This window comes from Nicotiana attenuata, unplaced genomic scaffold (genome assembly GCF_001879085.1).
Source record: "Nicotiana attenuata strain UT unplaced genomic scaffold, NIATTr2, whole genome shotgun sequence".
Classification (NCBI taxonomy): Eukaryota; Viridiplantae; Streptophyta; class Magnoliopsida; order Solanales; family Solanaceae; genus Nicotiana; species Nicotiana attenuata.
In genome coordinates, this window is record NW_017671445.1 from 170,997 (window position 1) to 243,085 (window position 72,089).

A 72,089-nucleotide genomic window follows, 5' to 3' on the forward strand; every position below is an offset into this window, starting at 1 on the left:
TTTAACCATGAGACTCTTAGGACATTGGGATGCTTAACACATGAGGAATAAACCTAGTATAAATTTATATCTTTTTTTTGTTATGGGTAAATATTATATTATATAAATATTTGCACTAAGCTAGTGCAACAAGCGTAATTACAGGTTGTGCAAATCAGCAATTGCGTTTAAAATATCATCTACATCTGGTACAAGAACCAGTTTGCACCAAAAAGCGATCAACAAAATGTAATTAAGTTTAAGGCACTGTAAAATTCTTCTTTTGCCTTAAAAAATTCTACTATTTCTCTCAAGCCAGACAGACCACCATATAACTTGAGAAACAGTGTTCCAGGTCTTTTGAGCTTTCTTGCATAGACCGTCCCTGGTCCAGCACTTCAACAATTCTGAAATGGAGTTAGGCATGGTCCAAGACATATCAAATATTGAAAAGAACATGTTCCATACATGGAGTGCAGGCAACCCGATTTACATGCATCAAATACATGTTCCCTATGTATTCAAGCAAGTTTTAGCAGGATGACCAATCCACTGAAAGCAGTAAAGGCATGATATAGACAGAGAAGTTTCACGCAAGTAAGTTAGCAATGTTCATAAAGAATGAGGGAACTGACCTGGGAGATTTCAGGATTAATATAGCATTCCAGCATCACAAATATTTAAATCAACTACTCTACATACGACTACCACGCAAGAAACTAAGAAATGGCATCGAACACTACTACTTTACACATAACTAACGCATATGAAGCTAAAAACAGCATCGACAAGAAGCTAACCAATTTGCAAAGCTTCGAATTAATAAGAAAACCATAAATCCAAATACCGATAAACGAACAAAGCTTGGGCAGCAGGAAATAAGACAAACAAACTTCAGAATACTCAGTGATAAAAATTTTGAACGGCAGCAACAAGAAACCAATACTCGAATCTTCACGCTCCGAGATGCAAGAACCTCTAAAGATTCCGAGCAATATACTCGTATCGAGTGAAATAAAAGAAACCAAACTTTGCCGCGGCTTACAGCTAGCAAAGCAATAGCTGAAAAGTAGTGAATATAGTATATCCTAGTAATATTATAACAGCGGCCCAAAAGCCATCCCAATTCGGTAGGGTTATGTATAATAGACCTTTGGGGTCCGGCACATAGCTAGAGCTTAGTGCGGCGGGCTATCCTTTAATTAGCAGAAACCGGAAGCCACAACTTTGGGGAAAATGATCTTTTTAATATTTATAAAATTCGACCACTAATACAATTAGAGCAAGAAATCATGTCAAGAAGGAAAGAAACTTACAAGATTGGGATTCTCTAATCAAAATAAAATTATATCAAATCAAACTTGATAATAGAGAGAGTGGAACCCGCGAGAAATTCAAAATTCTTACTTATTTGGTGACATCTTAAACATAGACTGATTCTTCAAAGAGATTCGTACCCAAATCTTCTCCTAAAATTCGTTCTTTAAAGAAGAAACACTTTCTGATTTTGAGTGATTAGGCAAGAGATTGTGCTATGACACTTAGTAATAAAATGGTAAAATAATTAAGGAAAGAAAATAATTTTAAAAAAAGGAAATAAAGAGACTAATTAAAGTTATAAAATAGAGAAATAAAGGAAAAAGGGAAAAATGGGTATTGTGGCGAGGAAGATAACGAGGAGGAAGATGGGGAATTTAGAGAAAGGATTTTTGTTTGGAAAATACTGTGAAGGGTAAGTGAGTTATTGGGGGTATTGGGCTTAGTTTAGTCTACAAGTAAAACGGGCTAGGAGTAGTAGATGGGTTTAATTAAGGGCGATGTGCACAAATAGCCACTAATAGCACCTGTCTTTATTTTAAAGCCAGTGTTTTAAATGTCTTTAGTCTTTAGCCACTGGTTTAATAAACTTATACCTGACTGGACGAAAATACCCTTCTGCTATAACTTATACCTACGCTTTTATAAACGATCAGCAGTAGCAGCAGCGCTAACTACTTCACTGTGATCGTTGAAATTGCAGAAGATTCTCTTCCGATTTCAAACTATAGAATTCAACCTTCTCTTCCAAAAATCGACATAGATTTACAGTAGGTTATACTTTTATGTGTTTCTATTGATTTTTATTTCGACATAGTTATACTTTTTCCGATTTTTATTGATTTTTATACAGTAAGTAGAAATTTGATTTTTTTTTTGAATTTCTGGATTGATAAGGTTAAGGACATCGCGTCCTGTGATAATTCTATAAAAATTGAGCACATAATATTAAGGACATAGTGTCCTGATTTTGCAAATTGAATTGAAAAAGTTAAGGACACAATGTCCTTAACTTTGTTGCTGCTCTTCTGTATATTAAGGACATACTGTCATAGGTTTGCAAATTATTTTGAAAAAGTTAAGGACACTTGGTCCTGAAGTTTGAGTTTCAAGTTGAAAAGTTCAGGACACTTGATCCTGAACTTTGACTTACATGTTCAATATTTAAGGACACTTGGTCCTTAACTTACAGTTATAAGTTAAAAAGTTAAGGACAGGTAGTCCTTAACTTCAGGTTTCAAGTTCAATAGTTAAGGACACTTCGTCCTGAACTTTGACTTGCATGTTGAATAGACAGAGGTATCTCTCCAGCGTCACGACTATAGCTCTTTCCAGAATATGAACTTCACCTTTATCAAAGACACAATAAGATACTACAATTCACGAATGGCGAGGTCACATACCGCCTCTTCAGCCGAACAGCAGCACAGATCGGTGATAGATCAGCTACATCTTCGAAGGCTTTGCGGAGGTTGGATAGGTTCCACCAAGCTCTCCAGTACTACTTTCAGTGGCGCATCTTCTGAGGATCCCCAAGATTATCTAGATAGCTGTCATGAGGTTCTCAGGAACATGGGGATCGTGGAGACCAATGGGGTCGATTTTGCTACTTTTCGCTTGTCTGGATCCGCCAAGACCTGTTGGAGGGACTATTGATTGGCTATACCAGTTAGGTCATCAGCTTTGACTTGAGAATAGTCCACGCAGCTATTCCTGGAGAAGTTTCTCCCCATCACTCAGAGAGGGGCCTATCTGAGGCAGTTTGAGCGCCTCCAGCAGGGTTCTATGACTATTACTCGGTACGAGATCAGCTTCATCGACTTGGCTCGTCATGCTCTTATCATACTTCCCACTGTGAGAGAGAGTGAGGAGGTTCATTGAGGGACTCGTCCAGCCCGCTCAGTTAGCTAGACGTGGAGGTAGCGGTATTAGAGGTGGAGGTAGAGATGATAGAGGTGGAGGTAGAGGTATTAGAGGTGGAGGTGCATGTACTGTTCTGGTTTGTAGCAGAGAAGCTTCGGTTTATTTTGCATCGTATCTGGTCATGCCTAGTGATGCTTTGAGTTCCCCTGTTGCCTACGAAAAGATCGCTTGAATTTAAGAAAAGGTCGCTTGGATTTATCCAAGGTTTGTTTGTTTAATTTATTCCTTATCCCTAAAATCCTATTTCACTGATGGCCCTCCATAGATTCACCTATATAAGCCGCGGCTAAAGTTGCAAAAATAAGAGCTTGAATACCACTTGTAAATAATCCAAGGAGCATGACAGGTATAGGAACTACTAAAGGTACTACAGAAACAAGAACAACAACTACTAATTCATCAGCTAAGATTGGAAGCGATGACTTAAGCCTCTTTCTTCTTCTTATAGGGCGTTCAAAGAGCGTGACTCTTTAGTTTAATTAAGTTCAAATTAGTTAAATTAAAAGGCCCCATTTGATTCAATTCATGAATTAGCCCACTATGAGTCTACTGCATTTTATTTTAATAATAATTATATATAGTTAGATAATAATAATAATAATAATAATAATAAAGTATATCATTTGTGTCTCTGTTACAACACAGCGAAACTAAATGGTTCGAATCAAAATTGATTTTAGGCTGTACGCCTAATTTTCCTGGGATTATAGTTCAATCGATCAAAGCACCGCCCTGTCAAGGAGGAAGCTGCGGGTTCGAGCCCCGTCAGTCCCGACGGATTCAATAAATATATCAATTCATCTCTCCATTTTCTCGGAGCTGAGGTATATGAAGAATGGCTTTTGGTCCCTTTCGTCCAGTGGTTAGGACATCGTCTTTTCATGTCGAAGACACGGGTTCTATTCCCGTAAGGGTGGGGAGAACGAAGGATTAAGATTGGCATAAGGCCCCTTGTCTAACTCTTTTGCATTCCCTCTACTAAAAACTTCATTCAAAAGGCAGTGATGTGATTCCCAGGTGGGGATCACGAATGAGATATAGCACAAGAACTTGACTTAAGTAATTGAAAGAGTCAGTCTTTATGTGTCTACGCCGGTGGGTGATTCTATTGTGGTGGATCACATCCGTTGTTCATGTATAGTGGTGATTGGAGTTCTTGAGACTCGTGTAGATTTGCTTCTTCTGGACATAGTTGATTTTGATGTCATATTGGGGATGAACTGGTTATCACCTTACCACGCTATCTTGGACTGTCATGCCAAGACTGTGACCTTAGCTTTACCGGGTATGCCTCGTTTAGAGTGGAGAGGGACTCCTGGTCATTCTACCCGTAGTGTTATCTCGTATGTGAAGGCTCGGCGTATGGTCGAGAAGGGGTGTTTGGCCTATTTGGCATATGTTCGTGATTCTAGTGCTGAGGTTCCCTCTATTGATTCTGTGCCCGTTGTTCGTGAGTTTCCTGAGGTTTTCCCTTCAGACCTACCGGGTATGCCACCCGACAGGGATATCGACTTTTGCATTGATTTGGCTCTGGGCACCCAGCCCATTTCTATTCCGCCGTATCGTATGGCCCCGCCTGAGTTGAAAGAGTTGAAGGAACAGTTGCAAGACTTGCTTGAGAAGGGTTTCATTAGACCCAATGTTTCGCCTTGGGGTGCGTCGGTGTTGTTTGTTAAGAAAAAAAAAAGATGGTTCGATGAGAATGTGTATTGATTACCGGCAGTTGAACAAGGTTACAATCAAGAATAAGTATCCATTGCCGAGGATTGATGATTTGTTCGATCAGCTTCAGGGTGCCATGGTATTTTCAAAGATTGACTTGAGATCTGGCTACCATCAGTTGAGGATTAGGTCATCCGATGTCCCTAAGACAGCATTCCGCACTCGGTACGGGCATTATGAGTTCTTGGTTATGTCATTTGGGTTGACCAATGCCCCAGCAACTTTTATGGATTTGATGAACCAAGTGTTCAGGCCTTATCTGGACTCGTTCGTGATAGTCTTCTTTGATGATATTTTAATATATTCCCGCAGCCGGGAGGAGCACGAGCAGCATCTCAGAGTGGTTCTTCAGACCTTGAGGGATAGTCAGTTATATGCTAAGTTCTCGAAGTGTGAGTTCGGGTTGAGTTCAGTTGCATTCGTGGGTCATGTTGTATCAGCAGAGGGTATTCAGGTTGATCCGAAGAAGATCGATGCAGTCAAGAACTGGCCTAGACCAGCATCAGCTACAGAGGTTCGGAGTTTCTTGGGATTGGCAGGCTACTATCGTCGGTTCGTGGAGGGGTTTTCAGCTATCGCAGCCCGATGACCAGGTTGACCCAGAAGGGTGCCCAGTTCAGATGGTCGGACGGGTGTGAGGCAAGCTTTCAGAAGCTCAAGATAGCTCTGACTACGGCACCGGTGTTGGTTTTGCCCACAGGTTCATGGCCTTATACAGTTTATTGTGATGCATCTCGTATTGGGCTTGGTGCGTTGTTGATGCAGGATGGCAAGGTCATTGCATATGCTTTGCGACAGTTGAAGATTCATGAGAAGAAATATCCAGTTCATGATCTGGAGTTGGTAGCCATTGTTCACGCATTGAAGATTTGGAGGCATTATCTGTATGGCGTGGCATGTGAGGTGCTCACAGATCATAAGAGTCTTCAGTATTTCTTCAAGCAAAAGGAGTTGAATTTGAGGCAGAGGAGGTGGTTGGAGTTGTTGAAGGATTATGATATCACTATCTTATATCACCCGGGAAAGGCCAATGTGGTGGCCGATGCTTTGAGTAGAAAATCAGCCAGTATGGGCAGTCTTGCATATATTCCAGTCGGTGAGAGACCGCTTGCTTTGGATGTTCAGGCTTTGGCCAATCGGTTTGTGAGGTTGGATATTTCTGAGCCTAGTCGTGTATTAGCTTGCATGGTCGCCCGTTCTTCTTTATTGGAGCGTATCCGTGATCGGCAGTATGATGATCCCCATTTGTGTGTCCTAAGAGACACGATGCAGCGCGGAGGTACCAAGCAGGTTACCTTACATGATGACGGAGTTTTGAGATTGCAAGGTCGAGTTTGTGTGCCTAATGTTGATGGACTTCGAGAGTTGATTTTAGAGGAGGCCCATAGCTCCCGGTACTCTATTCATCCGGGCGCCGCGAAGATGTATTAGGATTTACGGCAACATTATTGGTGGCGTAGAATGAAGAAGGATATTGTTGCACATGTGGCTCGATGTTTGAATTGTCACCAGGTTAAGTATGAGCATCAGAGGCCTGGTGGATTGTTTCAGAGAATTGAGCTTCCCGAGTGGAAGTGGGAGCAGATCACTATGGATTTCGTTGTTGGACTCCCGCAGACTCGGAGGAAGTTCGACGCAGTTTGGGTCATTATTGATAGGCTGACCAAGTCAGCGCATTTCATTCCTGTGGCAATCTCCTATTCATCCGAGAGGTTAGCTGAGATCTATATCCGGGAGATTGTTCGTCTTCATGGGGTGCCTGTATCTATCATTTCGGACTAACGTACGCAGTTTACCTTGCGTTTCTGGAGAGCAGTTCAGCGAGAGTTGGGCACCCAGGTTGAGTTTAGTACAACATTTCATCCCCAGAAGGACGGGCAGTCCGAGCGGACTATTCAGATTTTGGAGGATATGCTCCGAGCTTGTGTCATTGACTTTGGAGGCTCGTGGGATCAGTTTTTGCCTTTAGCAGAGTTTGTCTACAACAACAGCTACCAGTCGAGTATCCAGATGGCTCCTTCTGAGGCTTTATATAGTAGGCGGTGTCGCTCTCCGGTTGGGTGGTTTGAGCCGGGAGAGGCTCGGTTGTCGGGTATAGATCTGGTTCAGGAGGCCTTGGACAAGGTCAGGATCATTCAGGATAGGCTTCGTACAACTCAGTCCAGGCAGAAGAGTTATGCAGACCGCAAGGTTCGAGATGTGGCTTTTATGGTTGGTGAGCGGGTGTTACTCCGAGTGTCGCCTATGAAGGGCGTGATGAGATTTGGGAGGAAGGGCAAGCTTAGCCCTAGGTTCATTGGTCCATTTGAGATTCTTGATCGAGTGGGAGAGGTGGCTTATAGACTTGCATTGCCGCCGAGCTTATTAGCCGTGCATCCAGTGTTTCATGTGTCCATGCTTCGGAAGTATCACGGCGATCCAACCCACGTGTTAGATTTCAGCACTGTCCAGTTGGACAAGGACTTGTCTTATGAGGAGGAGCCGGTGGCTATTTTAGACCGGCAGGTTCGTCAGTTGAGATCGAAGAGTTTTCCTTCTGTTCGTGTTCAGTGGAGAGGTCAGCCTCCTAAGGCATCGACCTGGGAGTCCGAGTCCGATATGCGGAGCCGTTATCCTCATCTTTTCCCTAACTCAGTTACTTCCTTCTTTTGTCCGTTCGAGGACGAACGATTGTTTTAGAGGTGGAGAATGTGACGATCCAAAGGGTCATCACTTGCTTTTAATTGAATTCGGTGTTCCCGAGTCCTTGAAAACCTCAATTATCATTACCTCAATTTGCGTGCGCAGTTCGGGCGCGTAGCCGGAAAGCTTAAATATGAAATTTTGTGAAAAATGATAAGTTTTGATTATAAAATGAACAAATTTGACTTCGGTCAACATTTTGGGTAAACGGAATCGGACCCGTGATTCGACGGTCCCGGAGGGTCCGTAGGAAAATATGGGACTTAGGCGTATGCCCGGAATTGAATTCCGAGGTCCCAAGCCCGAGAAATGGATTTTTAAAGAAAATTGTTTTCTGAAATTATTTAAGGAAATTTGAAAAGAAATCTTTAGAACATGGTGGTATTGGGCCCGTATTTTGGTTCCGGCGCCCGGTATAGGTCTTATATATGAATTAAGATGTTTCTATGAAATTTGATGAAAAACGGATATCATTTGATGTGATTCGGACTTAAATTGCTAAAGTTGAGGTTTTATGAAGTTTGAGAAAGATCCTTTGATTTTGAGGTTTAATTCGTTGTTATTGAGGTTATTTTGGCGATTTGATCGCACAGATAGGTTCGTATGATGTTGTTGAGTTAGTACCTATGTTTGGTTAGGAGCCCCGAGGGCTCGGGTGTGTTTCGGATGTGTTTCGAGAAGTTTTGAACTTAAGAAAAGTTGCAGAAACAGCTGTCTTCTAGTGTTCAGTAATTTGCACTATGCGATCGCATAATTAGGCTCGCGATCGCATAGAGTAATTTTCAGGGGTCCTGTTTTTGTTATACGCGATCGCATAAGTCCTTCCGCGATCGCGTAGAGTAAATTCGGAAGTTCACAATTCGTTATATGCGATCGCATTCCTTATTCCGCGATCGCGATGCATTAAACCAAATCTGGGAAGCGAATTCCTTTTCTTCTATGTGATCGCAGTGCTTGGTTCGCGATCGCAATGACCACTTCTCCTTACCCTATGCGATCGCATGACCTTCTTCGCGATCGCATAGACCATTTCTGCCCAATTATTTTAAAAGACCCAAAACAGTAGCATTACGGGATTTTCACAAAATTTCACAAACGTCTTCTTCTCCAAAGCTCTTAGGCGATTTTTGAAGCATTCTTTCACCATAATCTCTTGGGTAAGTAATCTTTAACTTGTTTTCATCCATTTTCATCAACATCTATTAGGTTTCTAGGCCTAAAACATGGGACTAAGGGTAAAAAATTAGGGATTTGGGTAGAATTAGGGCTTTTTGATTAATTATGATTTAGACCTCGTTTTGGGGTCAGATTTGAAAACAAATTATATATTCGGGCTCGTGGATGAATAGGTGATTGGATTTTGGTTCGAACCTCGGGTTTTGACCAAGCGGGCCCGGGGTCGAATTTTGGATTTTTGGGAAGAATGATTGGAAAGTTATAATTAACCATTGGAATTAGATTGTTTAGCATTTATTGATGTTATTAAGTTAATCATGTATAGATTCGATTGGGTTGGAGCCGAATTGTCCTTCCCCCCAATTTTTGCCCTCTCACTAGTGGTAAAGGAAAAGCGGTGTTTGAGGCTTGAGTTGGCCGTGGAAGTTCGAGGTAAGTGTTTGGTCTAACCTTAGCTTGAGGGATTAGGAGTCGACTCCTATTTGCTACGTGATTAGTGTTGAGTACGACGTATAGGCATGGTGACGAGTATCTATATGTTGGTGTCAAGCATGACCGTGAGTCTTATAATGTGATTTTCATGATTTCGTTGAATTATCTATGCTTTAGAAGTGATTTCAATTTGTTGTATAAAGTTTGTGGAAAGAATTGTGACCTATGAATATTGAGGAGCATTGGCTCAAGTTGTATAGCGAAATTGTGAAAGTATAAAGTGACAATTGAACTTTGGAAGAATTAGCTCGAGTTGTGAAATGAGTTGTGAAATTATAAGTGATAATTGAACCTCTAGAGCATTGGATCGAGTTATGAAGTGAATTGCGAAGTAAAGTGAGAAAGAGAAGAGATCATTATGTTGTCACCCTTGCCGGGCTATTGTTGAATTATTTGTTATATCCCTTGCCGGGATGTGGATGTTATTGATGTTGTTCCCTTGCCGGGATTTAATTGTTGACCTGTTGCTCCCTTGCCGGGATTCTTATTGCAAACTTCCTTTATTTCCTTGCCCTATTATTTGTGATTGTTGTTTGGGTGAGGAAGAGAGTTAAAGAACGAAGGGTGACGCCGTACATTGTTTGCTTTGTGAGGAAAGAGTGAAAAGCACGAAGGGCGATGCCATGCCGCACGATGTACCATTCCGTGCCTATTATATTGATTTCATAGTGAGGAAAGAGTGTAAAGCACGAAGGGTGATGCTGTGCCGTACGATGTACCATTTCGTGCCTATTGTATTGATTCTTATGGTGAGGACGAGAGTAAAAGCACGAAGGGTGATGCCGTGCATTTGTTAATTTCTGATTCTTTGTTGATATCCGAGTTATGTTGTTTCTTTCATTACTTGTTATATTATTTGATTTTACTTGAGGTTATAGATTCCCTTACCCTATTTGCCTTGTGATTGTTGTTTGGGTGAGGAAGAGCGTAAAGCACGAAGGGTGATGCCGTGTATTATTTTGGTGAGAGTGTTAAAGCACGAAGGGTGATGCCGTGTACTGTTTGGGTGAGAGAGTGTAAAAGCACGAAGAGTGATGCCGTGCATTTGTCTTTGATTTCCTAATTTTTATTGATAACTGTGTTACGGTTCCTCTACATTAAATTTCTGGCTTCCTGTTGATACTTGTTGTACCCCGCAGCATGATTTCCCCTTCCTATTTTCAATTGAACTGTGGTGATCCTCATATTTATTTGTTGCTCTTCTGTCACTATTCGATGTTTCCCCGCAGCATGTTTTTCCCCTCCCATACTTGATTGTATATGACTGTTTCCTTCTGTACTTCTTTTCTGCTGTATATAGTTGAATTGCACAGGTTTATTTGGTAGTCTGGTCCTAGCCTCGTCACTACTTCGCCGAGGTTAGGCTAGACACTTACCAGCACATGGGGTCGGTTGTGCTGATACTACACTCTGCACTCTTTTGTGCAGACCCCAGTGTTGCAGACTTCGGATCGTAGTGGGATTGCTGATTCTTGCTCATCAGGCGACCCAAGGTAGACCTGCAGGCGTCCGCAGGCCCTGGCGTCTCCCTCTATCTCTATTTCCTGTTTCATTTTCCTTTTATTCAGAAATATTGTACTGTTATTTCTTCAAACCCTGTATATAGCAATCTTAGATAGTCTGTGACATTGTGACACCAGATTTTGGGTATTGGAGATTTTAAAAGTTGTAATAGACGTTGGTTTCAGATATTTCATTGTTGTCTTCCGCTAAATCATTTAAAGTTCCGTTGTTTTCATGTTATCGCGTTTATTTGTTAAAAAGAAGTAATTTGGTAATGAAGTAGGTAGTTAAGGTTTGGCTTGCCCAGCTCTCATTAGTAGGCGCCATCACGACTCCCGAGGGAGAGAAATCCGGGTCGTGACATCCGGCCCGGGATGTTATTAATAAATAAAGAGCCAACACAAGATGTAAGTTAAAACAAAGGAAATAACTCAAGAAAGATTACGCGGAGTATTGATATGAGAATGACTAACGAGCAGTTAGTAGTTGATTCAGGAAGAGTCTAGTTATGGCTAGACAAGAGGATAAAGACAAATCAGCAGATCAATGCAAGACAAACACAGGGAACCCCAACATGGGGAATTCATCCTCCCAGTTATGACATTGTAATACTTGAGATATATTCGTATAAGAGTTGGGGAAGTTAAAAAGGTACCGTATGAGTATTACAGAAATAAAAGATAATGCCACTGGGAAGACAATCAAAATATCAGTTCAGAAGCAACCCTACAAGCACAAGGGCATGGAGGTAAGTATCTACGGATAATTAGAGGCAATGAAGAACATCAAAAACTCCATCGGGTATACGATGTAATAAGCTCGTAGCTTTACAAGATTCAGAGGGTCCTCCTTAAGTACTACAATGGAAGACTAGCTGAGGAAATAAGAAAGAAGGCTTCAACCTAAACATAGAAACTCGAAGTAGAAATGGTCATGCAAAAATAGTCTCACTACAAAAATTATACGCACTCCAAAAGAAAGTGGCACCTACCGTGGCCAATGAACGGGGAGAAAAATCGAAGGTAATATTCGAGACCATATGAGCTGCACAAAAAAAATTCCGGCATGCGTGGGAGCTAGGATAAGTTAAGTATGCATGCAATAAGGGGGCAGAAAGACCAGAAAAAGTAACTGCGTACATTTAAAGAAAGCTAAGAAGGAACGAATGGAATTATTCGATCAATGATTCCAAGTTGGTGATGTTATGAACGCACTTAAGAGTTTGGAGTTTTAGACTTGCAGCATAGACAGCCCTAGAAGATTCTAGTATACGTTAAAAGAAAGAATTGAGCCCAGGTCATAGACAAAGGATTGAATTGTTAAAGGATTGTATCATGGATATTCCATAACGCCCATGAAGGGCTAAGGTAATGACTAATACCAGGAGACGCAGATCGGAAGATAGCTTAAGCATACATAAAGGTTGATTAGAAGGAAGAGGAAGAGTTACATCAACTAAGTAAATAAGGAGTCTGAGTATTGGACCCAGAAAATTATAGACATCATGATTGAGAACATTGCAGAATCACTCTTAACATAAGATGTTAAAAAAGAGATAGTACAACAGCCATATTTTATAACGGCCCTACGATAAAGCGAGTTAGAAAAGTACCAGCCTCATAAGAAGTCAGTACAAAGCTCCCACCGGATTGTGTATGCACTAGAGGTGCAAGTATTATAATAGAGCTTCAAGTTGTGGAGGTGAATTATACCTATGTGGAAGGGAGGTTATGAAAGGAATAGAAGAGGTGAGGCGATATTTTAAGGTAAGTAAGGTAAAGGTACGACATACTCAAATGCAGAAGGTTGTAAATAGTCCATACTATTGATAGAACGCTAGAAGTACTGGGATTCAGTATCCAGGAATGTTAGCAGCATCGTTCGTGCCATATTTTCCGGCATATGGTTTCTAGGTATCGAGAGGTCTAGTTAAGAGAGTAAAGAAGAATTAGAGACGATGTCATGTCTCGCTGGATGTTCTAGAATTACATAAGGAAATCTATGGCGCAAGCAAGTTGAAGGAAGGTTGCGAGTAGTATTAATAGATATGTGTAAGTCTCAAGCTAAAATATGATAAAGCGACAGAATTTTAAGAAAATAGGAGTAAGGGTAAGAAAGGACGAGTGAGAAGGTGACGAGAATGGATAAGTCCTCAGGATTAAACCATGAAAATAAGAGGGCTGATGGTTTCTCTATGTTATAGGAAATTCAGTATCGCCTGAATGAACTCAAAGAAATCTAAGACTAATGGCATTTAGGAGAGATGGAATGCTGCCTTGGTACTAGAATAAGGGTGTAATTGTGATAGATGAAGGATGACGTTTGGTCCTTCAATTAAGTAATGATTTCATGAATTGTACAGGATTAAAATACCCACGTAAGACGAATCACATTGGAATGACTATGATATGAAATACGGTTATGGAAGTACAGTATTGCCCAGGTGGATCAGGAAAATCACTTCAAATGTTCCACGATGCAATGTAAGCCTTAGTGGCAATGTATTACGTAAGAAATTTCAAGTTATCAATGAAAGATTGTAAATCAACATTGAGGTGGATCAACAATGGATGGATAAAAGTTATAAAAGTATTCACAAGAGCTATAAGTTATGATAATAATAAGTGCATCAGTCAACATTCGAAGACGAATGTTCCAAATGGGGGAATGATGTTACACCCCATGTTTGCGTGCGTGAAAGTACGACATAAGTAAAGTGATGAAAGTTCGGAAATGAGATATTATATTCTGCATTTTCGCACGTTAAAGCGTCGTCGTACATTAAAGCTTCGTCGTAATATTAATCGACGTAAATTCGGGAATGAGATTTATTTTGGGATTATAAGTATTACACTATTTCAAACAAGTGATGGGTAAATTCGTGAAGGTAAGAGAGGAAGCGAGTCAAAGAAAATGAATTTTCGTCCAAGTTTGGCATGTTGGGATAAATTACGGGTCGAGCGTTAATACTCGGTATTTATGGACTAGTACAATACAAGGTACCACATGGCCATGATAGTAAGGTGTATAAAGTATATTAAAAGTGAGTAGTATTTTAAGTAATTGAAATAATTCTTAATTGTGTGGATAATTGGTTAATTATTGAATTAGTGGGGATTAACAAATTAATTAAACTAATTGGTGGATAATATTAAGGGGACACTATGTTGATGTCTCACTCTGAAATTAGGCATTTGGTTCTTATCCATTCTTACTGCTTACCTAGCTTCCTCTGGTAATTCCCCTAGCTTTCAATTTTGTTACTTAGAAACAAATGTCAGCGTGAATTAACGAATTTTTTTTTGTTTTTCAAATTTTCACCAAAGCCCTAAAACTTAAATAGATGACACCATATGGTAAAAATTAACAAATTAGAAGATCAAACATCTTTTGAAACAGACTAGTCATACCACAATGTGAGATAATTCTTGAGCAGTTAAAACATTGTAACAAAGTTACATCCCATACTGCATTTAAGCTTGGATAATGTAAGTCTTGGTTTGTGCATAGCAGCAGTTTCCTATCAGCAGAAAACAAAGGGGGTAGTGTTTCCTATACTGTCATACCAGATCAATCTGCCCACTCTCCACAAGTGGCTTTATGGACTTGTAAGGCAGAGCATATAAATCATTGGCTTCAATGTTCACTGGTTCTTCCCCACTGTCATCAAAGAAAGACAAGTCAAAGATAGAAGATAATCAGGCAGGATTCCAAACAAAAACTACAATAAAGTAAGGAAATTTGCCTGTCATCAAGCTGAAAAGCTCCTAAAAATCTCTTGCTTCTGCAGATAACATACTGATCCAGCTGTGGCTCAGGAACTACAAGACACAAGCAGAGAAATCGTTACTTCAGTACAAATGTAAATCCTGGAAGTCTTTATATCTGAGATGTCTAAAATGCTAAGATAATAAGCTGATATCATGAGTACAAGAATTTGCACCACGCCTTAAACGAACTCACAATCAGATTGCAGGTTTGGCAATTCGTTAGAGCATTTATATTGCTGCACCGTGTTCATAAACAATTTATATCACTTAGCAATAAACCTTCTACTATATCAAAATGCTCTCTTTATGGCATAACTATTTATCTTCCCAGAAACTCTCTTAGCTCATATAGATTTTCAACACACACGGAGATGTATAAATAAGTAGATAGAAGAGAGTAGAAAATTTTATCTTAATCAATCTGTACGGAGTATGGAAAGCCTACCCATGTCATCTGCCAAACTTAGCGAAGATTGCTTCAAATGGGACTTGAAACCTTGAGGCAACTTTGAGAGAACAGATTGATCTAGATGTTGCTCCATATCGTCAACACACCTATCATCACAGGTAATCAACATCACAAACTTGGTATGCATTGAACACTTAGAATAAGGAATAACAGATCTACCTTTCAGCAAAATTCTGCTCTTGTTTAGATAGACGATTCCTTAAGTCAGTAGTTTTTTGTATGTGAAATGCATAATTTTCAATCTGCAGTCAAATGTTAATTACAAAATGAATGAAGATGGGATAAGCTACATCAACACAATGAGAGACTGTTGCTCGGGCTCTCTGAAAATGTTGCCGGGTACGTGTCGGATCCACCAAAAGCAGTGCATTTTTGGAGGATCTGCCACGGGTGCGGCAACATTTTGGAGAGTTCGCGCAACATAGCTGAGAGATGAGATCCAATCACACGCAAACAGAAAAAAAATTGCTTTAACAACACTTTCAGTAACTTAAAGAACTATTTGAAACTACAAGTGGTTGGTAGACTGAGGTATCTCTCCAGCGTCACGACTATAGCTCTTTCCAGAATATGAACTTCACCTTTATCAAAGACACAATAAGATACGACAATTCACGACTACCTTTTGGAGACGGGTTCTTAAATATGATCTCAATAGAAACAGAGTTCTATCCAAGTCCATCTGGTACAGAGACACAGTGAGTGGATCAACACCATTTTTTGAAAATTCCTCCACTGTTTCTTCCTGAAGAGCAAAGAATAAGAAGCATCAGCAATGCGATATATTATTGTAAACAATGAAGTCACATAAATTAATAATGAGTAACCTAAGACGAGAACCTACAGCAAAAGTAAATTCATAAAAATGAAAAATATACCAGAAGACATAAATGGAACTTTCAGCATTATCAAACGAAACATAGATTTGGACTGTTAGAGGAGTTTTACAATCCACTTCAGTAACTATGACAACTGATTAGTGCACCAATATGAAGATATAGTTTTTTTTTAAGAAATAAAATCTTTACATTAAATGAACTCATAGGGTGAAGTTTTATAGCTGGAAGTACAGATAAGAGCTCCCACCAGATACATTTCTCAATCATAACATCAAGATTACCTAATCAGAGCTACTAAACAATGGTTCCCCAATCATATTAACAATTAAAGCTTCTGCAATGATTTCAACAATGTCCTATTCATGACCTGTCTGACGGCATCTTTCATCCTAACATGTCTTCAGCCAGTGTTGGCTTGAATTCATAACACTCTGCTGAAGTAGATGTTCATGAAGTGTCTCGATGGATTGAAGCCAATCAAAATAAATATGGGTGCCAATTGGATATAGGAAAAAATGTCGTTCGCTCCAGAAAAGGTAATACATCATAACCTAAAAAGTTGAGGTAATGAAAGTAAGAAGTAGATGCCATGAAGAGCAAATTTGACAGCAAACCAGGAATGAGACCATGAGCCATCAAAACAGGTGAGAGAAAATAATGTAAGACATACAGCAAAACAAACACAGGGAAAAAAGAGTTGCAGTGGACATTAAATGCATACACACGACCATTCTACCAACTGTTCCATTAAGTAGCAGCAGTAGCACCTATAGGTTCTTTAAAGGTTCTGTTTATTACCAATTTGTTTTTCTAGTCAACAGTCAAGACTGTACCCTATCAACGATATTGATCATCTTTTAGATTTCATTAGTTCTTTAGCTCTGGCTTAGTCAATTATGTATAGGAGCCAGGAATATTTTTTGTAAGCTCAAATGCCAAATCATGCACTTCTTGCATCTTCTTGATGCCTTCTACAGAAATCACTTACTTTATCAGAAAAAAAATTAATTGAATAATTGTCCACTGAAATTATCTCTATTAGGTAAGTATGTACACCTAAAAGTAAATCTCATCCTTTTGAGAAGACCAAGAAACTTCAGTTGAATCATGCTAGATGTCTGGGGCAAAACAAAAAATTGTGTGTTTCTACAGCTACAGCATAGTCCGTTATAAACACCCATCTGAAATTATGAGACCAGCTAATAATTCCCAACCAGAGCCATATGTCCACCACATAACATCAAACGAAATACAAGTTTAACACAAAATAAGTATTAATACCTCTGTCAGTTTTATGTGGTGCACTTTTTTTATTAGTCCGTCTTATAAAGAATAACACCATTCTATATTTAAAAATAATTTAACTTTAAGCTTCTCATTTAACCCTCAATAAGATGAATTACAACCACAAATGTGTATGGCTTATTTTAGACTACAAGTTTCAAAAGTCTTTAATTCTTAAATTCCGTGTCAAATCCTTACATAAAATGGGATGGAGGGAGTGACATAGAAAGGAATCTATCTAATACTTAGAATATAAGGTGAAAGCTAAAGTTCAAAATTAACCAGTCAAATCTAATCTAAATATGTAAAATGTGCATACCATCAATTGGATCTGTTCTCTAGACCGCTGAACTAAAGCAGCCTCAAATTGAAGAATTTCAGGAGCAGCCTTTTCATTCCGCCATGCCCGTTTCAAGAGCTCTGCATCAGTTGTTGACAGTAAAGATTCATAATCATCATCCACCCCAGCTGAATATCCGGATGCGTCACCTGAATCCATTTTCTCCCTTTCTCACCAAAAATTCAAGCTTTTCTGCAGTAGCACACACCTTGAATTACAATCCTAAAACAATATAAAACAAAATAAATAGAAAGAATAATTGTGCAACCAGTGCTTTTTCACTATATTACACCAGGAATTGACAAAAATGTTGGCCAAAAATATCAAATATAAGATGGCATTTTCACAGTGAAGTGTCAAGCTGAAACAAAGAGGAAAGAATTCATATTAAAGGGGAAAAAGACTGGCAATAGGCAATATCTAAAAGTTCTGAAAGAAATTTTTAAGAAAACACAAAGCTACAGGATTCTAAAAGGAGAAGATACCTATTAGACCCAGGGAAAGAATTCAAAAAAGAAAGCAAGCCCCAAACCACAGATGAAATTGCTCCGGTGGTTTAAGATTTTGAGATTACTTAATGTGCAGCAAGTGAGGGAGGTAACAAGTTCAATTTGGATCGATGGGCTAGGAAGCTAAAAGGAGCTCAAGAAAATGGATAATACGTGATTTGCACGTCATGTTCGCAGTCATCCCTTTTTCTGCCGTGTCTACTAGTAGAGAGTAAATATCAGATTTATCCTCTCCATTTTTTAATTTCCCCGACTTAATTACAAAATTAACATATCCAAGGAACTTATAAAAATAACAGGGAAAACTGGGTAATTCAAAGACAAAGGGGGTGCTAGCTAAACACCCTCTACGTACAGGTTAAATTGAAATAACATCATGTTCGTTACAAGTCGAAATTCTACTTTTCCAAGGGAACTGAGAAAATCCAAAATATAAATATTTTCAACAACATTAGGTGGATTAAAATAACCCCATTTTTGCTACAACGTTCACCACTTAACTTTGGCTTTTCTGAAAATGTGACAAATGCTAGGACAACCAACTTCATTCATAGTCACATTGATTTCGATCACCAAGGTTTTTTTGATATTAACCAGTATTGAAATAGGACTAAAGTTTTTGTTTTTATTTTATTCTAGGAAACGGTGTTTGTAATAGGAAAACTAAAATAAGAAAGCAAAATTGTTGCATTTAAACACCATACCATTTTGGTGCAAATTGAAGAATGAAGAGCCTTTGGTGGCAACACTAACGTCCTATAATCTCTTTACCTTTACTGCTTTTTTTTTATGGCTACGAGGGGCAAATGAAAGTGTGTGCATGTATGTTTGGCCTTAGATGATCAAGTTTTTCTTCTCCAATTTTCTTAACATTGTTGGCCATGTATAGGGATGGCAATGGGGCGTAGTAGGGCTGAACAAGTCTTGACCTGCTAACATTTTGACCCGTCCTATCTTACCCCATTTAACATTTTTCCAGATTTTTGCCCTACCTTGCCCTGCCCCTTTAAGTCATGCGCAGGTGAGTTTGCTTTAATTATCTATGTTCGATTTTATTTTAGGATCATATACAAAACTATGCTAATTCATCATATATCGAAATTAGATACATTTAATTTTTATGGTCACGATAAAAGATTTTTTTTAATTGCTTTCCAAATATGGGATGTATTAAGTTGGATTTGATTTTTATGGACATATATTTTGACTAAAAGTGTCCAATTCCGTTTCTAATCCAATTTCAGAGCTTGCTATAACAATCATCTATATCAAATTATCAATATTACACATAATTTTCTTTAAATTTCTTTTCCTAAAAGTACCAACCGGAGGTTCAATATCCAGTTAGTGGCTGCAACATCACTTTAGACAAAATGGTGTAGTATTCAAATCTCACGAGAAGTGCCTATTTTATCAACAAGGAAAGAAAAGGGAACTAGAAAAAACTGTATTAGCAGCTAAAGGGATAATAAGGAAAGGGGACTCCACGTGCAGCAGATCGAACAAATAGGGCAACTCACCACGAAGTCTCCAATGCAAGTTCCTGAGTAGCTGGATGGGTACTGTCGTGCCCCATTTTCTCGCAAAAGCGAGTTTCGACATGTGACAAATCTTCTAAATAGTTATTAAAAGAGAAAAGTCGTCACCTAATGATTTTAAGATGCGTCAGGGAACCTACTTGCAAATAACTCCGATTTGACTAGTCAATGTCACCAAAGATCGAGTAAGAGTTCAAGTTACCTCAAAGAGAAGGTGGTAGGCACTCTTCGAGGTCCACAAATATGGTTCCCGGCCGAATTTTAAACTATGTGGGAATATTGGGTTACTACTCGAAATTAAACTAGTTTGTTTACTAGGCGGTTAAATATGCAAACAAATAGAGATGAACAAATAATTACTTAAAAGTTAAATGCATAAAGAAAGAACTACTAGCCTAAAGGAACTAATTAATTATTTAAAGGGGGGCCTAAATTTTTAAGCCTAATGGATCAACTCCCGTGCAAAGTCTGCTAAGACTTTTGTAGCCAAAATGCAATGGCTATTCGGGCAATTTGTGTATCATCTCCGCTACACTCATTACTATCTTTAAGTTGTTACCTAAAGCGCACTAATTGATCCTAACACGTGACTTAAGATTGCTACCCGTTCCTTCCTATAGTCCAAGAGGCATTGGACACTATCTAATCGGTGGTACTAGACTTAAAGAAAAGCTCAAGGTTCTAGTCTAATTACTTATTAGCATCACATAAAGGGGAGCACATTGGACTTATACAAGTTGCACACAGGACGAGCAAGGTCTCACATTGGCCTCCAAATATATTAAGTAATTAATAATTACTGGAATAGTAATCTAGGGTCTTAAAAATGAACTAAGTTATTTGATATAATACTCGAGATCTGAAAAAACTGAAGCAAATATAATTGAAAACAAGTATGATAAAAAAAGCGTGTTTAAAAGAGTAAGTATAGCAGAATATTTATAAGGCAATTTTGATTTTTTACTAACCAATGTATCAAAAAATAAAATATTATTCATCAAATTTTTATAAAGCCAAATTGGCAGGTGTATTGGTAAAGAAAATCTTAACTAAAAATATCCAAAATACTTGCGAAACTAACCCCAGATTATCATTTTTTAAACCACAATAAAAGACAATTTTAGATTTTAGATAAAGCCAAGTGAACCTATATGCTTAGAAAAAAAGGAAAGAGTTTTAGAGCTAGAATAAGATACAGAGAGGTGCAGATAATTTCAGAATAGGATCAAGTGCTTACAAAACAATTTAATACTATAATAGACTCAAATGGGACTACAACAATTAGGTACTAACTTTCAGCAAGTCTAGAGTACTTTAGCTTTTTATTAATTTACTAACATGTCAAAAAAATTGTAAGCTTGAGCAGTAAATTATAGAAGACTCGGCCTACTTAAAAAAACGCATATCACTACTCATAAGTAATTAGGATTAGCAAGAAAATATACTTTGATATACTTCTATGCAATAGCTAGCTGTTAGACTGGAATTGACAACTAATCATATAAGTGAAACTTTCAAATAAATACTTAGCACATAATATCACCTTTTCCATTGTGACAAAGTTATTGCATGCTAATACTACAACAGAGTCCAAAATAAAACTAACAGGTCCTTAGACTTCGGCATACTTAACAAGAATCTTTCTCCAGGGGGTTTTCCACTCTTCAAATTTTCAGCTTTGGTCCAAATATTTCAGATCGTGACCCTGCTATTCCTGAACACAGAGAACATACAAACATGCATCTGAATTGATTTTGCTACATTACAATGCTTCAATTGGTTAATCAGACTTATTATTCCCGAAGCACGCTAGTTCTGTGATGCTCAAATTCAGGCTTATGTTATTTAAATACCCCAAGTCACACATCAATCAAATGCAATCCTTATACATTCTTAAGAAATTACTCATCCAGATGTAGATTAAAGGGTTAGGCAAATTTCATTATTAAATCAAATTTCATAATATTTGGAACTTACAGCATGGTCCTCGACACTTTAAACATGAGACTCTTAGGACATTGGGATGCTTAACACATGAGGAATAAACCTAGCATAAATTTATATCTAGACAAACATGGAGTGCAGGCAACCCGATTACAAGCATTAATTCATATCTCATTTTCTAACAGCACCTATGTATTCAAGCAAGTTTTAGCAGGATGACCAATCCACAGAAAGCAGTAAAGGCATGCTTCAAACAGAGAAGTTTCACGCAAGTAAGTTAGCAATGTTCATAAAGAATGAGGGAACTGACCTGGGAGCTTTCAGGATTAATATAGCATTCCAGCAGCATAAATATTTAAATCAACTACTCTATATACGACTACCACGCAAGAAACTAAGAAATGGCATCGAACGCTACTACTTTACACATAACTAAAGCATAGGAAGCTAAAAACAGTATCGACAAGAAACTAACCAATTTGTGAAGCTCCGAATTAATAAGAAAACCAGAAATCCAAATACCGATAAACGAACAGAGCTTGGGCAGCAGTAAATAAGCCAAACAAACTTCAGAATACTCAGTGATAAAAAATTTAACGACAGCAACAAGAAACCAATACTCGAATCTTCACGCTCCAAGATTGCAAGAACCTCTAAAGGTTCCAAGAAATATACTCGTATTGAGTGAATTAAAAGAAACCAAACTTTGCCGCGACTTACAGCTAGCAAAGCAGTAGCTGAAAAGCAGTGAATATAGTATATCCTAGTAATATTATATCAGTGGTGAAGAGCAGTGGTCCAAAAGCCATCCCAATTGCCTTAAGTCTTAAGGGTGGTATAATAGACCATTGTGGTCCGGCCCTTCCCCGGACCCGCGCATAGCAGCAGCTTAGTGCCACGGGCTGCCCTTTAATTAGCATAAATTGGAGGCCACAACTTTGGGGGGAAATGATCTTTTTAATATTTATAAAATTCGACCGCTAATATAATTAGAGCAAGAAATCATGCCAAGAAGGAAAGAAACTTACAAAATTGAGATTCTCTAATCAAAATAAAATTATATCAAATCAAACTTGATAATAGAGAGAGTGGAACCCGCGAGAAATTCGAAATCCTTACCTATTTGGTGACATCTTGAGCATAGACTGATTCTCCAAAGAGATTCGTACCCAAATCTTCAGCTAAAATTCGTTCTTTAAAGGAAGAAATACTTTCTGATTTTGAGTGATTAGGGAAGAGATTGTGCTATGACACTTAGTAATAAAATGGTAAAACAATTAAGGAAAGGATATAAAGAGGCTAATTAAAGTGATAAAATACAGAAATAAAGGAAAAGGAAAAGGAAAAAATGGGTATTATGGCGAGGAAGATGGGGAATTTAGAGAAAGGATTTTTGTTTGGAAAATACTGTGAAGGGTATTGGGCTTAGTGTATTGCCCGTTTGGATTGGTTTATTTTAAGTGCTTTTAAGCCAAAATAACTTTTAACCCATTTTGTAGTGTATGGATAGAGTAAAAAAAGTGTTTTTAAGCACTTATGTTTAAGCTAAAATGACAAAAACAAGTCAAAGGCTAGAATTCCTAACTTATGTCTTAAAAGCTATTTTGGCTTAAAAACCACTTATTTTTAAGCCCATCCAAACGAGCTCTTAGTCTACAAGTAAAACGGGCTAGGAGTAGTAGATGGGTTTGGGTTACTCAAATGTGGAAGCTATGAGCTGCTATTTTAGTCAAGTGACCATAAATAATTTTAAAAAAAAAAACTAACTAATAAGTTATAATTAAAGAAAATATATTAAGTGAGAAATTATAAAAATAAATGTTACTTTACATAAATACTTGGACAGGTTAAAATAAATTGCAATGCCTTATGTTCCCGAAAATTATTAATTTAATGAATAAAATATGTGGCAAGTATTTATAATAAAGGTAAAAATATAAACTTCTAATAGTTGAATTAAGATAAAAATACTATAACTATCATTATGACCTTTTTTTAAAAGAAAAATAGCAGCTCGGTGGGATAAATTTGGGTATAGAAGGACAAAATTGGGTGTCAACACGCACGACTAGTACCCACCTCAAAATCTGCACAAAAATATGCAGAAGTGTAGTATGAGTACAAAATCACGATACTTAATAAGTATCAAGTCTAGCTTCCAAGAAGTAGCGACGCACGATTAACACTATCACTTACCAATAGTACAATAAATAAGTAAACGCATAAATAGAACAAGAGATAAGGCCTGATATAATCAAATTGCTACAAAAGTAAAGGCACAATTAGATCCGAGTAATTAGACATGTGTGAGCGTATAATTTTTGCCCTACATAAAATTGCTCCTAAAAATAACTTTAAATTAGTAATTTATTCATTTAAATTTTTAAAGGATTTTTAGGAATTTTTATTTATTTAATTATTTTTGAATTTTAGCTATACTGTTGCATTATTAATTGCATTTTAGTTACACTTTAAAACACAAAAATCACAAAAATTGTATTAGTCATTCATCTTTGCATTTTAGAATTTATTAATTGCATAATTGATTAGTTAATAGAATTAATTGATAGTTTAATAAATAATTGTTTGATAATTCGGTAAATAGGTTATTTGTGCAAAAAGGAATTTTATTTAAATCAAGCTAAGTGGCAAATTGTAAAAGGTAAAGAAAGAAAGAAAAGGAGTTGTTTCTGTCCAAATCAAATAGGACCAAACATTTTTGTTGGCCCAATATTAAAAGGAATTTTTACATTCCTATGCCATATAGGAAGCTATATTACTCTCAATGTTTAAGGTTTGATATAATTACATTTAGTATACCTAATTACCAATTCTATACCATAAGGTGTTTTAACTATACATTAATTTTACCTTATATCACTCCTAAAGTTATGGTACCGTATATTCCTCCAAATCCCCATCCCCCACGTTTCTCTCTCCCAACCCCACACCCTCACCCACGTATCACCACACACCCAGAAACCAGAAAAACCAGAAAAATAATTGAAACCCTCTGCTAAATCCAGAAAAACAATTGAAACCCTCTACCATTAACGTCCAAAATCAAAGTTTTTTCTTCTACAACCAGTCAAAATTGAAGTCAAATCTTCAAAGTTTCATACACAGCAATAACTTTTGATGGTTATGATTTCGGGTTCCTTCAGTAATATAAGAGGAAAGGAAAAGAGAGCAGCAATTCCACCATTGACAGCCATTAAAAAGCTTTGAAGCTTTGAATTCAACTTTGGGTTTTCAAAAATCATTATTTGTTTGGATTGGGTGTTGTTGTAAATAATTGAGAATATGGTTTGGAGTTTATATCTCAATTTTGAGGGGTTTTGGTGAAGATTAGACTTGGTTTTGGCTGAAAATATATTGAAATTCGAAGAAGAAGAAGAAGAAGAAGACGTATATTGCAGAAATTGTAGAAAATTTGTAGATTGTTGTTTATTTATTTTTGAGCTTTGTGTTTTTGTGTTAAAAGTTTTGATGGGAGCTCGTTATTCCACTTCGTCTGTTTTGGAGCTAACTTGTGCAGAGGAGAAGATGTTTTTTAAGTTATATATATTGCTAAAACTTTAAATTCAAGAAAGTATGGTTGTATTGTATTTAAAGAGGCGTGAATTTGTAGAATATGTTGAATGTGAGGAATGAGTCAAATAAGAATCACAATGGCTTATTTTCTACATTTAATCTACAACAAAACTACATATCATTTGAAAAATTAATATGAAAATACAGAATTTCAATGTTTCTACAAATTATCTACAAAATTTCTTAAGAAGATCTATCCCTTCTATCATATTTTTTTGGATTCCATATTTAGCATAGCAGTTTCGAAAGGAGTAACAAGAGCATATAGGAGAATCACAGAATTGTAGCATAATCGGGATTTTCTACATAATTGCGTTTTTTGCAGAAGATTTGTAGAAGTTTTAGTCGTTTTTGATTTATGAAAACAGAAAACAAAGCATCTACAATCAGAATACAAATAATCTACAATTTATCGATAAAATATCTACAAACTGGGTACATTAAATTTTAATATCCCAATTCTCATTCAATTGTAGCATAATTGGGGTTTTCGATATAATTGCGCTTTTTGCAGAAGATTTGTAGAAGTTTTAGTCGTTTTTTATTTGTGAAAATAGAAAATAAAGCATCTATAATCAGAATACAAATAATCTACAATTTATCTACAAAATATCTACAAACTGGGTACATTGAATTTAATATCCCAATTCCCATTCAATTGTAGCATCATTGAGATTTTTGACATAATTACGTTTTTTCAGAAGATTTGTAGAAGTTTTAGTCATTTTTTTATTTGTGAAAATAGAAAATAAAGCATCTACAATCAGAATACAAATAATCTACAATTTATCTACAAAATATCTACAAACTGGGTACATACTTGGACTCAACATGCTTCCCCTGAAATGTATGTTTCACATTTTTTATACATATTTTTGTCCAAAACAGTACTAAATCATCCACTTAAATATAATTTTTATACAATATTGTTCAACTTTCATACAATAAGTAAATGAATAAAAGAAAAATAAGTAAACAACAGTCTACAATTGTTCTTCAATTTATCTACAATTTTTGTACAATTTCTGCAATATACGTCTTCTTCTTCTTCTTCTTCGAGTTTCAATATGAAATTCAGTCAAAACCAAGTCTAATCTTCACCAAAACCCCTCAAAATTGAGATATAAACTCCAAACCATATTCCCAATTATTTTCAACAACACCCAATCCAAACAAATAATGATTTTTGAAAACCCAAATTTGAATTCAAAGCTTTCAAGCTTTTTAATGGTTGTCAATGGTGGAATTGCTGCTCTCTTTTCCTTTGCTTTGTATTACTGAAATTTGGACATAATTGCGTTTGATGTAGAAGAACTGTAGAAGATTTAGTCGTTTTTGATTTGTGAACTGTAGAAGAATAATCAATTCGTTTTTGAATTGTAGAAGAATAATCAATTCGTTTTTGAATTGTAGAAGAATAATTGCTTTTGATGTAGAGACACTAAATTTGAAACGAAACTGACGAAGAAGATTAATGTGCGCGATTTGCGTTTGGAAGATCTGGAAGAATATTTAATCCCTCAATTTTAGCGCCTAAATAAGGAAGCCTACAACTACAATGATTCCTTATTTAATGCATGGTCTATATTTTGTAGAAATACTATTAGCATGAAGTGTAATATGCAAACTATGAACATATTTGGTAATATAGTTTCCTATATGGTATAGGAACGAAAATTTCCCTATTACAAAAATACCCGCCCAATCCTTTCTTCCAGTTAGCCGGTCCGTCTGCCCCAACCAAGCCCCAAACGGTGTCGCATAACCCCAAAATGATGTAGTCTCTCACCTCCTTATAGCAAAAACGACTAATCATCGCCTTTGATCTCATAATTCATCCCCGAACCCTCAAATGTCTAGCCGCCCCCTTTTCCCCTTTTCTCTCTAACCGGTCGCCACCTCCGCCATCGTGCACCACCGCCGGTGGTGGTTTAAGTCATCCTCAACTTATCTCAAAACTTCCGTCTCTTCATCCTCTACCCAAATATATTGACCATACCTCTCAATTTCTTCGGAAAGCCACGAATCGACCATAGAAAATTAAAAAACCTAGTTTATGTTCCATTTCCCAAATTGCCGTGAACCAGAGTCTCATTTCCCTTGAAAATTACATCAGCTGGTAGGTCTTGTAAAGATCTACTTGTTGATAATTTTAGCTTGATTCCACGATGGCCGGTGCCGGTCAACCCACTATTGCCCGGTGTGATGACCCAATAGGTCATCTAAGGTTTTAACCCTTAATTCTGTATTTTGAAACCTCAAATAGCTCCTTTAGCTTTTCTCTTTTTGCGTGCACAATCCGTGCCTTTTTTCGGAAGGCTTTTTATGTGAAAAAGTGATTAAAATGTGAAATCGTGCTTTAAAACTCACTTTGGTTGACTTCGGTCAAGATTTTAAGTAAACGGACCCGGATCCATATTTTGACGGTCCCGGTGGGTCCATATCGTGATTTGGGACTTCGGCGGATGTTCGAAATCGAATTTGGGAGTCCCTAGCTCGAATTATCGCAATTTATTGAAAACTAGAAGCTTAAAGGTTTAAAGAATTAAAAAGTTTGACTGAAGTTTGACTTTATTGATACGGGGTCCGAATTTTGGTTCCGAAATATGGTATAGGTCCATTACTGTATTTATGACTTGTATGCAAAATTTGGTGCAAAACGGAAGTGATTTGACGTGATTCGAACGTTCAGTTGTTCAAATGAAAGTTCTTAAGTTTTATTGAAAATTTCATTCATTTTGGTGTCTGATTCGTAGTTCTAGGTGTTATTTTGGTATTTTGATAGCGGGAGCGAGTTCGTATAATATTTTTGTGCATGTTTGGTTTGGAGTCCAGAGTGCTCGGGTAAGTTTCGGATAGGCTACGGAAGTTTTGAACTTGGAATTTCTGGTTTTTCTGGCTTCTGCTGTCATCTGATGGTTTCTTCTTCGCGATCGTGAAGCTACCCTCGTGATCGCAAAGAGAACACTGGGTTGGGGAGGGGATTTACCCTACCCGAACGCGGGGAATAGGTCGCGAACGCGAAGGCTTGGGGGGTTTAACCTCCGCGAACGCGACCACCCTCATGCGAACGCGAAGGAGGCCTGACGCTAGTGATTTAAAATATTTCAAAGACGGGGTTTCACCCATTTTTCACAAACTTTCCATTAGAGCTCGGCCTAGAGGCAATTCTGAAGAGACACATCACCAATTCATAGGTTAGTATACTTTAACTCATTTTCTTTCATTTCTAACATCACCCATTAATTTCTAGCCTTAATCTTTGTTCTTCCATGGTAGAAAACTAGGGATTTAGGAAGAATTGGGGGGGGGGGGGTTTTGAAAATTCGGTATTTAGACCCCAATTTGGGATTGAATTTCGAAACTAATTACATAATAGGGCTCGAGGGTGAATGAGTAAATGTTTTTTGGTCCGAATCTCGGGTTTTGACCACGTGGGTCCGGGGTCGGTTTTTTTGATATTTTAGGAAAAGTGTAAAATCCTAACCTTATGCATTGTAATTGATTCCCGTAGCATTATTTGACGATATCGAGTCAATTTTGGTTAGATATGATCGGTTTGGAGGCGGATTCTAGAGGAAAGGCCCCGGTAGAGCTATGAGTTGACTGCGGAGTGAGTTAAGTGTTGGATTTAACCATGATTTTAGGGAATTAGGTACCCTTGAGCTATGTGTTATGTGAAATTCGTGTGTGCGACGTATATGCGAGGTGACGAGTGTATATACGCTGCCAAAATACTTGTTTCCCTATTTTTCCGCGTTTCATTAATTATTTCACTACATGCCTTATCTGTTACATGCTTTAGATACTTTCATGATTTACTGATACTTGCCTTAAATGACTTACTTGTACCCATAGTTGCCATTTATTTGAATTATCATGCTGTTTAGTATTCACGATTATGGGGGAATAAGGGAGAATTGTGTTGTACGGTGGGATTGGGTTGCGCGCCGCAACATGTGAAATAAGGGTGGGTTGATATGGTAGAATAAGGGTGAATTTTGATATTGATTCTGATATTATATGGTGGATCGGGTTGCGCGCCGCAATATACATTTATTTATTATTATTGATATTGTTATGGTGGAATAAGGGAGGATTGTGTTGTACGGTGGGATTAGGTTGTGCGTCGCAACAGTTTATGTGTTTCTATTTCCTTAGTGTGTTGTGTTGGCTTCGGTATTTATATACGTGACTCTAAGGATTGGTATTTCTGGCATTTACTTTTTTTCCTTCAGAGGTTGAGTTACTTTCATAGGTTAACTGCTTTTATTCGTTTCCGTATTTTCTTTCTTGCCATTATTTTATGCTGCATACAGGTTATTGTAAGTGACTACCTTAGCCTCGTCACTACTTCGTCGAGGTTACTCATACTACACTCTGCACTTCTTGTGCAGATTTTGGATTCGGTCCCAGCTGCGGTTCATAGATTGCTCGGGTCGGCTATTGAGTGGAGACTTGAGGTATAGCTGCTCGACGTCTGCAGCCCCTAAAGTCCCCTTCCCCTAAAGTCCCCTTCTTATTTATCTTAGTTGTATACTTTTTCTCAGACAACTTTATTTCTATTCAGACCTTTATTTGAACTATTCTAGTAGCTCGTGCACTTGTGACATCAGATTCGGGGATGTATTTATATATTTCGATTGTTTTGGTTCTTTTGCACTTTATTTTGGTTCCATCTCAGTTATTTTAGTTATTGGAATCATTTGTATTTGATTTATCAGTTATTCGTGACAAGTTGGTATCAGAGCACTAGGTCGCCTAGGTCTTACGAGTTACGAGCAGGCTTAGTAGAGTCTGGAGGATCGGTACAGAGACGTCTGTACTTATCTTCCAGATGCTATGGAGTTTAGGAACAATTTCACTTATATTCTTCTCTGTCGTGCGATTTTATTCCATCACAGATGATTGAACTCTTCTACTCTTGTTCTCTCGCAGATGGCGAGAACACGTACTGCATCTACAGCTGGACAGCAGCCGGAGCCCCCGGTGGCAGCTCCTACTAGGGGCAGAGGTCGAGGTCGAGGTCGCGCCAGGGGCCGAGGCAGAGGTAGAGCTCAGCCTAGAGCTTGAGCAGCACCACCAGTAGTGGAGCCTCAAGTAGATTTCGATGAGGAGGTTCCAGCTTAGAGTGCACCTGTTGGACCAGCTCAGGTCACCGAGGGGTTCATCGCCACTCTAGTGCTTCAGGACGCTCTAGTCCATTTGGTGGGCCTTATGGAGAGTGTGGCCCAGGCCAGTACATTTCTGGTGGCACCAGCCTTCTCTCAGGCTGGGGGAGGAGCACAAACTCCCGCTACTCACACTTGGGAGCAGATGGATCCCCAGTATCAGACTCCAGCAGCCCCTCCAGTTGGGGTAGTTCAGTCGGTTGTTGCGGCATAGGCCGGTGATAGGCCAGCCATGTCTTCTGAGGCTTTATTGAGATTTATTGAGATTGGACATGTTTACCAAGCTCTTTCTAGTTCACTTCAGTGGTGCACCTTCTAAGGACTCACAGGATTATCTTGATTGCTGCCATGATGTGCTGTGGAACATGGGTATAGTTGAGACCAATGGGGTCGATTTTGCTGTGTTTCAGATGACAGGTTCCGCCAAGAGGTGGTGGAGAGATTATATGTTGACTATACTAGCTAGGTCGCCTGCACTTACTTGGGAGCAGTTATCATAGCTATTTCTAGAGAAGTTCCTCCCTGTCACACTGAGAGAGGATTATTGCAGGCAGTTTAAGAGTCTCCGGCAGGGTAGTGTGACTATTACTTAGTACGAGACCCGTTTTGTGGATCTAACTCGCCATGCCCTTATCATGCTTCCTACTGAGAGGGAGAGGGTAAGGAGATTTATTGATGGACTCATTTACACTATCAGGCTACAGATGGACAGGGAGACTCAGGGGTGATATTTCCTTTCAGACGGCTACAAATATTGCTAGGCGGAGCGAGATGGTTCTTGCTCAGGAGAGGGGGCAGGTGTCGGATAAGAGGCCTCATCATTCCGGTGGTTTCAGTGGTGCCTCGTCTAGGGGAAGGGGTGCTTTTGGTAGAGACCATCCTCCCAGGCCATTTCGTTCAGCACTTCAGGCATCTCAAAGTGTTTCAGGGAGTCGTGGTCCTTATGTACCTTATTCTGGGCAGCCAGCCTACAACGCAACATCATTTCCTATCAGTGAGCCTCCGATTCAGAGCTATCACCGTGGTTATCCGGCCTGTTCGAGTCAGCTTCAGTTCCAGCAGCCACAACAGCAGGAGGGGTGTTTTGAGTGCGGTGGTTTTGGGCACATCAGGAGGTCCTGTCCAAGGTTATTGGGCGGCATGCCACAACAGAGTTCTCGTGCCATGGTTCTGGAATCGGTTGCTCCACCGCCCGCTCAGCCAGCCAAGGGCAGGGGTCAGGCAGCAAGATGTGGAGGTCAGACCGTTAGAGGTGGAGGCCAGCCAGTTAGAGGCCGTCCCAGAGATGTAGTTTAGAGTGGTGGGGCCCAACCTCGATGTTATGCTTTTCCAGCTAGGCCTGAGGCCGAGTCGTCTGACGTTGTTATCATATGTATTGTTCACGTTTTCCATATAGATGATTCAATTCTATTTGATTCGGGATCTACTTTTTCCTACGTGTCATCCTATTCTGCTTTATATTTGGTTGTGCCTCGTGATTCTTTAAGTGCTCATGTATATGTGGCCACACCTGTGGGAGATTCTATTATTGTAGATTGTGTCTATCTTTCGTGTGTGGTTACTATTGGGAGTCTTGAGACTAGCGTAGTCCTACTTCTTTATATGGTAGATTTTGATGTCATCTTGGGTATGGATTGATTGTCACCTTATCATGCTATATTGGATTGTCATGCCAAGATGGTCACCTTAGCCATGTTGGGGTTGCCTCGATTAGAGTGGAGGGGGACTCCTGGCCACTCTACCAGCAGAGTTATTTCTTATGTGAAGGCTCGACATATGGTCGAGAAGGGGTGTTTAGCCTATTTAGCATATGCCCGCGATTCTAGTGCGGAGGTTCCTTCCATGGATCCAATACCAATTGTTCGTGAGTTTTCGGAGGTGTTTCCTGCAAACCTGCCGGGGATGCCACCCGACGGGGATATTGATTTCTGTATTAATTTGGCTTCGGGCACACAACCCATTTCTATTCTGCCATACCGTATGGCCCTGCCAGAGTTGAAGGAATTAAAGGAGCAGCTACAAGATTTGCTTGATAAGGGCTTCACTAGACCTAGTGTCTCGCCCTGAGGTGTGCCCGTATTATTCATGAAGAAGAAGGATGGGTCGATGAGGATGCGTATAGACTATCGGCAGTTGAACAAAGTCACTATCAAGAACAAGTATCCATTGTCGAGAATTGATGACTTATTTGATCAGCTTCAGGGTGCCAAAGTGTTTTCGAAGATTGACTTGAGGTCTGGCTACCATCCGTTGACGATTAGGGCATCAGATGTCTCTAAGACAACTTTTCGGACTCGGTATGAGCATTATGAGTTTCTAGTGATGTCATTTGGGTTGACAAGTGCCCCAGCAGCATTTATGGATTTGATGAACCGAGTATTCAATCCCTACTTGGATTCCTTCGTGATTGTATTTATTGATGACATCTTGATCTACTCCTGCACTCGAGGGGAGCATGAGTAGCATCTTTGGATTGTACTTCAGACTCTGAGAGATAGCCAATTATATGCCAAGTTTTCAAAGTGTGAGTTTTGGCTAGACTCGGTCGCCTTTTTGAGGCATGTTGTATCGGCAGAGGGCATAAAGGTGGATCCAAAGAAGATTGAGGCAGTTCAGAACTAGCCTAGACCTACTTCAGCTACAGAGATCCGGAGTTCCCTAGGTTTGGCGGGTTATTACCTGCCGGTTCGTGGAGGGGTGTTCATCTATAGCAACCCCATTGATCAGATTGACCCAGAAAGGTGCCGTGTTCGGATGGTTAGACGAGTGTGAGTTGAGCTTTCAGAAGCTCAAGACTGCTTTGACTATGGCAGCAGTGTTGGTGTTACCCGCCGGTTTAGGATCTTACACGATGTATTGTGATGCATCTCGTATTAGGCTCGGAGCAGTATTGATGCAGGATGGCAGGGTGATCGCATATGCATCGCGGCAGTTGAAGGTTCATGAGAAGAATTACCTTGTTCATGACTTAGAGCTAGCAGCCATTGTTCATGCACTGAAGAGTTCAAGGCACTACCTTTACGGCGTGTCGTGTGAGGTATTCACGGATCATCGGAGCCTACAGTATTTGTTCAAGCAAAAGAATCTCAATTGAGACAGAGGAGGTGGTTGGAGCTGTTGAAGGACTATGATATTACCATTTTGTATCATCCCGGGAAGGCCAATGTGGTGGCCGATGCCTTGAGTAGAAAGGTAGTGAGTATGGGTAGCCTTGCGTACATTCCAGTTGGTGAGAGACCGCTTGCATCAGATGTTCAGGCTTTGGACAATCAGTTCGTGAGGTTAGACGTTTCGGAGCACAGTCGTGTTCTAGCTTGTACAGTCGCTCGATCTTCCTTGTATGAGCACATCCAGGAGCGGCAGTATGATGACCCTCACTTACTTGTCCTTAGGGACACGGTGGTGCCAAGCAGATTACTGTTGGAGATGGTGGGGTTTTGAGGATGCAAGGTCGTATTTGTGTGCCTAACGTGGATGGGCTTCGTGAGTTGATTCTTGAGGAGGCCCATAGTTCCCGGTATTCTATTCATCCGGGTGCTGCCAAGATGTATCAGGACTTGCGGCAGCATTATTGGTGGAGAAGGATGAAGAAGGATATAGTTGCATATGTAGCTCAATGTCTAAATTGTCAGCAAGTTAAGTACGAGCATCAAAGACCTGGTGGTTTGCTTCAGAAGTTAGAGATTCCTGAGTGGAAGTGGGAGCGTATCACTATGGATTTGTTGTTGGACTCCCACGGACTCAGAGGAAGTTCGACCCGGTATGGGTCATTGTGGACAGGCTGACCAAGTCAACACGTTTCATTCCTGTGGCAGTTACCTATTCTTCAGAGCAGTTGGGCTGAGATATATATCCGCGAGATCGTCCGTCTTCACGGTGTCCCCATGTCTATCATTTCTGATCGAGGTACGCAGTTCACCTCGCACTTCTGGAGGGCAGTACAGCGTGAACTGGGCACGTAGGTTGAGTTGAGCACAACATTTTATCCCCAGACGGACGGACAATCCGATCGCACAATTCAGATATTGGAGGACATGCTTCGCAGGTGTGTTATGGATTTCGGGGGTTCTTGGGACCAGTTCTTGCCACTTGCAGAGTTTGCTTACAACAACAGCTACTAGTCGAGGCATTATACGGGAGGCGATGTCGATCGCCAGTTGGATGGTTCGAGCCCAGGGAGGCTCGGTTGTTGGGTACAGATTTGGTACAGGATGCCTTGGACAAGGTCAAGATCATCCATGATTGACTTCGCACAGCTCAGTCTAGGCAGAAGAGTTATGCCGACCGTAGGATTCGTGATGTTGCATTCATGGTTAGAGAGAGAGGATTGCTCCGGGTTTCACCCATGAAGGGTGTGATAAGGTTCAGAAGAAGGGCAAGTTGAGCCCTAGGTATATCAAACCCTTTGAGATTCTTCAGAGAGTGGGTGATGTGGCCTACAAGCTCGCATTGCCACCTAGTTTATCAACAATTCATCTAGTGTTCCATGTGTCCATACTACGGAAGTATCACGGTGATCCGTCTCATGTGTTAGATTTCAGCTCAGTCTAGTTGGACAAGGATTTGACTTATGAGGAGGAGCCGGTGGCTATACTAGCCCGGCAGGTCCGACAGTTGAGGTCAAAGAGTTATCCTTCAATTCAAGGGCAGTCGAGAGGTCAGCCGGTCGAGGCAGCCACTTGAGAGTTCGAGTCGGACATGCGGAGTAGATATCCTCACCTTTTCACCGGTCGAGGACGAACGTTTGTTTTAGAGGTGAGAATGTGATGACCCGTAGGTCATCTAGGGCATTAATCCTTAATTCTGTATTTCGAAACCTCAAATAGCTCCTTTTGTCCTTCCTCGTTTTGCGTGCGCAGTCCGTGCCTTTTTTCAGAAGGCTTTTATGTGAAAAATTGATTAAAATGTGAAATCGTGCTTTAAAACTCACTTTGGTTGACTTCGGTTACCATTTTGAGCAAACGGACCGGGATCCATATTTTGACGGTTCTGGTGGGCCCGTATGGTGATTTGGGACTTGGCGTATGCCCGGAATCGAATTCAGGAGTCACTAGCTCGAATTATCACAATTTATTGAAAACTAGAAGCTTAAAGGTTTAAAGAATTAAAAAGTTTGACCGAAGTTTGACTTTGTTGATACGGGGTCCGGATTTTGGTTCCGGAACATAGTATAGGTCCATTACTATATTTATGACTTGTATGTAAAATTTGGTGCATAACGGAAGTGATTTGACGTGATTCGGACGTCCGATCGTTAAAATGAAAGCTCTTAAGTTTCACTAAAAATTTCATTCATTTTAGTGTCTGATTCGTAGTTCTAGGTATTATTTTTGTATTTTGATCGCGCGAGCGAGTTCGTATAATATTTGTGTGCATATTTGGTTTGGAGTCCCGAGTGCTCAGGTGAGTTTCGGATAGGCTACGAAAGTTTTGAACTTGGAATTTTTGGTTTTCTGGCTTCTGCTGTCATCTGATGGTTTCTTCTTCGCTATCGCGAAGCTACCCCAGTGATCGCGAAGAGCAGACTGGGCTGGGGAGGGGATTTACCCTATGCGAATGTGGAGAATAGGTCGCGAACGCGAAGGCTTGGGGCGGTTTAACCTCCACGAACGCGACCACCCTCACGCGAACGCGAAGGAGGCCTGACGCTAGTGATTTAAAATATTTCAAAGACGGGATTTCACCCATTTTTCACAAACTTTCCAATAGAGCTCAGCCTAGAGGCGATTTTGAAGAGAAAATTCATCACCAATTCATAGGTTAGTATACTTTAACTCATTTTCTTCCATTTCTAACATCACCCATTAATTTCTAGCTGTAATCTTTATTTTCTATGGTATAAAACTAGGGATTTAGGAAGAATTGGGGGGGGGGGGGGGTTTGCGAATTTGGGATTTAGACCTCAATTTGGGGTCGGATTTCGAAACTAGTTACATAATCGAGCTTGCGGGTGAATGGGTAAATGGGTTTTGGTCCGAATCTCAGGTTTTGACCAAGCATGTCCGGGGGCGATTTTTTTGACTTTTTGGGATAAGTATAAAAATCCTAACCTTATGCATATTAATTGATTCCCTTATCATTATTTGACGATATCGAGTCGATTTTGGTTAGATACGATTGGTTTGGAGGCGGATTCTAGAGGATGGCCCCGATAGAGCTCTGAGTTGATTGCGGAGTGAGGTAAGTGTTGGGTTTAACCTTGATTTGAGGGAATTAGGAACCCTTGATCTATGTGTTATGTGAAATTCATGTGCACGGCATATATGCAAGGCGACGAGTGTATGTACGCCGCCAAATACTTATTTCCCTATTCTTTCGCGTTTCATTAGTCATTTCACTGCATGTCTTATATGTTACATGCTTTAAATACTTCCATGATATACTGATGCTTGCCTTAAATGACTTACTTGTACCTATAGTTGTCATTTATTAAATTGACATGCTGTTTAGTATTTATTATTATGGGGAATAAGGAAGAATTGTGTTGTACGGTGGGATCAAGTTGCGCACCGCAACAGGTGAAATAGGGGTGGATTGATATGGTGAAATAAGGGTGAATTTTGATATTGATTCTGATATTCTATGGTGGGATCGGGTTGCGCGCCGCAACATACATTTATTTATCATTGTTGATATTGTTATGGTAGAATAAGGGAGGATTGTGTTGTACAGTGGGATTGGTTTGCGCGTTGCAACAGTCTATGTATTTCTATTTCCTTATCGTGTTGTGTTGGCTTCGATATTTTTATACGAGACTCTAAGGATTAGTATTTCTGGAATTTACTGTTTTTCATTCGGAGGTTGAGTTACTTTCATGTGTTAACTGCTTTTATTCGTTTCCGTATTTTTTTTCTTGCCATTATTTTATGCTGCCTACAGTTTATTGTAAGTGACTGCCTTAGCCTCGTCACTACTTCGTCGAGGTTAGGCTCAGCACTTACAGAGTACATGGGGTCGGTTGTAATCATACTATACTCTGCACTTCTTGTGCAGATTTTGGAGTCGGTCCCAGCAGCGGTTCATAGATTGCTCGGCTTGGTTATTGAGTGGAGACTTGAGGCATAGCTGCTCGGCGTCCACAGCCCCTAAAGTTCCCTTCTTATTTATCTTAGCTGTTTTTTTCCCTCAGACATCTTTATTTCTCTTCAGACCTTTATTTGTATCATTCTAGTAGCTCGTGCACTTGTGACACCAGATTCGGGGATGTATTTATATATTTTCGTTGTTTTGGTTTTCTGCGCTTTATTTCGGTTCCATCTCAGTTATTTTAGTAATTTGCATCATTTAGATTTGATTTGTTTTGAAACGGCTTAAAGTTTATCTAACGTTGGCTTGCTTGGCAAGTGAAATGTTAGGCGCCATCACGGTTCCGAAGGTGGGAATTTCGGATCGTGACAGCTGGTGAGAATCGTTCAAACCCCCTTTTCTTCACCTTCGTCTGACTCCCATGTTTCTTTATTTCAATCAGATCAATCAGGATGTTAAAATCCAAGGTGGATCTTTTGGAGTAAAGTCGGACCCTTCAAATTCCTTCAAAGCTGCCCGAACCTTCCCTCTTCTTCTTGTTTCCGTTTTGCAGTGGCCACTTGCACATCAGCACCTACTAGATTACACAATCCAAATGAGGTGATCCTATGGAAGTGGTTTTTGCTTGCCGAGATTCATCTTTTCCCGTGAGCTGAGACTAGTTGAGGTAATTTCCTCATTTTCTTTGTCTTCGCTGCCTAGTATCATTTCCAATTGACTTCTGTGTCTTTATTTAGTTTAATAATTAGGTTTCTGTGTTATAGCATAATCAATCACTTGCATTTTAATTAGGATTTTGATTCTATAGATGTACTCATAAATCTGTTACCATGCTCAAGTATTATTTATTTCCACATGTTTAGAAGCAATTAGGTTTAATTTAATTTGCTGAGTGATCTTATTTTAGAGTATTGAGCTGGGGAATGTGTTTGGATTTAAATTCTTAGGGCATGTTTTAATCTACAAACAGAGCCAGTGCAAGTCAATAGTGGATTGAGCCTAGGTCTGCTAACCTAAATCAGTATGACCCAAGCCCATCTTTAAAAACAGTAGTGAGGTGGTTATGCTTAAAAGAATAAAGGCATTAAGAAAATTATCAAGAAATTATAAAAGGAAGTTTCTAGAAGGATAAAGTTGAATTGTATAAAGAGATACGACAGAGGGATATTGAGGTTAAAAAAAGAAAATGAATCTTTAATAATTACCTAGAAGCTGCTAGGAAAGAGCTGAAAGCATTCCTATTGGCTGAGCATAGGATCCATTAGCTAGGAGAGACCCTATATAATCCCACCTCTCTCACTTAAAAAAGAGACAAATAAGATCAATTTTTTTAGACTTAGAACATCAAATTGTGAGAAATTTCGACACTATTCTCTTAATTCTTTGGAGAGAAAAGAGAGCTGAAAACAAAAAGAATTTCTAAGTGAATAGAACTCCGATAAAACTTAGAAAATCTGAGAAGATTTAGATGATCCTGTTTGGTTTTAGTCACTGATTTCTATTGAAATTTGAGCTCAAAGTTTTTTGGGTTTTTCTGCTGGTTTTGAGTTGTTCAAGGTTGTTCCTATAATTGATGAGCTCCATCATATTCTTTCATTTGGCTCATCTAGCTGTTTTTAAGCATACTAGGTAAACATTCAAAAATACTATACCTACACTTACTTAAATGATCAAGTCTGCGAGTTTCAAATTGCTTGTCCACTCAATTTCACGATTTAATAAAATAATTTTTCAAGTGTTATGAGTTATGCATGTTTAAGCTTTAAATTAAGCATGTTCTCTATTGATTTTTAGATATAGAGAAATATGTGAATTGCTTTAAAAGTTACAACATACATCCTTAATATTTCTGATTCATGTATTAGTGATTGATTTTAAAAATGGCAGTATGAAATGAAGCGTGGGTGTTAGTGCTGGGATTATGAGACTTGATCAGTGCTGAAGACTTAAAGTCACCATACCATAGTGGCTAATGAACTGGATTGGTAAAAAATAGAACCTGAGGAACCTGAATGTAAAAGTACTGATTTTTATTCTTGCACAAATTTGAGAGTTGATTAATTTATTGATAGCCATGTCTGTAATAACTCTTATATTCATGACCAAGTTTTTAATTAATTTGCGGCAATAAACTGAAAGACTAAGACCTTACGAAGGTCGTTGGGCCGACCTTCGTTGGCATCCAGCTTCATGTAGTTGATCATTCAAGGCCTAACTTTCATGGCCATATAAGCTTATTTGTCAATATTCTACTAGAATGAGCTTCACTTCGAGCCCAAAACTCTTAGATTCTTCAATAATCCAGAAAGTTTTTTCATAAAATCCCTCACTTATATTCCTATTCCTTCGCACTTGTTTAAATGTGTTTTCTTTACAACAAAAACCGTAGTGATCTCTCTCATATTTATTCACTTGAAATTTATAGACTAAAATCAAAGAAGAAAAGATAAAAGATTTAAAACTTTTAAGACTTCAACGATTTTATTAAGGTCTCAAATAATTCCTAATTGATTATTCGCTTTAGTTACTTCATTACTAGTTATTAAAAAAAATTATTAGCTATGCTCAAGTTGTAAATACTTCAAAACTTGGTAACGAGGTTGAATCGAATACCTTTCTTCACAAACAATTCCATATTCTTTGGCCTTTACAAAAAATCTCAAAGTTAGGAAATAACTCACAATATACGCTAGCATGCTTTTAGGTTCGACGATTAAATAAATTAACTATCAAAGTTACTGTGCATTCGCGTGGCATGCCTATGATCCACAAATTAAAATTTAAGTGTGCACTCCCGCGACCTGACCAACTAATTCCAAAAATAATAAATGTTATTAATCGTGGGTATGTACGTGTGGCACGAATTTTTAACACATGAAAGTGCATGTATGCGTGACTTGTTCAAGATAATTTCCATAATTTCTTATATAAGCAATTAAAAGAGGTTAAAGGTAAATATGCATAAAACCCTTTACACAGAGAATATTCGGACATTAATTAAGCCAAGTATGAATTACAAAACGACTGTGCTAGAATCATGAGACTCACGAAGTGCCTAACACCTTCTCCCAGTCAATAGAATTTCTTATCTGGTTTTCTGTATTTGCGGATCATAACTCAGAGTCAAAATTTTCTTTATTAGGAATTTTAAAATTGGTGACTTGGAACACCAAAATCAAATAATTCCAAGTAGAGACTCCTAAAAATAAAAAGAAATAAAAAATTTCAAATAATGTAACAACATGCTTTTCGGACAAAGGAAATACAATTCAATGTCAAATATCTCAATTACTTAAAAAAGAAATCATGATATAAACCAATCAATGTTTATATATGAGAGCTACTATATGAATCTAGGATGCATATGCATGCTCATGATTAAATATCAACACCTCACAATACCAACCCATATGCCCAACACTAGCCAAGTATCCAAACTAAGCACCAAACTGGGTGCCTGCGCTCACAGGGTCCAAAATAATATGGGTAATCACCTGACTTCAGAGGGACAGATCGATATCCAAGCATTGTTGCGACGTGCAACATGATCCACTAATAATACTATAATCCATAATTAATATCTGCTCATAACGTCTTTCGTGCCAAAATTCTCAACTTTCCTCATAAACCAACTCTCAAAACTCATGTATGCATGTGAGATTATGTGATAAAGACACACCAGGACATAGTAATAAAAATGCGGATGAAGATTAATACGAATACGAGATGACTATGACTAATTATGTAATTTTAACTTTCAATAACAGTTCAATAATTCCGATCATGATATCAAACATGAGCAACAAGAGCGAATAGTTATTAAATCATAAGTTAAGTAAGGATAGAATATGAATACCGCCAAATCAACAAGCAAAACCCCTAAGCATGACTTCTAATAATAGATAAGCCTCATCACGTAGTGTAGAATCAATGAAACATAGATAGACAATTAACATAGTTCAAATAAGGCATTATTTAAGTCTTCCTCTGCGTCCATAACCTAGCTACGCATATATGCTCGCCACCTCGCATACACGTGGTACCTAAGTCATGTAGAAAGTAACAAATATATCATTTGTGGGAGACTTCCCTCTTACAAGGATAAAGAAGAGACTTACCTCCACCTAAGAATATCTTTAACCTTCCAAAATAGCTTTTTTCTTCAAATTCACCTCTAAACGACTCGAATCTAGTCATTACTTAATAAAGTCAAATAATACTATAGAAGTCAAATCAAACAATAAATCTCCAATCTTTGATCAAATCTCAAAAAGTCAACAAAAGTCAACTCGGGTCCATATGGTCAAAATCCGAGTCTAGGGGTAGATCCTCACTATCCATAAACCCACAAGTCCAAATATGTAATTAGATTTAAAATCTGGGTCCAAACCAATCCTCAAATCTTTAAAATACACTCTCTTAAGTTCATACCCAAAACTCCACTTTCTATACTTTCAATCCATGGTTTAGGGGTTAAAATCCATGGAAAATCAAAATATATAATCATATCTAGGTAGAAATCGACCCTCAAAATAGTAGTAAAAATCCCTTCCAAAATCACCTCTTCTCGTGCTCCAAAACTCAAAATAATAAAAAAAACAAAAATGTCAAAATATATCAAGCTGCCAGGCCTCTCGCATATGCGCTCCAAAATCGCGCATCTGCGAGCTCGCTTCTATGGCCAAAGCCTCGCATCTTCGAGCTCTGATCCTCATGCTCCTTTCCTCTTCCGCGACCGTCACACACGCATATGTGAAAGCGCAAGTGCGACAAAACTCTGTAGGCGCGACCTCCCCAAGCATGACCAACCTCCGCAGGCACGAAATCCACCTCGTAGGCCCGACCTCGCACCTGCGTACAACTAGCTGCAGGTGCGTCCAAGCTAAAAAAAACTTGGACCTTCGCTGATGCGAACCATACATTGCAGGTGCGACTTCCGCACCTTCCTCCACAAGTGCGAGATGCACCAGCAATTAGAAAAGTTCCAGCAACACTAACATGGTCCGAAATAACCTCGAAACTCACCAAGTCTCCCGGCACCCATCCAATCATACCAACAAGTACAAATACATTATCCAAACTTATCCCAAAGCTCAAAACATCCAAAGTAACATCAAAATCAAGAATCGAAGTTCAAAATCTATCTCTTAATTTCCAAACTTTCCAACTTCGCCAAATTCGTCCGAATCATACTTAAACGTTCCGCAACCAAACTTTGCACCAACAAGTCTCGATACCTTATCCAAACTTATCCCAAAGCTCAAATATCCAAAATAATATCAAAACCAAGAATCGGAGATCAAAATCCATCCCTTAACTTTCAAACTTTTCAACTTTGCCAATCACGTAAGAAGCATATTTAAACATTCCGGATTGCAACCAAACTTAGCATACAATTCATTATCGCCATTGGGACCTATCCAAGGTCTCAAAACCACAATTGGAGTCCGATAATACCAAAGTCAACTATCGGTCATATCTACAAACTCTCCAATTCTTCAAATTGCCAACTTTCGACAAATAGAGTCAAAACCCCTTAGGAACCTCCAAATCCAAATCCGAACATACGCCGAAGTCTAAAATCACCACATCAGCTCACCAATCTGAGGCTGTCTACTCAAAAATCAGTTCCTAGGTCGACTCTTGCAACTTAAACTTCCAAAGATGGAACTAAGTGTTCCAATTCACTCTCAAACCTTCACGAGACCAAACAAACCATTCCCCAAGTCACAAACATTCGGGAAGCAACAAATAGGGGAACGGGACTCTAATACACAAAACGACCGGCCAGGTCGTTTTATTGAACCAATCTCCCACCAGAATTATAATTGGGTGACTTATCCATCGAAACTTAGATAGATGGGAAGAGATCACTTAACTATTTGAGTAATTCTACAAATCTGAATTATCTTGAGATCGAACTCGTCTCCCCCACCCCCCCACCCCCCAAAGCTCATTTTGGTGACAGAGATGAGATCTCATCAAAAGCATCATAGCTTGATTCAATTGGTATTTATTATGAAATAATCATGCAACTTTGATAGCGAAAGTACTCTTAGAACTAATCGAACATATTTCTTGGTACGAGCAAGCGTATATAATGTATCATTTCTCGACTACAGCCTACTAATCCTTCGACATATTGAAGTAAACATTTGATCTGGATACATTACATTCCTCGTACTAGGCATTGTAAGAACTAGAAGCACGTGACTCCTTAGGAAAAAACACATAATCAGCTTAGTCAAGACTCAAGAGAAATAAAATACATCTAAGGATTACAATAGACAGAATCTCTACCTGATGATTGAAAGTGATGACTGAATGAATACAAAGTACTTCCCCTTTATAATTTGCATTGCTCACTCCCAAAAAAAATATTAGTGTGTAACATCAAATGCAGGATACAAAATTTTTGGATTCGTGCAACCTTGAATCCTAATTTCGTTTTTCTAAAGCATACAACACATTTCCAACAGTCTTTATCTCAAAGTCATCAAGCAAAGGTGAAAATATTACCAAACTGGCTTGGCACCTGCTAATAGTGCCCAAGGTAAGCTTAACATCCACCTTTCTAAGACTTCAGAGAACATCTTAGTTATGTGTCCGCTTACATCATCTCTGAAAAAAGATATCCTCCGCATATAACAAACCTCCCATGACACGGCGGAAGTCATACCGAGCTCCCTCTCCTTTTGTTTCAAGCTTTGTCCTTCATTGTTCCTTTTCGCTTTGCTTCCCTAAGAGCTTTCCTCTTCTCTTCCCTGTACAATGTTTTAAGACAAGAATAGGTTATATGATCTGAAATTAAATCTCTGTTCTATTAGCACATCAGGTGTTCTATTAGCACATCAGTATTTACCAACTCGTGATCGTGAAACTAAAAATTGTACCTAGCTTTTGCAATTTCCTCTCTAGGAGGGGGTTTCTTCTTTTCCCTCCTTTTTGTCGCCACCAATTGGTTTTCTGCCTTCCCATTTTTAGTTACACCACTGTTTTGTCCAACACCTTTCTTATCTGAATGCTTTTGGACATCCCTCTTCCTCTTTTTATCACCTGCCACTTCTTCATTATTCCCATTCTCTTTTGCAATTCCCTTCTGCTCCTTATGCTTGTCATCCCCTTCAGCGTTCTGCTGGTCACTGTTCTGAATGGTTTCAGCTTCTTGTGTTTCTTCAGATTGAACCGACGATTTTGCAGCAGACTTTGAATTGCTCATCTTTTTCAACTGAGGAAAAAAACACGAGATATGGGGCAAAATGTTCTAAACTGAAACAGGGCAAATCGTTCTCAACTGAAACAAAATTGCAGCAACTCCAAAGAAGAACTGTTTCTAATCTTTCATTTGTTTTTAACAAATGTGACAATCCCACTTTATTTTTCAATCCCAAAAACAATAATCATTTCTACTTTTTTTAGAAGTAAAGATTCATAATTATTCAATTTCCACAAGCTTAATGAAAAGATGAACTGTCTGTTTGACATGAATGAGGCTTGAGTTCTACGCACAGTATAGCACCCTAAAAACTGAAGAGATACATACAGAACCGAGTGTGTATAGTGTTCAAAGAGATTTATTGCTTACGGGCAAAACTATATAAAACAAGCAGAACAAAAAGGGGGGGAATTATTTAGAAAAAAGAACACTATCAGAGGACAATTGGATGATACGACTAAGGCAGAATAAGTAATGTGGCATGTTTTCTTGTACTTCACTTGGGGCTTTACTGTAATCAATTTTAAGAACAGACATAAATGGACAGTAAAGATAGGACTTTGAATCCTCAATTACAGCTCTCTCAACTTGACAGCACATGATATCAACAAATGATACAGCATACCTTGGCTACAAAGAATCCATCCATGTTGTGAACATGAGGATAGAATCGCCTAGTCTTGTCCAAAGATGTGTGGAAACGGTGCTGCCTAAAGCGAATAAATCTGGGACTCAAAAGCAGCTCTAATTAGTTGTAGAATTAAACAACCTTCTAAGTAAATGCACATAAACACACAAGCTATTATACCCAGGCCTCCCAAAATCAAGTCCACATGGCACAAGTTTAACATCTCTCTTCTTAAGTGCATAGTCTATAACTGCTTCATTCTGCAATAATCAAGTTGACCAAAATAAGTAGAAATTGACATGCATTCTAACACTTAGAAGAAAGGTACCCTTTTTTTTGAAGATTCATTTAGAAATATAAGTTTAGAAAAATACCTCGTCAACCATAATGGAGCAGGTAGAATACACTATGTATCCACCTGATTTTGAGTTGGCATCAACCATGTCAATTGCTGCAAGTATCAGTTCCTGCAGATGAAAATTGACAGATGAAAAAGGTTTCTCAAAAGCAAGTAGGCAAAACAATATGTGAAACGGGGGAATATAGGATAAACAACACATTATGGAGCAAAATTAACAAGATGAACCTTCCAACACCCTCCTGCTTTGGTAGGGTACAGATAATAACACCCAAAAAAAAGGCAAACAAGGCAACTAGAATTGCAATATCTGTCCCCCTATATTGCAACAAATAAGATCAATGAAATCAATTATTAGAAACAAAGAAAAAATGTTCAAGTCTCCTTGCAACTCCAAAACTACAGCTTTTCAGAACCAGTATTTTCTAACAGCCTGAGAAGTCAAATTCTGGCATATACTTAATTTAAATTTTTTTTTATCAAGCTGGCAATATACTTTATTTTTTTATAAGTAATCAAAGATTTTATAAATGCTTGCACTAAGCCAGTGGAACAAAAACATAACTACAAATTGTAAAAATCCCCTATTGTGCAAATACCAAGCAGGAATATACTTTACACGGGTTCTCTTATTAAGCATGACAAGCTCTCATGGAAATTATTATGATATCCTTCTACAGCGCAAAATGATTGAAAGTTTACAAATATGAATAACACAAAATCACCAAAATTACATGTCAAAATCATTTATACCTTCTGCAGCTGTGAGCAATTTTGTATATCAGCGGCATTTTTGGATGTTTTAACAGACTCATCCTTGGAGATTACCTGCAGAACAAATGAAATTCATAAGATTAAATATGATTGCAGACAAGCACTAACATCAAAACATTACCACATACCCCAGTGCCACTGCAGGGAGCATCCAGCAAAATCCTATCAGCAGTATTCTGACCCAAAACTTTAGGCAGCTGAAATGATTCCCAGACAAGGTTTTATATTAGATCACAGGACTTTGTTATCACTATGTAAACCAAGAAACAGATGGACACAAGGACACCAAATCTTTATTAGATCAGTGGATGTTGCTCCATGAAATTAGTGCAGAGCTACTTCAAATGAGTGCTCATAATGGGCAAGGTTGAACAACACTGTCCAATATGAAATATAAAGGCATATAAAAATAGAAGTGCAGTAAGTTCTAAAGGAAAGATTGCAAAATACTCCAATTCTAACCTCTCTTCCATCATAGTTACACACAATGGTGTTTGTTACCCCCATACGATGTAAATTAGCAGTGAGCGATTTAAGTCTTGACTCCTTCATCTCATTTGCATAAATAATACCTAGTTTTCAAGGTGAAATATGTCAGTGTCGTTCAGACCGACTGAAATGGCAAACGCTATTAATCAATAATTAAGAACATAGGGTTATACTTGCAAATAACTCCAAAAGCAGAACCAGGGTGAAGAGAGAACTTAAAAAATAATATATCATGGCAAACATTGTTAAATCACAAAAGCTTATGACAAACACCAGGAAGTATATAATGCACACCAGGAAAAGATATTCATTCAATATAATCTATTTTTGAGAAACCAACAAAAATCTGAAGAAATTCACTAGAGCAAGCAAACAGATTGGCGACTCAGGTTAACATAAACTACTTTGACTATGAATGATGTACATGAGCGCATCATAAAACAGAACAAAAGCATCCAGTAAATTTTGGTTCGCTGCATTATAAATTAGAAGAACAAGAAATTGAAAACAATGAGTTTTTTATTAAGGAAATGGAGAAAATGAATATTGACACATGGGCAGCAAAATGTATTTATAATTCATTCACCCATTGGTATCCATAAACTATTGATGCATTATGGAGAAAATGGACTTCTGCACAAGAATACAACACCACCACCACCACCAACAACAACAACAACACAGTAATATACCACGAGTGGCGTCTGGGGAGGGTAGAATGTACGCACATCTTACCCCTACACCGGAAGGGTAGTAGAATACAACACCATTAACTGCAAATGAATACATACCACTATTTTTCATCAGTGCAGCAACATAAGTTGTTTTGCCTCCAGGAGCAGCACTGCACCATGTAAAAATTGCCCACTTTAGAAGACAAAAGTTAACAAAAGAATACCACTTTCTGCTTACTGAACTAACAAGTAAAAGTTTGCAGAAATTGTTTTACCTGCTCTCTCAAAAGAAAAGATATAAAAATTGCATAACTTGAACCTAAGTGGCTAAGACGGACAAAACGATATCCAAGACAAAGTTGCTGATTTAACAAAGGTTGTAGCTTAGTGGTCAACGAAGTGGGTTGAGAACCATGAGGTCTCTGGTTCAAATCCCAGCGAGGCAAAACATAAGGTGATTTCTTCCCTTCTGTCCAATCCTTAGTGAACATAGTTACCCGGTACCTGTGCTGGAGGGAGGTAGCAGGTACCCGTGGAATTAATAGAGGTGCGCGCAAGCTGGCCCCGACACCACGGTTATCAAACAAAGAGGAAAAGAAGATGCTTTATTTCTTCAATAAGCTTTTTCCTACACTATCCAAATATGCACTGGACAACTCTTTCAGCAATCAAACTTGAAAATTCTTACTGATACACAAAAAAGGATCAAAACAGAATAAATCATAAAAGATCTCAGTTTAAAACTAACTGAATAGTAAAAAGTTCAATGATAGACAATTGAAGCAAACATTTTTTACACAATTATTTACTTACGCCATATCAACAACACGCTCATTCTCCTGAGGGGCAAGGGCCATTACGGGCAGAAAAGAGCTCGCACTTTGGAGCTGTAAGCAAGTTATTTTGTTAAAAATAAGCATGACAGTTGAATACTAAGAGCAAAGCCACAATTTAAAGTGTAATGTCAGGATTGGATACCATGTAATGACCAGCCATATACTCAGGAGTGGCACCAACTGGTACTTGAGAATCGTACACAACTAGTCCAACCTACAAAGTCAAAAATTCATATGCTGAAGTAAGCAAGGATACATATGAAATATGAAAATAAGAAATAACAGATCCAAATTGGCACCGAAATAATGGGTCAACCCAAAGAAAAGACAGAATCACAGTTAATCCTTGTACCTTTGACCATTTGCTTAATGGGTCCAAATTGACACCTCTGTTCAGAAGAACACCAGCTAAATCCCGTCTGCGAGTCTGAAATCCCGTCACAGCAATACACTATGAGTCGGCCATCCGAGCGACAAAAAGTAAGGATAGAAAAGAGGCAGAGAAAGACATGACCTTTAAAGTGTTTGTCCGTAGAGAAATCGGGCGGGGCTTTTCAAATGCTTCAATAAGTTCAATCAGCTCAACAGGGGGAAACATCTGCAGTAAGGTCAATCATCCACATTGAAACAAAATGCAACTTGAAAATGGAAAGAACGAAAGGGTGCAGAATCTAGACTACTTTGGGCTATAAATTACCTCCACTAACACCTCAATCAGAAAATCATTGTATCCATAATATGAACCCAAGTCCCTTTTAAGTTGATCAACATAATCCTTCCGTGTCACACCCTCTTGCCTCAATGTCTTAAAATTTGAAAGCACTCGAACAACTGCATTTATATTTGAATGATAAAGCTACCTCTGAGAAGAAAAAATAATTTGGGAAGGGAAGATGAAGGAGAAGAAACTCACTCTCTTTTATCCTCCTTTGGAGATTGGAGAGATCCGGGGGTCTGTGTGTTTCTTCTTCAAGCTCCTAAATTATACGATGACATATTCAGCATTCACATAGTTTTTTTCCTGCACGAGTGTTTGACAAGCCAAACCTCTAATCAAGAACTTGAACATTAAGCAAACCTCAGTTGTTGGTAGCCTGAACTCATCAGCTTCTTCCTTAATATTGAGCTGCAATTCTGCTTCAGCGTCCTCCTTTACTCTTTCCCTTTCTTCATCAATAGCTTTTGACTTCCTTACAAGATCAGTATCATCTGCATCTGAATCAGAATCTACATCTGAATCTGCTGAACCATCGTCTGCAGCAGAAATGACAAAACAAACAAGAATGGCTAGTGAGTCATAAATCTCGGTAAGATGGCTAAAATTAGAAAACCAGTGCACTAAGTCAGTAGAGTACCAGCATCACCACTTGCTAATATATCAGCAGCAAAGGAATCGTCCAAGTCAGAAGACATGTCAGAATCTGAGTTCATTTCCTGTTGTTCTTCATCACCAAAACCTCCATCATCTTCTTCAAAATCCCCATCGGTTCCTTCACCGTCACTAATAAAAAGATCTTCCTTTTCAAGTGGCTTAGGTGGCAGAGGTTCCTTCTTTTGCTTCTTCTTGGTAGGGGATTTTCCTAATTTAGAACCCGCTTTCTTACGGAGTTTGGGACCAGCCATTTAAGCTAAAAATAACAATACCAACACTTTTAGAAGATGGTATACAAGCTTCCTATTTACATCCAAAAACAAGCATAATTTCACCCATCATTCCTACAAGATACGGTAAAAAGGCAATAGTTCAAGCTTTATGACGTTCTACCAGTAGAAGGATGTAAAAAATTCCAGGTTTTAACAAAAGTACAAACATTTCACAAAAACTTGTACCACAAAGAAAATCAACAAAATCCTATTCTATAATCTACAGTACTTAAATTTTCAATGAAATGCTTAGTACAAATATTTAGCCTACACAAAAATAATTTTCAGCATATGGGTACAAAGTAAAAACAACCTAATACTGCACGAAAAGTAGAGAAACTTACTGAAACAGAAACGACGAAAGTAGAGAAAGGAAGTGAAACAGTCTTAAGGCAGCGAGGAGGACAGCAAAGGGAGAGAGGTTTTAGAGGTTTTAGGTTATTTCAGGTTTCGATTGTATTTATTTACATTTAGTTCAGGTTATTTGTATTTATTTACACTAAAGTCCCTCTTTAACTAGCATATAATTGTTAAGGTCTTGAACTTCTGCAGAAGATTCATTTAGTTCCTATAATCTTATGTTTCTACTTTTTTTTTTTTTTTTTTTTTTTTTTTTTTTTTTTTTTTGGCGTTGTCCTATTGTTATGGGTTTTTTTTTGGCAAACAAGAAAATTTTATTCATTACTAAGTAGCATGGTTACATGGTCTGGTCCTCCCATTGGGAGTAGACGTAGGCATACTAGTAGAAGTAGCATTACAACCAAAAGATGACATTACAGGATTTCCCAGCATAGCCAAATTATTTAACACGACAATATTAGTGGTGGTAGTCCTAGTAACATTAAGTCCTTCTATATCAGCCCGCACAGCATCTCTAAGGTAGTCGGGGACTTCTAAATATATCTAACTATAGTAGACATTGGCTTGCTGGATTCCATGTTGTGCCATATCATGTGCTATCTTGTTGCCTTCCCTGAAATTGTGTAGGATTGGTGGATTTCCCAACATCTTCAGCTAGTACCTGCATTTAGAAATAAGTGCATTATATGGTGGATAATAATTAGATTCATTATGGTATAGAAGCAGAGTCTGTCTCTATTTGAAAATTTGTGAATTGCTAAGCTAGTGCTAGTTGTAAGCCATAGCATAATGCCTCAATTTCGATATAGAGAGGAGATAGGCCAGTAGTTGTTTTAGTAAAGCCTAGAATCCATTTCCCAGTCGAGTCTCTGAACACCCCACCTATCCATCCTTGTTTAAATCTACCCTTAAAAGCTCCATCTATATTTAGCTTCAGTTGGTGGATAGTGGGGGGTTCCCATTTGGTAGCGACTTGTAAAGGTCTGTCTAGTTTGTTGCAGTTGATGTTACTACAATGCAAATATTCCATGGCTCTTGAGATAACATGATTGCTATCTACTGAGTTGCACAGATTATGGACGTTGTTCCTATTTCTATATAGCCAAAGAAGCCAAAGAGTGAAAGAGAAAAGACAATCCCATGTCAAAGAATGGCAGACGATATGAGGTTTTTGCTTGTAAAGGTTGTCCAGCCAGTGGGCACATTGGGTATCAATTGATTGAATGCTCACACCTAGAGCCTCCCATAAGTGTTTTGCTATTGGGCAAAATAGAAAAATATGCTGAGATGTTTCCTCAGTGGTGGGGCAAGCTGGGCAGTACAAGGGAGTAGCAATCCCAATGTGATTCAGGAAGGTTCTTGTAGGTAGTCGATCATGGTAGCATTGCCATATGAAATATTTAAGCTTATTCCAAGTGTTTAGTTTCCAAAGCCAAGCAAAGTTTTTACTTTGGGTGTGAGTTGCATTAGAGGTGATAAGAGGGTTGTGGTGAAGATACCATCACTGGTGAGTGCCCATACCGGAGTATCAGTGTGGTTGTAGATATTTATAGGTTGGAAATATTGGATTTCAGTTAGAATATGGGATGGAAGCTCAAAGGATAGCTGTGATAGGTCTCATGTCCTATTAAAGAAGATATTTGAAATCTTGAGAGTTGAATCTTTGTATGATAGGGGACCTTGGATCATGCTTCGTATGCTTTTTATACATGGCAGCCAGTTTGCATGCCAAAAGTCTACGTGTGAACCATCTCCAATATGCCATGCAATAGCATCTTTACAAATGGTCCATCCTGTGAGGATGTTTTTCCATATGAAGGAGTGAGATGTATCTGAGTATCGACCACCGTATTTGGAATTAAGAACTGTTGCCCAGATAGCAGTGGGATGGATAAAGAAACGCCAAGTGAGGCTTTTAATAGCCACTTTGTTTTTATCCAAGGATTTTCTTATCCCTAGACCCCATCATGCTTGGGCAATGAGACAGTGTCCCATTTTATATAATGAATTTTCCTGGATGTTTGATTGCTACCCCACAGGAAATCTCGTTGAATTTTGTCAATTTGACGGTGTGTTTTTGTGGGCAGCATGGTGTATTGCATAATGTGGTTAGGGAGGGCATTGAGAGTGGTTTGAATAAAAGTAGCTCTCCCTGCTAGTGATAGGAATTGTGTTTTCCAACTAGTTAGTCTTTTATTAAGATTGTCAAGGATGAAATTGTAATCCGTTGGCTTAGGTTTGTTACTCAAAATTGGAAAGCCTAGGTATTTCCCAAAGGTGTCACTAACTTTGATATTAAGGATGGCAGACATAGTATTTTTTTGAGTAGTAGAGCAGTTATTAGAGAAGAGTAATTTAGACTTTGTGTGATTTATTTGTTGCCATGATAGTCTACTAAAGTAGTCAAGACAACACTTGATTGTGTAGGCAAATTTCTCATTAGCTGCTGCCATCAAGGTTAGATCATCCGCAAAGAATAAATGGGAGAGGGATGGCCCGTTTGAGCTAAGTTTAATAGGGTCCCAAAGAGTTAAATCGACTTGGTGATTGATAAGGGTAGACAGAAGTTCAATACATAGGATAAAAATGTATGGTGACATAGGATCACCTTGTCTAATGCCCCTTGATGGCTTGAAAAACTCTATTTGGGATCCGTTAACCAGGACAGCAATACTAGAGGTAGTAATGCAAGACATGATGAGTTTAGTGATTCTGGGTGGAAAGTGAAAATAGTGGAGGGCTCTACGAATAAAAGACCATTCAAGGCGATCAAATGCCTTTTCCAAATCAATTTTAAGGAGCATTTTTCCTTTGTTTCCTTTTATTTTCTTGTAGTGGTTGATAATTTCTTGAATGAGAATGGCATTATCAGCCGGCCGTCTTCCTTTGAGAAAGCTTGATTGAAAAGGGCCTATGAGGGTGTCCAGAAAAGGTTTGAGACGGTTGACAATGATTTTGGTAATGACTTTGTAAGTTGTATTACAAAGCCCAATTGGCCTGAAATTTTTCAGCTCGTTGGCATTAGGGAATTTGGGTATCAGACAAAGGAAGGTAGTATTAAGCTGCTCAGACATGGTGAGGTTTTCAAAGATGGAGTGACAGTAATCAAAAACCGTTTTATGGACAATGTGCCAATATTTCTGATAGAAGAATGGGTGTAGCCCATCCGGTCCCGGAGCTTTGAAAGGCTTAAATGAAAAAATAGCCCTAGTGATCTCATAATTTTGTAGTGGTTTATCCAATGCTAATAAATCAGTAACGGAGGATGAGATTGGGGAAGCTTGAATGCTTATCCAATTTGATGATTCGTGACTTGTTTGGTAGGTGTTGTGGAAATAATCGAAAGTGTGTTGAAGGATTTTATCTGGATCATTAATCCAATTGTTATGATCATCCTTAAAAAAAGGAGATACGATCTTTCCTTCTCCGATTAAATGCTTATATGGAAAAATTTAGTACTTGCATCACCTTCACTAAGCCAATTTATACGTGAACGAAGTTTCCAATAATCCTCTTCTATTTTTAAAAGATTGCTATACTCGTTAGTGAGGGTTTGCTCGAGATTTTTCAAGAAGACACTCGTAGGATAGTTGGTGGATTTTTGGATCCCACTAAGTCTTGCCAGAAGAGTTTTTTTTTTTTTTAATAACATCGCCAAAAGTGTTGGCAGCCCGGTATTTTATTTTATTAGTGAAAAGAGTGGTAGCATTGGATAAATTTTGCCCATTCCAGGTGTCCATAACCATAGAAGTAAATTCCGGGTGATGGCACCAGTAGGTTTCAAGATGAAAGATACGTTTAGTATGAAGCCTAGTGCAATGGGATAGTGAAATGAGGAGGGGTGTGTGATCAAAATATGTCTTAGGAAGATGGGTAACAAACGCATCAGGGTAATATTCAAGCCATTGTTCATTAATAAAACACCTATCAAGTCGTTCTAAAATTAAGTCGGAGCGATTATGTCTATGATTGACCACGTGTATTTTGCCCCCTTAAAACCAAGATCCATAAGTTGACAGTGGTTGATACAAGACTGAAAACGTGAGGCTCTATTACGATTAATAGGTCTACCTCCCCATTTATCTTGTTGACTAGATACTTCATTGAAATCACCACCTAGGAACCACATGCCTTTGTAATTGTTAGCAATATTTTCTAAGTTTAACCAAAGTTGAGACCTAATATTTACTTTAGTGCTAGCATAAACAGTACTGAACAACCAAGGTTGGTGATGGGGAAGTACCTGGATCATCGCATGGATTTCCTGACCATCAAGGCGTATATGACTGAGTTGGACAATGGAGTCATGCCAAAGGATAGCAATTCCCCCAGACTGACCATGAGCAGGGATCTCCACCATGTTAGAAAAGTGGAAATCATCTCCAATGCTTATGTGATTGGTCATTCGAGTTTCCAGAAGGGCAACTAGAGAAGGGTTGTGAGTATTCAGAAGGTCCCTGAAATGGCGCTTGAATTCATCATTGTTTCCACCCTTGATGTTCCAAATGACAAAATTGGGAAGTCTACTCATTGAGGGATCGAGAGAGGGATGTTGTAGGACACTGCCCTTCACTGAGGGGCTTAGTATGACTGCGAAGTTGCCTACTACCTCGTTTAGTGGAGGCCTGATGTCGAGGGAACATTTGTACAGTTCCTGTGGGCACTTGCTAATAGACTTCTTGTCCTCCATTGCCTGAAATAGCATGATCTTGACTGCGTGTAGGTTTGAAATTTCTGTGAACGATGTTATGTTTAGTGGTGGGATGATCTGCTCTTGCCTCACTATTCCTTCCTCTTCTTGTATGGGTGCATTGTGATGGAGATGGGGTTGTGCTTGGTGAATATCCATCGGTGGTGGGAAGTGTTGTGGCATAGGCTGCCATGCATGGATCAAGGGAGGAGTGTTTTGATCCTGTGGAGCAAAGAATGGAAGTTAGTAAAGGAGCTGCATGTTCCGCAGTGGATTGTAGTGGTGTGGAAGGTTCCGATGGGCTTGCATGTTGTGGAGTAGAGCAGGTGCTAATGCTAGAGCTATGGGGTCGAGGACATTCGTCAACCAGAGGTGGTTGATGTAGTTTGACATTGCTAGCCTCATTCCCTCTGAGATTAGTTGTGCTAGGATCTGACGGTTTTGAAGGACAAATAGAACCTCTTGGTTCTGGATGTTCAACGTGAAGAAGGTTGCCTGTCCCTGAAGCCCTTGTTCTAACCATGTCGTTGGTTGATGGTCCTGTGGGAGGGCATTTGTGACATATATCGGAAGATTGGGGTTCGGTATTTGATTGTCCATTCTGGATAGTATGGATGGACGTTGATGAGGGGAAAGTTGGCTTAGTGGTATTCTCCTCCTTGTGAGAGATTGTGGTGGATTCATATTGTGGAGGGGGAGATGTAAAGGTAGTAGGAACTTGGGGTTCGTAAGGCAATGATTGAGTATCTATTATAGGGGATTGGGTTTGCATGCTTTGCTCAGTTACTTCCGATCCTAGATTATCCGTCATTGGGGAATTAGTTTGCATGGCCACGTGGCCAGTGTTGGATGACAAGTCATCAAGGGGTGTATTAGGGGAATTATGAAGAAGAGAGAGCATGCCAAGTAGTTGTTTAGGAGGTGGGGCCGCTGGTTTACCTAGAGTGGTATGGATGCATGCAGCTGTTTTGCCATGTGGACATCCAAGTTGGGGAGTAGGGGAATGGTTTCGTGTGGGTAAAGAATGAGCATTGCCTGTGGATTGGCTATGGATTATTTCATCCAAATCCATTATGGCAGATTCATCAACCCTTGTTAAATCATTATTATCAGCTAGCAGTGATGAAAATTTATTAGAGGTTAGAACAAAAGTGGTAGGATTAGCACTAGGACTGTAATGCTTTTTAGTAGATTGATAGGTAGTTTCGTGCATAGTTGGTTGCTCAGCAGTATTAAAAGATTTAGGCTTAAAATCTAGTTTTTGATTATTTAGAAATTTACCTGATGCCGATTAAATATATTGATACTGATACTTGGTTGTTGTCCTTAATCTTTGACCTGTGAAGGAGCGGCAGTGTATCGCTTGTGCTTGTTTCCTCTGGGAAATGACACTGTTTGCCACAGATCCTCACTTGTTTGTCCCTTACCTGTGGAGTTTGAGGAGATGACCCAGGGTCCTGTTTGTATTTGTTTCACTGTAACTGTTTTAGGATAGATGCATGAAGGTGCTGTGTGACCCAATCGACCACATGCTTTACACAAGAAGTTTTCTCCTTCGTACAGTAATTGTTGTAGATGATAACCAATTTGAACTGCAGTTTGGACCGGCTGGTCTAGTGGGACTTGCACACACAGTCTCACATACCTTCCTCTGATTGTTGAACTTGTACAAGCATCTATACGCAATAGCTTCCCAATTGAGTTTCCAATTCTTGCAAGCACTATCCCATCGTAGAATTCTGTGGGTAATTGAGGAAGACGAACCCAGACAGCTAAGTATACTTCTTTAGCTTTGCTAGCAACAAAATTAGGCTCCCACCTTCTAACAGAGAGGTAGTGGCCATTAATAAACCATGGTGCTTGTTGTAAAGTTTTTGCCATATTTTCTTCCTTGGTAAATTTAACTACGTAAAAGTCTGATCCGATATCAATTAATGGGAACGGTTCGTTTGGTTTCCAAAGGTCTTGGATCTTCCTTTTTAGGTACTGATGGACCACTCTTTTAACTAGGAGTTTGATTATGAGAGAGAATTGCCATGGTGAGTACATTCGTTCTCTGTTCTCGTCTGTTAGGGAGATGTGTTTGAATTGGGAGGACAGAGTTTCGTCGGAGGATTCATCTCTCATTGGCTCAGAATAATCAATCATGTTGATGTTGGAATTAATTAGAGTGTCTGTTATAATTTCCTGGGAGAGTAATTTCTCCTTAAATGAGGCAGTATTTGAAATATTTGGGGTGGAATTAGTAGTTGACGTTGAATGATCAGTAGGTAAATCCGGTGGTTTCGGTGGAATGGATGCATGGGATGTAGTTCCAGTTGTTTCTGGGTTCATTCCTGGGAAATGAATCTAGAGTTTAAGGGCGTGGGTGAGTAGAGAGAAGGCACTGAATTATTTTGATGTTTTAACTCCTATTGTTATGGTTAAAGATCTTTCCTCATCTTTTTCATTTGGTTTGGAGTATGAGGTAGGTCTTTTTTTTCTCAAAATTGCACTCTATAGTTTAACTTAATATCTTTAAAATTAATTTTTCAAAGTTCAGCGCTAGAGTAGATTTTTAATATTTATTAATCACATGAATAATTTCTAATGTTTATAATAAAGTAAAATATGATGCTTGAATCAAATTGTGAATGGCTAATCTAAGTGACGAGAAAAAGAGAAAAATATGTGGTTATACTTAATTTTAAAATGTACTTAAATTTTTTATAGCTATCTATAATACGTAATCTTTTTTTAGATAAACTATAGTTTGGTATTGGTCTTAAAATTTATAAGAAGAATTAATCTAAATAGACGCACGTATATAATCCATATAAAAGATGTGTATAACTCTATAATCTATGTATACTGGCCAGAAAAGGTAAACAGTTAATCACACCGGCTGCTTATGTAAAGATTCCAATTTATAAACCTGTTTGATTTGGATAATTTTGCTTGATTAAACTATTTCTTAAAATTATTTTTTTTTAATTAGATTAGTGCTTGCTATTACATAAAAACATATGCAACTTAGCTAACATTTTTTCTAGTAATATTGATTAATACAAATCAATATGCTTACAAAGTTTTACGTAAATAATCATGTTCGTACATAATCCAAACTAAACAGGACAATTACAGGTGTTTGAAATAGTTTACCAAAATGCATAATCACCACTTATGGAACAACATTCTCTCCTTGAATTTTTGCTTGTTAGTTGAGGACATTTGTTTTGTAATTAGATGTTTATTTATAAAAATTGTATCGATTAAGTAAGTATATCATATATTTGTATAGAGTATACAATTAGATTAAACAAAATTTTACTCTTGAATGAAGAGAGGGGATAGAACTATTCTGTTAGGGGATTTGGAGCACTTCGAGAGTTAACATGATTTTAGGTATTGTAGGCATATTAAGCTCAGGGAGGTTAAGGGAGCTATGCGCAAGATGGGTAGGGGGAAAGCGATCGGGTCATACGAGATTCTGGTGCAATTTTAGAAAAATACGAGCAGAGCAGGTTTGGAATGGATTACTAGGTTATTTAACGTTATATTTAGTACGACAAAAATGCCTAAAGAATGGAGGTGGAGTACAATAATTTTATTGTACAAGAACAAGGGTGATATTCAAAATTATAACAACCATAGGGGCATCAAGTTGCTAAGACGCACTATGAAAGTTTGGGAGAGGGTGGTGGAGATGCGGGTGAGGTGGAACATGTCTATTTTCGAGAATCGGTTCGAATTCATGCCGGGGCGATCAACCACATAAAACATCCATCTTGTGAGGAGATTGGTGGAGCAGTATAGGGAGGGGAAAAAGAATTTTCATATGGTGTTCATTGATCTAGAAGAAAAACATAAGACAAAGTCCCAAGGAAGGTTTTTATGAAAATATTTAGAGGCTAAAGGTGTACCTATAACATACATTAGGGTGATTAACGACATGTATGATGGAACCAAGACCCGAGTTTGGACAGTAGGAAGTGACTCAGAACACTTCCCAGTCGTGATGGGGTTATGATAAGTATGATTTTTAACCACTTATTAGAACCTTCTTACTATAGTTTTTAGCTCGAATTTAATAGTTTTTGTCTCGGAATCTAATGAAAATGGTTGAATTGCAGGTGTGCTGGAGAATGTGAGCTCAATAAAGAAAAATAATTCAAAAATGGAGGATCTAGACAAGTTCAACAAAGAGGAGAAATGCTAAGAAAAGTGTGCTCTGCAGAATTCCATCTGCGACCGCAAAAGCAAGTGTGATCTGCAGAAGATGAAATGGGCCGCAAAAGTAGAATTAGAGCTTCAGGAATTTTTGGCAGAAGTGCGATCCGCAGGCTAAAATGCGTTCGCACTTGGTATGCAAAAATAGGTTCGTACTGACAAATCCTGAAAGATCAGAAAATGTGCAATCGAACAAGTTTGAAGCCTCCTCACATGTGGCCCGCAGCAATTCATGTGCAGCCGCTGAAGTTGAAGTGCGGCTGCAGAAGCTAATGTGCGGTCGCAGAATTCCTCCAACTGAAAGCACCCACAACATTAACCTAGCAAAGTGCAGACCGCAAAAGTTAATGTACGGCCGCAAAACCCTCTGAATAGTATTTTTGTCAGAAATTTGGAGCACTATAAATAGTCGTGTATCACGTTTTTGGGGCATATTTTCATATTGTATTGATAAGTGCGGATTTTAACCAGTTATTAGTACCTTATTCCTTTAGTTTTTAGTCCGAAAGTAATGATTTTTGTCTCCAACTAATGAGAATGGGTGAATTGTATGTATGTTGGAGATATAAGCTCAATGAAGAAATCCAACTCAAAGAGGAAATATTTCAGGTAAGATCAGTCAAAAGGAAAAATACAAGAACAGTGCGGTCCGTAGAATTCCATCTGCGGCCGCAAAAGTAAATGTGGCCCGCAGAAAATGACATGCGGCCGCAGACAAAGATCTAGAGCTTCAAGGATTTTTGGCAGAAGTGCGGTTCGCAAACAAAAAAGTGCGGTCGCACTGACTAGCCTAAAAGATCAGAGAAGATGCAATTGAACAAAGTCCGAAGCCGCCTCAAAGTGCGATCCATAGCAATTTAGTGCAACCGCAGAAGCTAAAGTGCGGTCGCAGAAGCTAATGTGCACCGCAGAACTCCTCCAACTGAAAGCACTCGCAACAGTAACCTACCAAAGTGCGGACTACAGATGATAAAGCACGACCGTAGAACCCTCCGAAGGGTATTTTTTTCAGGAATTTCGAAGCACTAAATAGACATGAAATATTTTTTTAGGGCATCGTTTTGTATTGTACCAGCAGCTTGTAGTTATTCTTCGCCATTTGGGGAAATTTTGAGCTACAATAAGAGATGATCAATCACTTTTCCATTTTAATTTAGTTTTATGTCTTCAATTTCTTCTTCTTTTTATTTTTCTATGTCAATAGCTATGAGTAGCTAGATTTTATCTAGGGTTGTGATCCAACCCTAGTGTATAAAACTTATGGATGTTTAATATTAATGATTGCTATTGATGGGTTAATTTTATTTAGCCTTATTTATGCTTTATAGTTAGAATTAATGGTTGCAAACGTTGATTCATGCCTATTTGGCTTTGTTCATAGTTTCTTACTTGAGAAAGAGGAATTTAGTCTAGGAAAACTTGGCTAACAAGAAATTGAACTAGTTGAAGTATCGATTAGTTTAATTAAAGGATTTGAACTAGAGATAGGGATAATCTAACTTGGACTCGTGTTCAATTGTTTTGATTGCTACCCATTTGGATTTGTGAGAGACAATTTGGGCATAATCACTCTTTAACCAAAAGGTATTGAGTGGGTACTTGTGTACTGAGAGTCATAACAAACCCTGATCTACTAAGCAAGTATAGATTCACTCTACCCATTAGGTTTCACCTAGGTTAAGGTTACAATCCTTGGTCTTTCTCTATTTGATAAAAACTTCAAAAATATTTTAATCGTTACTTGTTCATTAGTTAGTTAAATTTCTTAGTAGTTTAATTTAGAAGAAATACCACCCACTTTTGTTTGGAAGCTAAATCTAGCTATTTCGAGTTTCTTCCTTAAGTGTTTATCTTAACACCCATTTTAAACTCCTTGTAGATTCGACCCTGACTCGCGTTGGGTTTATTATTGTAATGATCGTTTCATATTCCTTAATTGGGTGTGAATTGGACGTGATCAATTTTTGGCCCTTGCCGGGGAGTTTACGGTGGTAGCTATGTACTTGAGTTTGTTTCTTGAAGTATCTTCTTTAGCTTTCGTGATTCTTAGTTGTTGAAGTGATTGTAGGTTTCAAATGGTGAACAACGAACTTGGAAAAATACCATTAGGAGAGGTGGATGGCAAAGAGGAACAACTTGATGAAATACCACAACTTCCACAACAAAACCGCCGAGGCCGGTCGTATTGAGAACATGTTCAAGCAAATGATGGAATAAACCACGGATTCGGATGCCAACTTGCTAATCACACCACATCAATCCGTAATCTTGAAGTTCAAATAGGGAAAATTTCTCAAGCTCTTAATACTCACCCTAATGGTTCATTACCAAGTGACACGATAGTTAACTCGAAGGGTGGTAGCAATATGGGAAATGCTATGACGGTTATCACAAGAAGTAGAAGAGGCAAAAATGCACCCACCTCAAACAAAAAGCAACATATGGATGATGACCAAGTGATCCAAGAGGAGAAAATCCCTCAAAATGATGTTCAAGTGCATGATGATGTTCAAATGTGATATTGATGATAGTGTGGAGGAGACCTGAGAAAAGGTGAACCCGTCTAGGGAACACATCATTGACATATTGGATCCGGTAGTGCAAAAGGCTAAGGCACCCTTGCCAAAGCCCTAACCTCCTTACCCTCAAAGGCTTGCCAAGCAAAATGGTAAAAATCAATTCACGAATTTCATTCAAATGATGAAAGGTCTCTCTATTAATGTGCCATTGGTAGAAGCTTTGGAAAAAATGCTCGATTATGCCAAGTTTATGAAAGATCTTATGACCAAGAAGAGGTTGATAAATTTTTAAACAATCAAGGTCACTCATCAAGTGAGTGCAATTGTTCATTTCATGGCTCCTAATTTGGAGGATCCAGTGCTTTCACAATTCCTTGTACTATTGGAAGTGCCGATTTTGCTAAAGCTCTTTGTGATCTTGGGTATTAATTAGATGTCCTATTTGGTGTTCAAAACATTGAGGATTGGGAAACCGAGACCCACTTTTATGAGGTTGTAAATGGTCAATTGCACAATGAAGCGACCGTTGGGAGTGATTGGGGATGTATTGGTCCAAGTTGATAAATTTATTCTTCCGACGGACTTTGTGTTTCTAGATTACGAGGTTGATTATGAAGTGCATATCATTCTTGGGAGGCCTTTCCTTGCCACGGGTAAGGCCCTTTGTGATGTTGAAGCCGGAGAACTCACTTTTCGAGTTGTTCATGAACAAGTGTTATTCCATGTATGCAAATCTATGCGTCAACCAAATAGAAATGAGGTGTGCTCTTTTGTGGACTTGGTGACCGATGTCATTATTGATGACAGAAGTGCTACAATCAATGTTGGTGACATGTTAGAAGCCGTTTTGCTCAACTTTGACGATGATAAGATGGATGATTTCATGGAGTGTGTAAATTCATTACAAGGAATAGGGTCTTACAAAGACACGGGCCAGCAAGAAGTCAGTTGACTCACTCCGAGTTGAGGTGACTAGGATAGATGAGGTCGACGACTTGTCATTTGACATGCTGATGGACCCTACCTAGCTGCGGACCGTAGTTGGAATTCTGAGACCGCAGATTCGAGTCCACACTGTCCTTCAGAGACTTCTCTCTGAAGGTTTGATACATCTGTGCAGAAGTGCGACTGTACTTGGATTTTTGCGGACCACACTTGTTTTTGCGGACCGCACTTGGAATTGTGCAGATCACACTTCCACCGTATCCACTATATGATTCGGCAATGCACCTTCCACTACTCTTGTGCTTTCTTCTATGCCAAGATGACTCCTGACTACTTTATACCTCAACTTAATAACTGACAACTCTCTTTGTGCATAAACAGATAATGGTGCAATCAAGAGGAAAGGGAGAGAAATCCAAAGGAAGGGGTATCCAAGGAAAGGGCAGAGGTAGAGGTGCCATGCACCCGAGTGCGCAAAAGACAATCACCAAGAAAACAACTACTGGCCGTAGGAGAGGTAGAAGCCTCTCAAAGTCAGATTTTTATGTCCCGTCTAGGGAAGCCTCCGAAGTCAATTTAGTGTCTCTATCTGAAGAGCACAATGAGGAGCAGTCTGAGCCATATGGGCAGTCTGAGCCCCATGCTATGCCTTCCAATCTTAGAGCACCTCCCAGGGCACAACTAGCACTAGTCATGAGTCAAATGCAGCTGCACAAGACTCTAATTCTAATGATGCCCATGATGACGAAAAAAGGGGAACGGTTGCAAGAGATAGCACAGTAAGAGCAAAGAAGAAGGTGGTCTGGGAAGACCGCTTCCCGAGCTTCAATGCTTATACAGACTTTTGGTGGTGGAAAGAAAGGTCCCTCACTCATGAAAGACAATTCCTCACCAAGGACTTAGACAAGTACAATTCGGCAGTCGTGGAGCAGTTTACTAAGAGGAAATGCTGGATGAAATTCAATAAGGAGCTGGTAGATGTCAAGGAACACCTTGTCCGAGAACTCTACGCTAACATGGCGCACATTGTTAAAGGGACATCAAAATGTTCAACCGAAAAGTGAAATTTGATCAGTGCACTTTGATTGCCTACCTCGGACTTGAGGATGTGGAGCCAAAGGAATACTTGGCCAAGTTGGCTGAGAAGGAGGAGGTCAGACCATGGCTCGGGAGATTCTTGCACCTAAGCCTAACCCCCCCCCCCCCTGAATAGATATCAAAGTGCCGATCTTCCGCAAGACTCTAAGCTTCGAGGCGAAGGCATGTCAGACTTTTGTGTGTACAAGACTTGATCCATGCTTGGACGAGAACAACCTATCTCTGGAGAGAGCAGTACTAGTGGCTTCTATTATGGCCGGGTATCCAATCAATATGGGTGCTCTGATGTCGGCCAATATCACTCTGGTAGTACAGTAGGGTAACACCTCCTACCCCTACCCCAACACCATTACGGAGTACTTGATAGACTCCAAAGTAGAGTTTGATACGAAGATTAAGCCAACCGGCCCCTTTGATCTATACAAGTTGCAAGACCCCAGGAACCCAAAGAAGAGCAGTCAGCCTTCCACTACTACTAGCCAGTGTGATAAGCCTGTAGTTGTACTTCCTGGTCCCTCTAATATCCCTTCCTCTTTAGCTGAGCCTTCTACCAGTGCTAGAGATATTGTTCCTTAGCCACCATCAGCCCCTGCTCTACTACCTACACTAGCTCTGAGGCTGGTGCCTTTGCCCACTGGCCCACTATCTACTTTACAGGTTTCTCAGATGTTGGTGATTCTCAATAATTGGATGCAACTGTCGCATCTCCTTTTTCCAAGGTGATTATGGAAAGAAAGGAGTGATATTATTTGAAAAGGGATTGATTTAACTAATTTTAAAAGAGTTTCCACTTGGAATAATTTTATTACGGTATTCCAAGTCACTGGTTTATTTTAAACCCAATTCAAGGAAGTTTTGTCTCTGAATTACGGTCTCTGAAATATAGAGGACTGGGTAAGAAATTTTGTTAACCCGGGAGAAGGTGAGGCACTCCCGGATTCCGTGGTTTTAGCACGGTACCTTAATGAATTACACTTGGCTTGTATATCTGAATTATTACATGTCTTAGGAATTATGGCATTTCTACTTCTGCCGCTTTTATTTGCACATTTTTAAGTAATTTGGAATTTTTTAAAACAAGTCGCGATGTCGCGCACTTGTTTTGCACATATTGCAAATTACGCCACGTGAAATGCACCCGTGATTTACAACATGTTTATTATTAATTATTTGAAGTAAGAGAGCAAGTTATGCGAGCACACACTTGAATTTGGGATTAAATACAGGAACTGCACCCATAACTGTGACGATTTATTAATTAATTGCGCCTAATGCAATTACGAATGTTCATAAGTTGATTAGTATCCTAAATTGAGATTAAATGTGAAGGTCTATGATTTATGAAATTTATTTGTAGGTAGGAGGGTGTATGAATTTTTAGATAAATCTACAAATTTGGTCTATGCAGATCTTTGAAGCACCGATGACCAGTTTGAAATTAGTTGCAAGGAGACGAATATGGTGACTAAAATTAAATAGTTTTCCTGATTTGTTAAAAATCCGCCTCAGGCAAGTGGTAACAATTAAGACTCCCAGCGAATTGGGGCGTGCTTATGGCTGGGCTCAGGGTGAAGCCTAAAATGTCATGGCTTTCCGAGATGGTTAGCCTGCTATTTGCTGAGTTACGGGGTCACATTTGGCCTAAAAGATGTTGGGCCTGAATAAATGTAGGGTCCAAAGTTAGTGAACTTCAGATCCATATATAAGCCCACTAAGATCAAATGCTAGGCCTAGCTAAACTCGTCCAAATTAATTCCGATTTAGTGGACTTTGAAGATCTTAGGCTTCCAGAACAAGCCCATCAGTGCTCTTAAATTAACCATAAAAGAAACAACTGCAGCTCATAGTTTATCTATTCAACCAGATACATGGCTAAATAGATTAATATTCAATTGTACAATTGTGACTAAAATGACGTGAATTGTAAAATTTCTAAATCTGATTCTGCGCTTTCGTTACATCGTCTTTCACGAAATAGCTATCTCTGGGTCGTGTGGTTTTGTATTTCTTCAAGCAAAATCAGAATTTGTAAGACAATAGTCATGGGGCTAATCTTATAGATCGAAACATCAATCAATCAAAGCAAAAGAACAAAATTAAAATCAATTGAGTATCAATCCTTGCATACGATAACAAACAAAACTTTTTTCCAAACCTAAAATTTTTTAATGTTAACAAGTTGCTCATAAAAATCACCTAATAAATTTCAGGACCACTTTTGCATACTATTACACCCACATCATGCTTTTACCAATTAATTTTATATATCTATTTGATCATCATGTACGGTATGTTAAACATCTCTAACAGATAAACTATCACAAAAAATCATAAATTAGCACACAAATGTCAACACAGAAGATCAAGGAGCTTCATTATTCAAAGGAACTAAAGTACAAAGCTGAGAGAAATACCTAATATTCGAAGACTAATTTTATAGGCCAAATAAAGGCAAAAAAGAATGATGGAGCTCAACTACTAAATAGCAGAATAAACAGCAAAATCAGCAGTAAATAGCACTGTTTTTGAGACTGAATTATTCTCTTGGAACCTAGAAAGTTTAAAGTGATCATATTTTTTCCCCTGTTTTTGAAGCTTTTATTATCTCGGATCTTAGCCAATTTTTAACAGCTGAGGATGAATCAAATGAGAGGAAAATGACCCTTTTTATAGACTGGATTTCTTAGGGCTTCTCTTCAGAATTTTGTTTTCTTTTACCCCTCTTACTTTTTATTTTTACTCCCCTAAGGACATAATACCCGACCCTTTCTTATTCTGTTATTGCTAGTTAATCCTTCTATCTCTTTCCTAGAAGTTTTCTAGTTAGTTATCACAATTATTTCCCAAGTCTATTTCCCTTAATACCCTTTAATCTCCAAGTATTTACCACCACTTATCTTACTCTCCTCTTTTATCTCAATTACTACCTTCACTTTATCATTTTTTATTTGAACAGACTTTTGGGCTGTAGGCTTTAGATCAGATAGTAATGGACCATGTCAACTCGGGCTCAAAGCCTACTAATCTTCTATGTTTTGACATGCCAAATAATTACCTGGACCCAAATTCTTTCTAACATGAACCAAAACTAATTAAGAACTAAAAGCAGTAGCTAAACACTAACAAAAATCATACTGGGAATTGACAACAAAATCTAAGCAAGCTAACTCATGAGATAAACTCACCAGCTTACATGAAATTAAACAAACAAAAGTATTCTTAACTCTAATGCCATTTGATCAATAATTAAATATGTTGTTCTTAAACTAAGACCGGAAACAAACAAAATAATACCAACAAAATATAAAGATGAAGAACCATGAAAGAAATAGAAGGGAGAATGTACCTATTGGGTCAAACCAGGTGGCCAAAAAGAAATTCCGGCTAGCCAGAGGGATTGTTACATGAGCACTGGACAGATTTCTCCTTGCAAGACAGTGTTGTATGTAGCAATACCTTCTACTAGCCAAAGAAAAGCTCATCAAAGGACTTGAAAAAGGTCCTGGCTGGTCAACGGGTTTTGACTGGAATTTGGTGGTCATAAAACAGGTCAAAACCACGATCAATCGATAACTTTCAACAAGAGTATTCGATTGATGTTGGTTTGAACCTCAAAAGGTCCGAAATTTGGGAAAATCAGAAAGGGGACAAATTTAGATTTTCTTGAATCCTTAGATCTACTATTCGAGATGATTGAAAAGGAATTGAAGGAAAATAGTGGTGAATTTGTACTAAGGGAAGGGTAGGGGTCATATGGTGATGATTTGGGGTCTTTTGGGGGTTTCTGGTGGCGGAGAAAGGTGGATCCACCGGCGAAGATGAAGTGGAGGGCGGCGGAAACGATTTCTAGCCGTCGTAGAATCCTAAATGAGGCGAAGCAATCGGGGGAGGGACTTGGATTTGATTAAAAATTTGATATTTGAGAGGCTATTTTGTTAAAATGGGTTGAATGATTAAAAGATGTAGTTTTAAGCCTGAACTACGTCGTTTGAGGGTCTCAAGGGTGGAGGGGTCTAGACCGGATTAGAAAATAAATTGGCGGGTGGATTGAAGAGTAACTGGGCCACCGAATTTGGCCCAATTTCATATCTGAAAACCAAAGTGGATCTCTTTATTTTTCTTTCTTTAGTTTTAATTTTAGCCATGCTAATTAAAAATCTTAAATTAAATCCCATTTTGCATAATTAGCCCATTCCTCTATTTTACCTAATAGTAAACTAATTAATGTGTGAATTAACAAACTTAACTAATTAACCTAAAAATGCATAAATATAAAAATGATTAATGCATTTTTTTGTGATTTTTGTGTATTAGGAATGCAATTAGCATGAAACTAAATGCTAACAATGCAATTAAAATCTAAAAATGCAATGAATGAAAGATAAGAATATTTTTTGACATTTTTATGACTTAAAGTGTTCCTAGTTATGCAAGAATACAACTAAATGCCATACAAATGTACACAAACAAATAGAGAAAAATTTCTAAATTCTAGGAAACTAAAAAAGAGCGTTTCGAAACATTTTTAGGAGCAATTTTAGCTAGGGCAAAAATTACGTGCTCACAGTAGACAACTACATCAAAGTTATCCGAGATATCTTGTACAGTTGTGGGGCAGCCCTCCACACAGCCAGACTCTTCTGACATTAACATGAAGCTACCAAAGTCTTGGACAACCAGAAGATGATTATGGACACATTTGTGCAGCATGCAGTGATTGAGCGGTTGACCAAGTAGGTGAAGAAGATGAGAAATACACCGGCTAGCAAGAAGCCAGTTGAGTCGCTCTGAGCTGAAGTGACTAGGATAGTTGAGGCCGGAAACTTGCCGTTTCACATGCTGATTGACCCCACCCAGCTCAAACTTCTCAAGATGCCCCTACTGCTCAACCTGAGGAGCCCTGCCTTGCATCTAGTACTGTTGCTGCTATGCATGACATGTTCACATCTCAGGCAACTCACAGTGACAGAGATGATACTATCCAGATAGCTGAGCCAGCTCGGACTGACCCCCACTGGTGATCCCATGACGACTGAGGATGCTTAGGGAGTTTCTTCGCCCTTTTCTACTCTTTGAGTTCTAAGCATTAGGGACGATGCTTATTTTTATTTGCGGGGTGGAGAATTTGATGGATTGATACATTTAATGACATTGGATGTAATAATTGGATGACTTATTTTGTTTATTTTTAGTAGTTTAATACATTTGTGGTAATCTATAATTCTGTTTATTGTGGTAGTGTAAATGTTATGCTTTTCCTTCTTTTATTGCTAATAAGCCTTTGGTTTTTTTAATGCCATGGTTCTTTCCAAATGTGGTTTCTTGTGTGAACGAGTGACTTTTTCTGAGGATGGATAGTGTGTCAAATTTCTTAAGGGAATGACTCTATTTCATGTTTAGGTAATAGTAGTAGTAAGCAGTAATGAATAAAAGATCTAATCAAGTTAGTCTATAAAAGCGAGTTATTTAGGCTTCATGTGGTACCAACATACTTGAATGCATGGTTATGGTTTGAGACAAGGTTGTTATGAATCATTTTTGAAAGAAGTAACTCTAGTGAAAGTAACTTTGATGCTCGTCAGTTGTCTTTGATGATCACTATGTAGTTGAGTAGACCATAGAGATCTTTAACTTGATTGTGGTTGTTGTGGGTTTTAGACTCTATCCTCTTTTACCGTGTATTTGCATGAGAGGTGAGATGAAATTTTGTTGCTAGTCAAAGTGCTTGAGTGAATAGTCTAGAACTTGCCTTGAATGTGCTTCAAGGCAAAATTTTAAGTTTGCTTGGTTTGAAAGATGATTATAGGCTTTCCTTGGACCGTTGAGCTTTCAATTGGCACCCTATGATCATTATCGCTAGTCAACCCCCTTTGAGCCTTTAGCTTTTCTCTTTTGATAACCATGCTACAAGCCTTTTACCATTGTGAACATGATCTCATCTTGGCACTCGAACCCTCCTAAGCACTCGTGTGTAGTAAGTGGCTCAAAGCCTAAATTTGGGGGGAAAGTTGAGAAATCTAAAAGAGGTACCAAGGTATTAAAAATAGAGAAAAGAAACTATCTCCATGAAATAGAAGGTAAGGAAAGAAAGTAATGTGAATAAAAAGAAGCCCAAAGAGGGACAAAAAGGGATATTGATGAAATTGAGTGAATCAGGTACCTCTAGTACAAAAATCAAGGGAGAAAAAGAATGAAATTTCAAATAAAGATTGATGGTAAGTCTCTCTAGCCTCCAAGAGAAGAAATACCTCTAAGGGTTTGACAAATGTGAGCCAAGAAATAAGATGTGAAGTGCTTAAGGAAGGGTGTAACCACTTGTATCCCATATAGTATCCTACCATGGACCAAAAGCCTTCATTACAATCCGAAAGAAGTCCTATTTGATTTCGAATCAAGTATACTTACATTAGTGGAGATTTACATGAGGGTCAAGCTTACGGTACTTGAATCTTAACTTGTGACATTCCTTTATGAGAGAAGAGTGAAACCTTTGTTGCACTAGAAGTTGAGTATTGAAGCTTGAAGTGAGTATTGCAAATTGAAGGTAGAAGAGGAAGAGTTTGGAGTCCACCATGATTTAAATAATATAACAAGGATACTTGATGAATGAAGTCAACTCTTGAGGCTTAAATGTCATATTAGAATTACATGAGATGAGCAAGTTGCACCTTTTTGAAAAATTTGACACCTTGTTTAAAATGCATTATTATTGTGGGTAATTGTTGGTCCCAACTGAGTATAAATGACTTGTAGGTGACTCCTTGAAATTATCATACAATGCGGAAAGGAGGGAGCTAATCAAGTTGCTTGAGGACAAGCAAAGACTTAAGTTTGGGGGAGTTGATAAATGTAGTTTTTAACCACTTATTGGAACCTTCTTGCTATAGTTTTTAGTCTGAAAGTAATGATTTTTGTCTCTGAATTTAATGAAAATGGTTAAATTGAAGGCTTGCCGGAGAATGTGAGCTCAATGAAGAAAAATAACTCAAAAAGGAGAGAATCTAGCCAAGTTCAGCAAAGAGGAGAAATGCTCAAAGAATTGCGGTCCACAGAATTCTATCAGCAGCTGCAAAAGCAAATGGGGTCCACATACGATGAAATGCGGCCGCAGAAGAAGAATTAGAGCTTCAGGGATTTTTGGCAGAAGTGTCTTCCGCGGGCTAAAATGTGCGGTCGCACATGGTCCGCAAAATAGGTTCGCACTGACAAGGCCTGAAAGATCAAAGAATATGCAATCGAACAAGTCTGAAGCCTCCTCAAATTTTGCCCGTAGCAATTCATGTGCAGCCGCAGAAGCTGTAGTGCGGCCGTAGAAGCTAAAGTGAGGGCACAAAACTCCTCCAACAGAAAGCACCCCGCAACATTAACCCAACAAAGTGCGGACCACGGAAGTTAAAATGTGGCTGCAAAACCCTCGACGAGTATTTTTGTCAGAAATTTCGGAGCACTATAAATAGGCGTGTATCACTTTTAGGGCATTTTTTCATATTGTAGTAGCAACTGGTAGTTATTCTTAGCTATTTGGGGAAACTTTGAGCTACAATTAGAGAGAATCAATTAATTTTCCATTTTATTTTAGCTTTATGACTTTAATTTCTTCTTCTTTTCACCTTTCTATGTCCATTGCCATGAGTAGCTAGATTTTTATCTAGGGTTGTGATTCGACCCTAGTGTATAAAACATATGGGTGTTAAATATTAATGCTTACTATTGATTGAGTTAATGTTATTTAGCCTTGTTTATGCTTTAAAGTTAGAATTAATGATTGCAAACATTATTTCATGCCTATTTGACTTTGTTCTTGCTTGAGAAAGAGGAATTTAATCTAGGAAAACTTGGCTAACAAGAAATTGAACTAGTTGTAGTATTCATTAGTTTAATTAAAGGATTTGAACTATAGATAGAAATAATCTAACTTGGACTTATATTCAATTGCTTTCATTGCTACTATTTAGACTTGAGAGAGCCAATTTGGACATAATCACTCTTTAACCGAGAGGTACTGAGTGAGTCCTTGAGCATTGAGAATCATAACAACCCCGATCCATCAAGCAAGTATAGATTTACTTTACCCATTAGTTTTACACTTAGGTTAAGTTTACAACCCTAGGCTTTTCTCAATTTGACAAAACCTCAAAAACATTTCAATTATTACTTGTGTGTTAGCTAGTCAAAATCATTAGTAGTTTAATTTAGCAAAAGTGGTACACACTTTTGTTTAGAAGTCAAATCTATTTATTTAGAGTTTCTTTCTTGATTATTTACCTTAGCACCCAAGCTAAACTTCTTGTATATCCGACCCCTACTCGCGTTGGGTTTATTATTGTATCGACCGTTTAATATTCCCTTAATTGGGGTGTGAATTGGACAT

The 72,089-nt window shown here is 38.6% G+C and overlaps 3 protein-coding genes and 1 long non-coding RNA gene across 7 annotated transcripts; 1 reads left to right on the forward strand and 3 right to left on the reverse strand.

The window, feature by feature from the left end:
• Positions 1-14,146: 14,146 nt before the first annotated feature.
• On the reverse strand, positions 14,147-22,869 carry LOC109208336 (DNA replication complex GINS protein SLD5-like). Of its 4 annotated transcripts, none has more exons than XM_019371439.1 (7): positions 22,607-22,869; positions 17,476-17,718; positions 15,656-15,778; positions 15,193-15,275; positions 15,010-15,119; positions 14,540-14,615; positions 14,147-14,454 (listed from the first exon to the last, which is right to left on the reverse strand). In XM_019371439.1, exons 2-7 carry the CDS (start codon positions 17,653-17,655, stop codon positions 14,355-14,357), a joined length of 672 nt encoding a protein of 223 aa, XP_019226984.1. In that variant the 5' UTR covers positions 17,656-17,718; positions 22,607-22,869; the 3' UTR covers positions 14,147-14,354. The 4 variants fall into 4 exon arrangements, with proteins under 4 accessions (XP_019226984.1, XP_019226983.1, XP_019226985.1 ...); XM_019371438.1 differs by having other exon boundaries at positions 17,476-17,688; positions 22,607-22,868; XM_019371440.1 differs by lacking the exon at positions 22,607-22,869 and adding an exon at positions 21,963-22,222 and having other exon boundaries at positions 17,476-17,688.
• A 15,690-nt stretch (positions 22,870-38,559) lies between these two features.
• On the forward strand, positions 38,560-39,600 carry LOC109208337. The gene is made up of 2 exons (XR_002065149.1): positions 38,560-38,907; positions 39,166-39,600. It is a non-coding gene; the product is annotated as an uncharacterized LOC109208337 (long non-coding RNA).
• A 3,929-nt stretch (positions 39,601-43,529) lies between these two features.
• LOC109208338 (25S rRNA (cytosine-C(5))-methyltransferase nop2-like) lies at positions 43,530-50,336 on the reverse strand. Its single transcript, XM_019371442.1, has 18 exons — positions 50,242-50,336; positions 49,609-49,881; positions 49,332-49,507; positions 49,167-49,230; positions 48,951-49,084; positions 48,768-48,851; positions 48,606-48,680; positions 48,396-48,467; positions 48,231-48,304; positions 47,535-47,587; positions 46,717-46,826; positions 46,383-46,451; positions 46,234-46,308; positions 45,497-45,589; positions 45,303-45,382; positions 45,120-45,219; positions 44,172-44,506; positions 43,530-44,042 (listed from the first exon to the last, which is right to left on the reverse strand). The coding sequence occupies exons 2-18, from the start codon at positions 49,874-49,876 to the stop codon at positions 43,979-43,981; spliced, it is 1,926 nt and encodes a 641-aa protein (XP_019226987.1). The 5' UTR covers positions 49,877-49,881; positions 50,242-50,336; the 3' UTR covers positions 43,530-43,978.
• Positions 50,337-56,273: 5,937 nt separating this feature from the next.
• On the reverse strand, positions 56,274-57,281 carry LOC109208333. Its single transcript, XM_019371433.1, has one exon. The coding sequence runs from the start codon at positions 57,279-57,281 to the stop codon at positions 56,274-56,276; it is 1,008 nt and encodes a 335-aa protein (XP_019226978.1).
• Positions 57,282-72,089: the final 14,808 nt, after the last annotated feature.

What these genes read in the sequence shown, in the direction of transcription:
- LOC109208336 (XM_019371439.1), bottom strand. Translation starts at nt 17,655, where the DNA reads ATGGATTCAGGTGACGCATCCGGATATTCAGCTGGGGTGGATGATGAT. An exon ending in GAGCAGAATTTTGCTGAAAG is followed by an intron (nt 15,120 to 15,192) that starts GTAGATCTGTTA and finishes CTGTGATGATAG; the next exon opens with GTGTGTTGACGATATGGAGC. An exon ending in AAGTTTGGCAGATGACATGG is followed by an intron (nt 14,616 to 15,009) that starts GTAGGCTTTCCA and finishes TGTGTCTTGTAG; the next exon opens with TTCCTGAGCCACAGCTGGAT.
- LOC109208338 (XM_019371442.1), bottom strand. Translation starts at nt 49,876, where the DNA reads ATGGCTGGTCCCAAACTCCGTAAGAAAGCGGGTTCTAAATTAGGAAAA. An exon ending in CATTAAGCAAATGGTCAAAG is followed by an intron (nt 48,468 to 48,605) that starts GTACAAGGATTA and finishes TTGACTTTGTAG; the next exon opens with GTTGGACTAGTTGTGTACGA. An exon ending in CTTGATTTTGGGAGGCCTGG is followed by an intron (nt 45,220 to 45,302) that starts GTATAATAGCTT and finishes TTTGAGTCCCAG; the next exon opens with ATTTATTCGCTTTAGGCAGC.
- LOC109208333 (XM_019371433.1), bottom strand. Translation starts at nt 57,281, where the DNA reads ATGAACCCAGAAACAACTGGAACTACATCCCATGCATCCATTCCACCG.